This window comes from Blastomyces dermatitidis, assembly GCF_000003525.1.
Source record: "Blastomyces dermatitidis ER-3 genomic scaffold supercont1.3, whole genome shotgun sequence".
NCBI lineage: Eukaryota > Fungi > Ascomycota > Eurotiomycetes > Onygenales > Ajellomycetaceae > Blastomyces > Blastomyces dermatitidis.
In genome coordinates, this window is record NW_025544776.1 from 3,222,767 (window position 1) to 3,288,421 (window position 65,655).

General features: G+C 33.6%; 4 protein-coding genes across 4 annotated transcripts; 1 reads left to right on the forward strand and 3 right to left on the reverse strand.

The window, feature by feature from the left end:
* Positions 1-30,224: 30,224 nt before the first annotated feature.
* Positions 30,225-32,615, reverse strand: BDCG_03041 (uncharacterized protein; the record flags this gene model as incomplete). The annotated part of the gene is made up of 1 exon (XM_045418630.1): positions 30,225-32,615. One exon carries the CDS (start codon positions 32,613-32,615, stop codon positions 30,225-30,227), a length of 2,391 nt encoding a protein of 796 aa, XP_045275159.1.
* A 13,866-nt stretch (positions 32,616-46,481) lies between these two features.
* On the forward strand, positions 46,482-47,956 carry BDCG_16665 (uncharacterized protein; the record flags this gene model as incomplete). Its single annotated transcript, XM_045425866.1, has 4 exons — positions 46,482-46,541; positions 46,893-47,111; positions 47,205-47,450; positions 47,873-47,956. 4 exons carry the CDS (start codon positions 46,482-46,484, stop codon positions 47,954-47,956), a joined length of 609 nt encoding a protein of 202 aa, XP_045280272.1.
* Positions 47,957-53,095: 5,139 nt separating this feature from the next.
* Positions 53,096-53,392, reverse strand: BDCG_16666 (uncharacterized protein; the record flags this gene model as incomplete). Its single annotated transcript, XM_045425867.1, has 1 exon — positions 53,096-53,392. One exon carries the CDS (start codon positions 53,390-53,392, stop codon positions 53,096-53,098), a length of 297 nt encoding a protein of 98 aa, XP_045280273.1.
* Positions 53,393-58,398: 5,006 nt separating this feature from the next.
* Positions 58,399-58,929, reverse strand: BDCG_16667 (uncharacterized protein; the record flags this gene model as incomplete). The annotated part of the gene is made up of 1 exon (XM_045425868.1): positions 58,399-58,929. The coding sequence occupies one exon, from the start codon at positions 58,927-58,929 to the stop codon at positions 58,399-58,401; it is 531 nt and encodes a 176-aa protein (XP_045280274.1).
* Positions 58,930-65,655: the final 6,726 nt, after the last annotated feature.

Here is a 65,655-nt window from a genome sequence, read left to right on the forward strand (position 1 = left end):
ATACACTGCAGACTGTTCATCTCAGTAGAAACTCATTATTTTATAGACTAGAATTTTCAAATGATAGTATTAATATCTTTATCACAATCAGATTCTTAGCAAAGACTGTATTATTCTAGCTTGTCAGAATTTACAGTATAGAAGTCATATCTCAGCTTCTGCAGATATTTTATCTACTCAGATAATTCTCAAGTGAACTTATTTATCTTATCAGAATACTCTTGTCACTGAATCTTGAATCAGAGCTTACAATCTCACTTCTCTGAGTCAATAATTTCTTTAATCTAGTATTCTCTTTTACTCTCTAGTATCTTATAAACAGGGTGATGAGTCACAGAATTCTCTTCTAAGAATTTCTTATATTCACAGAGTAAAGAGACATGAAAAACATTATATATCTATAACTCAGATAACAGTTTTAATCTGTAGAACTGTGAGCTAACTTTCTTCATAATCTTATAAGACTCTGTTCACAAGAGATTCAGCTTCTTACTAAATCTTTATATAATAATATTTTCTAGACTCAGTCAGACTTTATCATCTTTCTTAAAACTCTTTATAATATACTTAGAGTTATAGTATCTCTTCTAATACTCTTGAGTCTTTCTCAAGAATTCACAGACTTTCTTCTGAATATTCTGAATTCTCTCAGCTTATTCACAGATATCATTATACTTTATAGTGTACTCTTACAGATTCATCAAGATTATTCATAAGTAAGTCTCAGTGAGTATCTTAAAAGAGATTTTATCTGTACTAACATGTTTTAAATTATTGTATATAAACTCTGTAAGTGATAATCAATACACTCAGTTATTCTGATTATAATTGACAAAGTACTACAGATACTGTTTTAATATACTTATCAGATATTCTATCTGATCATCTATCTGTTAATAAAAAGTCATACTTAGATCTTATAAGATTTTCAGTATAGTTATCAGATTAGATTAGAACTCTTCTACAAAGATTAATTCTCTGTCTAAGATAATATTCACAGACAACTCATATAACTGAATCACATCACAGACAAAGATATGAGTCAAATTCTTTAACTTCAAGTTCTTATAAGTAAGTATAAAGTGTGTTATCTTGATAAAGTAATTCACTATTATTAGCACACTGTCAAAACAGATATTATATATGTTCTTACTTTCAGAGAGACTTACAAGAGTATTTATTTCTAGCTGTTCTCAAGGTTTCTGTGAAATGAGTAGAGAAGTAAGTTCTTTATATAGTCTGAATCACACTATCTGTGGTTCGGAAGAACGTACGACCGTCGGATAATACCGCGGCCGCTTCCGAACTACTAGCGTACGCGTATGAGTGTAAAGGGGCCATAGCAGCTGCTAATTAAATTAGCGTACGATATTACAATATATAAGAAGCCGGTGTACGCCTGTAATTGTATGCTGGCTTAAGCAATCTTTGAATCACATCTGATAGCATGTCTAAAAACTGGTGAGAAGTGCAGGCTTCTCCAGAGTGTGATAATTTCATCTACAAAGTGATTTATAGTTATCATGCCAGTGTGGTCCTAGAACATCTCAAAAGATAGCATACAAAGAGCAGTGAGCAGAAGAGCATTCAATTGATACTGCTTTGCTTGTTGAGGGAAAACTTCACACCCAGGGGAATGCCATGTATGCGAACAGATGAGATGTGAGAAAAGAGATGAGAGTAATGAACCAGATTTAAAGAAGACTGCTCTTCACTCAAAGAGATAAAAGAGAGAATGGCCATCACCGGAGTCATATGATGATAACAGAAATCATATAACAATATAGCGATAGAATGATATAGTAATATAATAATACAGTGATATAGTGATATAACAATAGACATCATACAATCAATCAGAAATCAATCACTGAAATGAATATCTCTTCTAGCTGATACAAACAACACCCTTCTCTGCTACCTGAACTGAAAGATATGCAGAATCTCTCAGAGAGTTTACTCAAAGCAGTAAGAAAAGTGGCTGAAATCACTGAACTGAAATTGAAGCTTCATACATATATGAGAATTCTAAATGAGATTGAGGTCTTGCATACACAGTGACAGACTGAGATGAAAGTCAAACAATAATTGACATTCACTGCAGATCAAGCATTCACTATGAAGAGCTTCACTGATGCAATCACTATCATTAATAAGAATAGAGAAAACCAGATCTTAGGCTTGCAGCAGAAGATTGAATGTTTATACAGACAGATAACTACACTGAATCTGAAGATCTTATCATGATTGTTCACAATCTCTTCAGAAGTGTACACATCATCAGAGACTGCTATACAGAATGAGAATTCAAGCATGAAATATATCAAGCTAGAAGATCTGCTGAAGTTATCAAGCTTTAATAATGACTGAAAAAATGATGCTGCAATCAGCTGGCTAAGTCAGATGTGATTATATTATCAGATTGAATATAAACTCACAGACAGATAGTTAATAGAATTCTAACAAGTCTTAAGATCTACTGTGTTTCTATATGAAAAAACAAAGTCATTATAAATGACTGATGAAAAGATGAATCTTACAGACTTAGAGTGATATTCATTCTCATGAACATGAAATGAGTTTTTCAAGTGAATCTTGCATAACTTTGAGAAAGTGAATATATGAGATAAGTATTATAAACACTTCACTGAGTGTAGATAAGTAAGTGATCTTATATTATACTTTACACACTTCAGCTTACACTATTTTATGTTGAATGAAGAGCTTTTAACATCTTTCTATTTACAGATCTTCATTCATAATCTTATATCTGAGTTGAGAGTGAAATGAAAATGCTTAACCTCACAGTCAGGCACAGTGAAGAAAGCATATAATATTCTCATTATATGAAAACAAGTGAGTCAATTGTAACAGAAAATACTGCAATTGAGTATATCTCAGTGAAGAATAAGTAATCAGACTTCTATAACATAAGTCATACATCTGAATACAATGAATCTAGATTTGAATACTATTGCTAAAGTACTGAATCTTCTGAAAAAGAAATTCTCTGAGTGAAAATCTTGATATTATGAGTATTAAGCTTGCTTCAACTGCAGATGTTAAAATCATGATGTAAAAGATTACACTCAGTATGCATAGTCAAGAGAAGCAAGAGAGTCAAAAAACTAGCAGAATCAGTGAGCTCAGAGACACTCACTGATATTCTATAAAAAGTCTTCAAAGTGAAAGAGATGCCTGTGTTAAATAATTCTCTGAATTCTGTGAATACAAAGAAGAAGCAGACTTCTGAATAAGATATGAGTGAGAATGAAGTGAACACTCATCTCAATACCTTGAGACCTGAAATGTTAATGTATAAAGAGCAATTGAATAAGAATTGAGAGATGACTGTAAAAGTGTTAGCAGACACAGAAGCTTCTACATAATATATTGATGATTATATAATCTGAAGATTGAAAGAGATCTGCTGAGTGAAGAATCTCTGATGCATAAGATTATCTGATAATTAATATTTGATATTATCTGTAAGAGTAAGAGTTCTCTTACACTTCAGAGAATGATCTTGCTATATTTGAGTGTGAGAGCTGCAGAATGTGAAATACAATCTTATTCTTAAACTTGATTGATTTCAAAGGTTCAATCCGCAGATTCAATGATGTACATATCATATGTGATTAACTGATAGGAAGAAAATGATTCATACAATTCTATCAACTGATATAAGAAGAACATTTCACATCTCTGATATAGAAGAGTTAAATCTGCTTATACATTAATAAGTAAAGAGAATGATTTGCAAGACCTCATCTGAAAGCATTCTGTATGTCATACAGAACCTGAAAGCAGAGAAAACTAAGATAAAGAATATGTGAGAGAATAAGTGTATAAAGAAGCTTCTGAAGAAGCATGAGAAGATCTTCTGAACAGATCTTTCACTGAAATTGCTGCTGAAACAAGGATTCATACATGAGATTGACACAGAGAATGCAAAATCAGTCAATCAGAATGTATACTCTCTGTCACAAACACATCTTAAAGAACAGAAGTATCAGATCACAGACCTTCTAGAATATAGTCTCATATAACTCTTATCAAGTGTGTGAGGCTTTTCAGTTCTATTCATGAAAAAGACAGATGAGAAGTGATGAATGTGTATCAATTATTAAGCACTTAATAAGCTTATGATCAAGAATAAATATTCACTGCTATGAATTCAACAACAGTTGAATATGATCAGAAACACCTGATATCTATTGAAGATTGATCTTCTCTCAGAATACTGACAGATCTGTGTAGATGAACTGTTAGTCTCATGAACTGTGTTTAATATGCAATGAGAGAAGTTTGAATTTCTGACAATGTTATTCAGTCTGATAAATACACCTGTCATCTTTCAAATGATGATGAATACAATTCTTTATAAACAGAATGAAACCTCATGTCTCATATATCTCAATAACATTCTAGTCTTTTCAAACTCATACAATGAACATCTGAAGCATCTCAATGAAGTGCTTACAACTCTGACAGAGTATAAGCTCTATATCAAATCAATCAAGTGTGTGTTTGAAATGAAAGAGTTGAAGTTTGTAGAATATATAGTGAGTAGTGACTGTATACATCTCATCTCAGAGAAATTGAATGTTATAGTGAATTGACTGTAGCTGAGAAACATATATCATGTACAACAGTTTCTTGAGTTGATCTCATACTATCACAGATTTATCAAGAATTTCACATGAATATCTGTATTACTCTCAGATCTCTTAAGAGAAATAGATGCAAATCTGTGAAAGAAGAAGTTTCATTCAATCATCTGAAATGCTGTGTGTGAAGAGACTTTTCTCACACTGAGAGAATACATAATAATATTCTCAGTGCTTATTCAACCAGATCATGATAAACCTTTCTACATTGAGACAGATGCATCTGAATAAGCTATCAGAGATGCTCTTCTACAGATGAACAAGAACAGCAAGCTGTATCTGATGATGTACAATGATAGAAAACTATTGAGCACTGAGCTCAATTATTCAGTGCATGAAAAGAAATTACTAGTAATCAAGCACACACTGATGTTGTGAGATAGATATATTAACAACAGATATATAACAATGATGATCACAGATCATGAAAGTCTCATCTATCTACAATCAATAATAAAACCTTTCAAACACTTAGTATGTTGAATCTCAGAGTTTCAAGTGTACAATCTTCATATCAAATACTGAAAGAGATTGAATGCAGTGATGTCAGATACAATCAGTCACAGACTCAATTTCATAGATGAGAGTTCTGTGAACCAGGCACAAGAAATGTTCATGTTAAATGTGCTAAGAGAATGCAAGGAATCAGAATGAGTGAACATCATGATCTCTCACTTGAAGAATGACAAGATATCAGATAACAAGTGTCTTGTGAAAGTAGTAGAAGAGATGCTTCCAAACTTCAAGCTGAGGAAATTGAGAAACAAAAACAATGTTGTGCTTTACTGTGATCTAGAATACACAGAAGCTCTCTATCTAGAATCTTCATTTAGATATGACTTGGTGACTTGCATGCACAAGGAATTCAGTCACTTAGAAAGCCCTGAACTTATGAGTGTACTCAAATCAAGAGTATACTGGCCAAGCATGACTGAGGACATTCAGATGTACACTCACAAGTGCCTGAATTACCAGGTTATGAAAGAATCTAAGAAAGAGTTAGAACATGAAGAAGTACAACATCAGATGAAGTGTATAATACAACTGTTTAAATAATGAGAAGTGAATCTCATAGACATATTGCTGTGAATGTCAAATGAAAATTGATGAATAATCACTGCTATTGATTACACTACTGGCTGGCTAGTTACAAAAGCAGTTTCAGAGGTGACAGATAAGATGATAATGAAGTTTCTACATAATGAGATCTATATCAACTATGAAATACTGCATGAGATTCTAACTGATAACAGTGTGAACCTCATAGAAGAAGCAGTGAGACATTTCATGAGCCAGTTACAGACAAGACATCATAGAACAACATCATATCACTCGCGGATGAATGGGAAGATGAAACACTTGAATGAAATCTTGAGCAACATGCTGATGAAATATCTAGTGAGCAAGCCTATGAGACTATGAGATGAATATCTCAGGCAGGTGCTGTTGATCACACAGATTCAACAGCATGCAGTCTTCAAGTATTCATCATTCTACCTGTTGTATGAATTGCATCCGCGCATTCTGAAGAATGCTTTGAAAAAGGTGAGAGAGGAAGCAGTTGCGAATGCAGCAGAAACAGTAGTTGTGGATGCAGCAGTTGTGAACACAGAACCAAGATTGAAAGAGATCAGCCATGCACATGTAAAAGCTAATGAGTTACTTCTGAACTGAGCAATTCAATCAAAAAGAATACAAGACTCACTTGTTAAGAAATTGAGTCTCAAGATGAAAATATGAGTTCTCATACACAATGAGAGTTCTGAGAAGTTTCAATCTAGGTGGTTTGAGCCATATAAGATACTCAAATCACATTTTCTGAGAACATATACATTGAAAGAATCAGAGAGATGAGTCTTACACAACTTAATAAATAATTCACAACTTGTGAAAGTAAAGATACAAGATCTGAGCAGATTATGATTATTCACAGCACTATCAGCAGTATTGAAAAAGAAGAGACTTACAATTGAAAAGTCTCACAAAGTAAGAGAAATCATAGACACTTATGAATTAGATAATCTCACTTATTCTGATCTTTCCATGATTATAAAAAAGAATGAGAAGAAATGAAGAAATCAGATGAATATTACACTTCAATAAGTGATGAGACTGTAGTCAGTCATATAATAACATATCATAGACAGCAGGTGCAATGCAGTAAAGAGCAGTCTCAAAGCAGCAGACTTACACATGAGTCAGATCACAGAAGAAAAAGAAATTCAGAGTTGAATTCAACTGTTTATATCAGTTCAATCACAGAGACTACAGAGAACAAACTATCTGAAATATTCACAGACACATGAGATTAAGTCATCTCAACCTCTGAGAATGCTCAGAGATCAGGTGAGGTTAGTTTCAATGAGTCATTCACTATAGTGATCTGAGTGAGTGAAGAGAGACAGTATAATGCATGAGACAGAATCACAAAGATGAAAGCTGCTGAACCTAGTCACTGAACACTGTACTATATAGAGGTCGCGTAAGAGTAGTGGCTAGCAGATAAAGAAAAAGTGTAAGAAAAGAAATAATGAATTGATCATCAACTGTAAGAGTCAGTTATAAAAAGACAAATGTTATCATACATATCTCATTCATTTTCATACATCACACATCTAATGTATTTCCAACACCACATCATCTGAAAAATGCCAAAAACAAAGAAAATCTCAAAACTCAAGATCTGTGAGAGATTTGAGAGCTGCAAGCTGCTCTTGCAACAACACTGTGCATGTCTCTGATTTCTCTACCACTCTGTATACAATATTAATGTCATTTATCACAAGATTGACTGAAATGCCAATATAGAAATGTGCACATGTATATATAGAGAAATTGAAGAAGAGTGTGGAACCTGCAGAACTAGAAGCCAGAGCAGAGAGAATGAAGATGAAAGAAACAGAAGAAGAAGAAGATACAGAATCAGACAAATGATGACAGAAGTCACTTAGAACTGAACACTTATAACTCAGTATGCACACAATCTTCTCTGCAGAGAAGGAAGAGAAAGTGATGAGAGAAGCTTAAGAGCAGAAGAGAGTAGTCTCTGCAGCATTGTCATCTTCAATGAGAATGGTCTCTGATGTCAGAGTAACTAAGAATCATTGTTAGTATACAAAAATTGCAAAAGCAGAGATAATAATTATCAAACAAATACTCACTGATCTTAGAATTGTACATACAATTACAACACACATGAGGCTTCTCAGAAAGAGAGAGAGAGACATGAGAGAATGCAGGAAGCAGAATGCAGTGTGTGAACAGCTCATTTTCATAATAACATCTCAGACAAGGTGTACAAGCCTCATGTCTGTGAGTGTAAAAGAGTACAACATTCATGTTCCTGTTTCTGAAAACATGAATATCTTTTACCTGCATCACAAAGTCAGATGACAGATATCAGAGAATAGACTGATACAGATCTATCATTCTGAAGAAATTCATCAGAGCAGATATCTCTGCAATATTGAACTTTACAGTTGTAAAAAGCTTCTTGATATCTGTGAATATCACAACTTCATGCACAGTAAAACTCATAACAATTTTCTCTAAAAACAGAAAAATCAGTATCAGATTGAAAAGATGAAAAGAAAAAGACTTACAATCTTAATACTGTTGAGAAGAGAAGTGATTCTCTGATATGAATGAATAATTATCTTATCATGAATATTTAAAATGAATGTAATAATCAGCATCTGCAACTGAGCTTCAGATAGTTGTATTATATACAATCTTCATATAATAAATCATTCTGAGAGTCAGTAAGAAGGATGAGAGTATACATGCTGAGAGACATGGTTCATTAAGCCTACACAACATCTCCTTGAAACAGAGAGAGCTGGTAACAAAAGCAGAGGCAGCAAAACCAGGGGTCGCGGGAACAGGGGTAGTGGGAGCAGGAGAACCAGATACAGAGGCAAGTGTAGAAGATTGAGAAGTAGCAGAGAAAGAGACAGAGAGAGAAGCAGCAGAGAAAGAAGTGACAGAAGAGGCAAAGAGAGACATGAGAGACTCAGTCATACATGACATGAGTAATTTCTTCATTATTGCATTCTTCAAGTTCTTGATCAATGATTTCACATCAGGTTCACTATCATTGACAGATGCAGATCTGTCAATGCATGAAGATTCTATGTGAATAAAAACAATATATCAGTATCTGCATTCATGTAAAATTGTGCTAGAAAATGCAATCAGAAACTCACTGAGAAGAGAAACAGTCAAGAATGTATGAGAAGGTGAAGAGAGTGTATGAGAAGATGAAGAAGATGTGTCATCATTCATGATAATATGTCATTCTGATGATCATTAGAAGATAAACAAGTTCTGATCATGTTTCACAATGTGTTACACTTACTGCTAATGAACTGCCTGATATGAGTACTATAATGATGCTTATTATGAGAATAAGAGATCATTGTCAGAAATGTGTACAATGTAATAGATGAACAGATAGAAAGAGTTGAACAGAAGAAGAAATAGAAATCTTAAATGATGATAATATTTAATGATGATGAAATGAAGAAGATGATTGAAGAATAGAAAAAGTTAGTGAATGAGTGATGTAATATAGTGGAAGTTTCTTTGTGAGAGTGTATACAGGACACTAGCTGAATCAGAGATAGGTCACATAATCGCGAAACACTAGTGGCGAGCTAATTCACATGAAGCTAGGGTGTATGACATGGTCACATGAGCGTGACTGAATCTGGTGAAGGAGGATGTGGTTCGGAAGAACGTACAACTGTTGGATAATACCACAGCCGCTTCCGAACTACTAGCGTACGCGTACAAGTGTAAAGGGGCCATAGCAGCCGCTAATTAAATTAGCGTACAATATTACAATATATAAGAAGCCGGTGTACGCCTGTAATCGTACGCTGGCTTAAGCAATCTTTGAATCACATATCTATGAATTCTGATAAATAGTATAAGAATTCACTATCTTCTTCACAAGTTCTTGTATCTTCAGTCAGAAGTATTTTCTTATAAGTAACTTATAAGTTCTAGTATCTACAAAATGATCTGCTAGAGAAGAGTCATGATATCTTTTAATAAGTTCTATATATAGAAACTTATTCATAGATATATAAATTCAACTCTCTCTTTACAAGAGATTATTTAAGTCTCTTCAATTTTTTATTTTTACAGAATTGATCTCTGCTGTGAGCAGTTTCTGAATATACTGAGTATATTCATTCTTCAGTTGTAGTTCAGACAATCTAAATAGAAGATCTTATGAAGACTTATACTCTGTTTTCTCTTATATCAGATCTTTCACAGTACTTCTCAAAGTCTGCAAACTCTTCAGATTATAAGTACTCTCTTCAAGAATTCTCACAAAGATTCTCAGAGTGTTGACTTTCAGTGTTATAGAAAGTAGTTATACAGACTTCTTCTCTCTCTTTTTTCTTTTCTCTTACAGAGAATTGAGAGACTCTTCAGTTAATCTCTTTATAACACTCAGTTTAAGCATTTTATAAAGCTTTTCTATCTTCTCTAGTCTCTCTATATCTGTTACTCTGATCTTCTTAATATAGTCTGATCTGTGAGAGAGTTTATCTACTGAGTTCTTAGTTTTCTTAATATATTCTATCTTGAATCAGAACTCACTCAGTCTCTGAGTTTAATAAATCTACTACTATGAGAGTTTCTTAATTGAAGTAAACTGTTATAAGCTATTATAATCAGTTCTAACAGTAATCACTGTTACAAGACTCTTAAAGTAGTGATATCAGTGATGAAAGAATTTCACTATTATAAGAAGCTTCTGATTATAAATGTTATAGTTAGTCTTCACAGATTGTATCTTCTGTGAGAAAAAGATCACTGAAACTCAGTTCTTATTTAACTGTAGTTACAAAACTATTTCTGAAATTGCAAAGAAGAAGATATCTGTTTTTAATCTGATTAAGAGTAAGAGATCAAAGTGAAATAGTATTACTGTGTCTGTGAATATCTGTTTTAACCTTGTAAAGACTCTGTAAGCTTGGCTCAGTGACATAGTGATTAACTACGCTATTATGAAGCCTCAATTAGCGGCCTTCCCCCCTGGGAAATGAATGCTAAAAGAGAGCAGGTTCAAACCCTGTGAGAGTTATCTTAATCACAGCTTTCACTGTTAAGTTATAAAACAGTATCAGGGGTCTTCAGGTGCACTATAGTGAATCATTATCAAGCTTAAGATATTCATTTCAGAGATTCTCAGACACTAATTCTCACTGATCTTAGAGTTAACAGTCTCTCAGACTCTTCAAGTTAGATCAGTACTAGAGTAATTAAGATCTAGAGTGTCTGCAGAATAGTGAATTATTATCAAGCTTAACTAATTAAGATCTCATCTCTCTCACTCTAGACACTCACTTCTGAGAAATGAGATTTAAAAACTATTCAATTAGAACACTCTGAGTGTAGTAAGAATCTAGATAAGACAAGACCTAGACACTCTTCATAGATAATTAGTATAAGTAAAATCATAATAATCAATCAGTAGACTGAAATACTGAGATTGACAGCTGAAAGATTAGAGACTTAACTAGAATTAAGTAGCTCTGATATTATTCTTAGTGAGAATCTCACTTATGAGTAAGCTAGTTACAGAAGCTAGCTGAGCAGTGACTCTTTAGAGAGAATAATAACCTCTGAAGCAGGCCTGAGAGAACAGAGACAGTGATCAGTTATATAGAATGTTAAAATATATATATAGCTTAAGATGTAAACTGCAGAGATCTTATTCTATAACTCTCTTTACTGTACTTATTTTCTTCTGTTCTTTTCTATCTATCTATTTAATATGTCTATCTTTAAGACTATATTCTCTTTTTCTTTGTCATGATATTTTCAAACAGTTTCAAAGTATCAGAAGGTGTTGAAATACTGTAATTTATAAATAGTTTTTGTATTCTAAGCTGGAATTTTCTGATTTTGCATATCTGAAATTGATAAATGTATAATAGTTGACTCTATAGATATAGAAAAAGCTCTGAGAACTAAAGATTCTCAGGTAGATATTATAGTCTCTGACTGTATACATCTATAATTGAAGAATAATAATAATAATAATAATAAACTTTGTAAGCTTTTAAGATAAGAAAGTTCTCATAGCTCTCTCTTCTTAATAATCTTTTCATTCTCTGTTTATAAAATAACTTCTTCTTATTTTCACTCTTCAGCATGTCTGTAAGAGTTAAAAAGATTTTTATAAATGCAAAGATAAATTATCTATAGAAATTCATAAAGCTCAGAAAGATTTAAATCTTATAAATACTAGATAACTTCAGTTATAATAGAATAGTCTCAATCTATGAAGATTTTATCTGAATATTATCTATAATAATTACATATTCTAGAAAATTAATCTGATGAGTACTGAAGTTACACTTTATAATCTTAATATATAATTCTGTCTTATCTAAGATCTTTAACACACTTTATATATACTCAGTGTGTTCTTTCTTCTTTATAGAGTATATTATCACATTATTCAGATATATTATTATAAAGATATTTAGATATATATGAAGTATTTTATTAATAAAAGACTGAAATACTGTAGAGATATTAGTCAGATTAAAAGATATTACTAGATATTTAAATAATCTCAGTGTAGTTTTAAAGACAGTTTTTTATTTATTCTCTGTAAGAATAAGTGCTTGCAGGCGATTATTTAAGTGTTTGCAGCTTGGCGTGATATGTACTGTTAACTACTAGAAGTATTCGCGGTAGAAAGATAAAATGTAGAGATTAAATGTATAATAGCATTCAAGCTGAGTTGTGAATAGTATTCATGAACTTCAGTTCATATAGTTGTGTGTAGTCAAGAGCTGCTAGCTCTATTAATTATATAAGAGATAGAAATAGAGATAAAGAATCTGTAAGAAGCAGAATTTCTTACATATCTCTCTCTCTCTAAGACTTCATTCATGAAGCCTTTCACTGAGTGACTTCATAGAATCAGCTCAGTACTGCAGTGATACTTACTAAAAACTCTTCACATCTATAAAAAATCTCAGTGAGGAAAAATCCCTTGTTACTATAAAAAGAAAAGAGTCTATCACTCAGTTTCTTATTCTGTGAGATTCTTTGTAATCTACAGATTCTTCTCTGACTATTATATAGATTCATCTCATATCTTTCATATAGAAGAGTTTCAGTTAACTCTCAATTATTTTTATAAGATTCTTATGTGATTATCACACAGATTCATCTCATAGATGAATCACTCTCTGTGAGATTATTCTCATTAAAGAGAAGTATTCATGAGTTGATCTTTCACTCATTCTCATAAATCATTGTTCTTTAATACTGTAGAATTGTGAGGAATTTTCTATTCTTTCATTAACTCTGTAGAATTATAGAATCAAGATATTTACAGTCTGCAATCACTCTTTATAGTTATATAGAAAGATTCAGATCTGCAATTCATAATTACTCTTATTTACTAGAGTGATCTGACTGTTTCACAGAATCACTCACAGTGTAAGTAAATCTCTCTAGAGTAGTATAAATATCTCAGATCTGTCTGCAGAATCTTATCTTCTTTTTTCTTTTTCTATAACAGCTCTTATTCTTATAAACTGTGAGTATTCTTATTCATCTGTGAAGTGTTTTCACTCAGATGACAGAGAGAGAGTGTTTCTGACAATATTCATATATTAATTCAAGAACTTCTCAAGAATAAAAAATTTTTTCAATTTCAATATCTTTATAAATAATGTCTGATCACTGCTGAGCTTCTCATAAGTATCTCTATAACTTCTCTGATCACTTTTTATCAGCTGATGAAGCAGAGATACTGTCACTTATAATCACATCTTCATCTCTCTCAGCTCTGCCACTGCACCTGATCTTCAGGTCAGCAGCTAACTCTCTGCCTCTCTCAGACTAGTCTCTGACTTCAAGCAGCACAGTTTCTCTCTTTACTGTAAGTCTTCTCATAAGTAATTTCTTACAAATTCTAGCTGACAATTCTTATAAAGCTCTCAGTATTGTCAGTGTCTTCTGCAGGTCTGCAGATCTATAATCATCTTCTCTCTGCCTGCACAATCTCTGATCAGATATATGTAAATATATTTAGATTCTCTATCAATGATTCTCACATCACAGCACATTTCTGCAATCTCATTATCAATGAGAGATGAGTTCTTAGATACTTATAAAATCTGAGTAATTAAGACAATGCAAATGTTATGAATTCATGATAAGAGTTAATCTGAATAAATGAGTTCTCTCTTCACATCTCAATTGTTTCTAGACTGAATATTTCAGCATAACTGAGAGAGTGAACACAGCTTCATAAGAGATATCTGATCACACACACAGACAGTCAGTTCTCAAGACTCTGTCACAACTATATATACTCTGATATCTGACTTCTCTGAAGTCTGTGTATTTCTGACAGTCTTTATATCAAATACAACAATTATCTGTACTGCAGATATGATACTCTCTGCTTCTTTAAAAAGAGAAATTAGTAATTATGAGAAGATTAAGTGTTATAAGTGTTGAGAATGTGAGTGTGAGTTTTCTTTATTTTTTCTTTATTAATCTCTAAATTGTATTTATGATTCTGTTTATTTTCTTATTTTTTAGCTTTAATAAGAATATGATTTCTTCTTTTCTTGTATACACTGCAGACTGTTCATTTCAGTAGAAATTCATTATCTTATAGACTAGAATTCATAAATAACAGTGTTAATATTTTTATCATAATCAGATTCTTAGCAAAGATCATATCATTCTGACATATCAGAATTTACAGTATGAAAGTTATATCTCAGCTTCTGCAGATATCTTATCTGTCTGAATGATTTTCAAGTGAACTTATTTATCTTATCAGAATACTCTTATCACTGAATCTTAAATCAGAGCTTACAATCTCACTTCTCTGAGTTAATAATTTCTTTAGTCTGATATTCTCTTTCACTCTCTAGTACTTTATAAATAGAGTGATGAGTCACAGAGTTCTCTTCTAAGAATTTCTTATATTCATGAAGTAAAGAGACATGAAAAATATTATATATCTATAACTCAGATAACAGTTTCAATCTATAGAACTGTGAGCTAACTTTCTTCATAATCTTACAAGACTCTGTTCACAAGAGATTCAGCTTCTTACTAGATCTTCATATAATAATGTTTTCTAGACTTAATCAGACTCTATCATCTTTCTTAAAACTCTTTATAATATGCTTGAAGTTATAGTATCTCTTCTGATACTCTTGAGTCTTTCTTAAGAATTCACAGGCTTTCTCTCAGATCTTCTGAATTCTCTCAACTTATTCACAGATATTATCACACTCTATAGTAGACTCTCATAAATTCATCAAGATTATTCATGAATGAGTCTCAGTGAGTATCTCAAAGAGTGTTTTATCTATACTGACATACTTTGAGTTATTATATATAAACTCTGTAAGTAATAATCAATGCACTCAGTTATTCTGATTATAATTAACAAAGTATTACAGATACTGTTTTAATATACTTATCAGATATTCTATCTGATTATCTGTCTGTTAATGAAAAGTCATACTTAGATCTTGTAAGATCTTCAGTATAGTCATCAGATCAGATCAGAACTCTTCTATGAAGATTAATTCTCTATCTGAGATAATATTCACAGACAACTCATACAACTGAATTTCATCACAGATAAAAATATAAGTCAAATTCTTTGACTTCAAGTTCTTGTAAGTGAGTATAAAGTGTGTCATCTTGATGAAGTAATTCACTATCACTAGCACACTGTCAAAACAGATATTATATATGTTCTTACTTTCAGAGAGACTTATAAGAGTATTCATTTCTAGCTGTTTTCAAGGTTTCTGCAGAATGAGTAGAGAAGTAAGTTCTTCATATAGTCTGAACTACACTATTCATGAACTCTGATAAACAGTACAAGAATTTACTATCTTCTTCACAAGTTCTTGCATCTTCAGTTAGAAGTATTTTTAGACTGACCGTGTGATCATGTGTAAGAAATCCCGCTCCTCGCGGATTCTTTACCTCTATTTCTATCTCTCGCGTAACTAATAGAGCTAGCGGCCCTTGACTACACACAACTATATAGACTGGAGTTCGCGAATACTATTTACAACTTAGCTTGAATGCTATTATATATTTAATCTCTACATTTTATCTTTCTACTGTGAATACTTCTAGTAGTTAACAGTATATATCACATTAAGCTGTAAACACCTGAATAATCATCTGTGAGCACTTATTCTTACATTTCAAGCTCAGTCAGTCAGCAACTGTCTGTTATGACTGAAAGAACTAGAAACTCACATACTTCAATCTCTGTGAACTCTACTGCAGACACTCAGAAGCAGTCATCTGAATTATGAATAATTCTCATGAAAGAAGTCTCAGAGAACTTATCAATCACTCACAGAATATCATTCTCTATATCTGTGACAGAGAAACTCTCTGAACTTACAAATAAATCAATCTCAGTGAAGAATATTCTTGAGCATCTCTCATGAGATTAAGCTATTTTTCTATAAGAAATACTTACTGTCTGTAAACACTCTTGAACTGAGTCTCTAGATATAATCTTCAGAGATACTTATAAACTGAAAAGAAACTTTCTTAAGCTGTAATCACTTAAGATCACTTATCAAATCACAATCTATAAAAGCTTTTGTGAGTTTGTATTTGAAATTGACTCACAAGCCTGACTGTGTGATATAGAAGATGAAGAAGCTGTCATCTATGTAATAACAGACCTCTATTACACTGAAGTCAAGAACTGACTGAATTATCTAGAGAATGATTATGAAAGATCTCACTGATCTATTCTCAAGACCTATCTAGAGAATAAGTTGAGAGACTTCATGAGCTGAACAGAGAACACCTGAACTGTGATCATCAATATTAGAAAAAGAGATGAGAAATCTGATGAAGACTACTCACAGCACTTCATGAAATTGTGATATAAATTGAAATCTGTGAAAACAGAGCTCTGAAATAAGACCTGAATAATGATGTTTATAAAGAGACTGAATAAAGACATGCAGAACAAGCTTATTAAGTAAGACTCTAAGCTCTTGATTCTGAAGAAACTAATGACTCTCATTCATCACTTACAGATCACTGTGAGAGTCACAGATCTGTGAAGAGTGAATCATTAATCAGCTCTGCAAGAGTCAGAACAACAGAGAACAGATTTGTCAGAAAAAGATAATAAAACACAGAGAGATTTGTATCTAACTACTGAGCAGAGAGAGAGAGCTTCATAAGCTTCTATGAATAGAGTGTATAACAGAGAGATTAAGAAAAAGAGACTCTGCTTTATCTATTCTAAATCAGAATATCTTCACACAAACTGTCTGAACAAATTAAAATAGAAATTTGAAGAGTCATGAACAGAGTCAGTAACAGTCTTCTTAAAAGTCTTGAAGCTGACACCTGAATCTGTTACTTCTCTGATGAAAATACTTACTCACAGAGAGAGATCACACTGTGATGCTGCTGTCTCACAAGTATGAAAAGTATTGATAAACTCAGAATCTCAGGTCACTGTGATGTCTCTAAAGCTCACAGAGTGAATGAGCTGAAAGATGAAGACTGAGAACCTGCTCTTATAATAAGCAGAGCACAAGAACTCAGATCTGAGAACTGAGAAACTCATGAGAGTCATCTTTGAATTACAAGATCTCTCTGAAATCTGAAAGAGATTTGTAGAAACTGTGATTATCACAGATATTGCAGATAATATGTACTTGAAACTTGTATAACTTCAAAGACACAATTCACACATAGCTGTCTGTGAGTCAGGTTTATACTTTTAATTAGTGTTGACAGACTCACTCACAGAGATAGAATTAGTTGATACTGCAGAGTTGATTAGAGGAGATAAGCTCATCTATATAATGACTTTATAAGTGTCTGAGAACCTTGCAGTCATGAAAACTGAGCTTCAGATATTAGAGAAATACTGAGATCTCATAGAGATATTCAGCTCAGTAAAGACAGCTGAGCTTTCTTCTCACTGTGAAAAGAATCTGATAATAGATTTGATAGAAGAACAGAAATTCTTCTGAGAACTAATCTATAAGCTCTCTTATCATAAGACAGAGGTTTTGCAGATCTATGTAAAGAAGAATCTGAAGAATAACTTTATCTGATCTTCACAGGCCTCTGTGAGAGTCTCTGTGATATTCATAAAGAAGAAGAATAGAGATCTCAGATTGTGTGTAGACTATTACAATCTGAACTTCAAGATAATAAAGAGCTGCTACTCTCTGTCTCTGATTGAGAATGTAATCAACTGTCTCATGAGAGCTGTTATATTCACACAACTGAATATAATCAATATATATACACAGCTGTGAATACAGTCTGAGAATGAATGAAAGACTGTCTTTAGAACTGTACTGAGATTGTTTGAATATCTAGTGATGTCTTTTGATCTGACTAATATTCTCACAGTATTTCAGTCTTTCATTAATAAAACACTTCATGTATATCTGAATGTCTTTGTGATAATATATCTGAATGATGTGATGATGTACTCTGTGAAGAAGAAAGAACACACTGAGCATGTATGAAGTGTGTTGAAGATCTTAGATGAGACAGAACTGTATATTAAGCTTGTGAAGTGCAACTTCAGTGCTTACTGAATTAATTTCCTAGAATATATAATCACTGCAGATGATATTCAGATGAAATCTTCACAGATTAAGACTATTCTATTATAATTGAAGTTAACTAGTATTCATGAGATTCAGATCTTTCTGAGCTTCATGAATTTCTATAGACAGTTTATCTTTGTATTTATGAGAATCTTCTTAACTCTTACAGACATACTGAAGAGTGAAAATAAGAAGAAGTCATTCTATAAATAGAGAATAAAAAGATTGTTGAGAAGAAAGAACTGTGAGAACTTTCTTATCTCAGAAGCTTATAAGATCTTTATAAGATTGAAACAGATATTCACAGACACAGTGATGCTGTTTCACTTTAATCTCTTACTTTTAATCAGATTGAAGACAGATGTCTTCTTCTTTGCAATTTCAGAAATAGTCTTATAACTACAGCTAAATGAGAACTGAATTTCAGTGATCTTTTTCTTATAAAAGATGCAATCTGCAGAGATCAACTATGACATTCATGATCAGAAGCTTCTTACAATAGTGAAATTCTTTCATCACTGATATCACTATTTTGAGAGTCTTGTAACAGTGATTACTGTTAGAACTGATTATAACAGCTTATGATAGTTTACTTTAATCAAGAAACTCTTGCAGTAGCAGATTCACTGAGCTCAGAGACTGAGTGAGTTCTGATTCAAGATAGAATATATCAAGAGAACTAAGAACTCAGTGAATGAATCCTCTCACAGGCCAGACTATGTTAAGAAGATCAGAATGACAGATATAGAGAGACTAGAGAAGACAGAAAAGCTTTATAAAATGCTTAAACTAAGTGTTATGAAAAGATTGACTGAAAGTCTCTCAATTTCTTATGAGAGAAGAGAAAGAAGAAAGAAAAGAAGTCTATATAACTACTCTCTATAACACTGAGAGTCAACACTCTGAGAATCTCTGTAAGAATTCTTGAAGAGAGTATTTATAATCTGAAGAGTTTGCAGGCTTTGAGAAGCACTGTGAAAGACCTGATGTAAGAGAAAACAGAGTATAAGTCTTTACAAGATCTTCTATTCAGATTGTCTGAACTGCAACTGAAGAATAAATATACTCAGTATATTCAGAAACTGCTCACAGCAGGGATCAATTCTGCAGCAATAAAGAATTAAAGAGACTTAAATAGTCTCTTACAAAGAGAGAGTTGAATTTATATACTTATAAATGAGTTTCTATATATAGAACTCATTAAAAGATATTATGACTCTTCTCTAGCAGATCATTTTACAGACACTAGAACTCATGAGTTACTCATAAGAAAATACTTCTGACTGAAGATATGAGAACTTGTAAAGAAGATAGTGAATTCTTATACTATTTGTCAGAGTTTGTGAGTAGTGTGATTCAGGTTATATGAAGAACTTACTCCTCTATTCATCTCACAGAAACCTTGAGAATAGCTAGAAATGAATGCTCTTGTGAGTCTCTCTGAAAGCAAGAATATATATGATGCCTGCTTTGACAGTGTGCTGGTGATAGTGAATCACTTCATCAAGATAACACACTTTATACTCATCTATAAGAACTTGAAGTTAAAGAATTTAACTCATATCTTTATTCACAATATGATTCAGTTGCATGAATTGTCTGTGAACATTATCTCAGACAGAGAATCAATCTTCACAGAAGAGTTCTGATCTGATCTGATAACTATACTGAAGATCTCATGAGATCTAAGTACAGCTTTTCATCAACAGACAGATGATTAGATAGAATACTTGATAAGTATATTGAAACAGTATCTGCAGTGCTTTGTTAATTATAATCAGAATGACTGAGTGTATTGATTATTACTTATGAAGTTTATATACAATAACTCAAAGCATGTCAGTACAGATAAAACCCTCTTTGAAATGCTCACTGAGACTTATTCATGAATGATCTTGATGAATCTGTGAGAGTACACTATAAAGTGTGATGATGTCTGTGAACAGGCTGAGAGAATTCAGAAGATCTGAGAGAAAGTCTGTAAATTCTTGAGAAAGACTCAAGAGTATCAGAAGAGATACTATAACTTCAAGTATATTATAAAGAGTTTTAAGAAAGATAATAAAGTCTGACTAAGTCTAGAAAACATCATTATATAGAGATTTAGTAAGAAGCTGAATCTCTTGCAGACAGAGTCTTACAAGATTATGAAGAAAGTTAGTTTACAGTTCTATAGATTAAAACTGTTATCTGAGTTATAGATGTACAATGTTTTTCATGTCTCTTTACTCTGTAAATATAAGAAATTCTTAGAAGAGAATTCTATAACTCATCACTCTGTTCATGAAGTACTAGAGAGTGAAAGAGAATATCAGGTCAAAGAGATTATTAACTCAGAGAAGCAAGATTGCAAGCTCTGATTCAAGGTTCAGTGATAAGAGTATTCTGACAAGATGAATGAGTTCACTTAAGAATTATTCAGACAGATAAGACATCTGCAGAAGCTGAGACATGACTTTTATATTATAAATTCTGATAAGCTAGAATGACACAGTCTTTGCTAAGAACCTGGTTGTGATAAAGATATTAACACTATCATTTGTGAATTCTAGTCTATAAGATGATGAGTTTCTACTGAGATGAACAGTCTGCAGTGTACATAAGAAAAGAAGAAATCATATTCTTATTAAAGCTAAAAAACAAGAAAATAAACAGGGCTGTGAACACAATTTGAAGATCAATAAAGAAAAAATAAAGAAAACTCAAACTCACATTCTCAACATCTGTGATACTCAATTCTCTCACAACTATCAATTTTTCTCTTTAAAGAAGCAGAGAGTATTATGCCTGCAGTACAGATAATTATTGCATTTAATATGAAGACTGTCAGAAATGCACAGACTTCAGAGAAGCCAGATATCAGAGTATGCACAGTTGTGACAGAGTCTTGAGAGCTGGTCATCTATGCATGTAATCAGATATCTCTTATAAAGCTGTGTTCACTCTCTCAGTTGTGCTGAAGTATTCAGCTTGAAAACAATTGAGACACAGAGAGAGAGCTCATCTGTTCAGATCAACTCTTATCACAAATTCATGATATTCACATTGTCTTAATTACTCAGATTTTGCAGGTATCTGAGAACTCATCTCTCATTGACAATGAGATTGCAGAAATACACCATGATGTGAGAATCATTGATAAGAAACCTAGGCATATTCACATATATCTGGTCAGAGATTATGCAGGCAGGGAGAAGGTGATCATAGACCTGCAGAGTCACAGAAGACACTGATAATACTGAGAGCTTTGTAAGAACTATCAGCTAGAGTCTGTAAGAAATTACTTATGAGAAGACTTACAGTAAAGAAAGAGACTATACTGCTTAAAGTCAGAGACTGATCTGAGAAAGAAATGAGAGAGACTGCTGGCCTGAAGATCAGATGCAGTGACAGAGCTGAAAGAGATGAAGATGTGATTGTGAACAGCAGCATCCCTGCTTTATCAGCCAGTAAAAAGTAATTAGAGAAGTTATAAGAATACTTACAAGAAGCTCAGCAGCAGTCAGACATTATTATAAAGATATTGAAATTGAAAAATTTTTATTCTTGAGAAGTTCTTGAATTAATATATAAACATTGTTAGAAACACTCTCTCTCTATTATCTGAGTGAAAACACTTCACAGATGAATGAGAATACTCACAGTTTATAGAAATGAAAACTATTATAGAAAAAGAGAAAAGAAGATGAGATTTCATAAACAGATCTGAGATATTTATACTACTCTAGAGAGATTTACTTACACTGTGAGTGATTCTGTGAAACAGTCAGATCACTCTAGTAAATAAAAGTGATTATGAATTACAGATCTGAATCTTTCTATATAACTATAAAGAGTGATTGTAGACTGTAGATATCTTGATTCTACAATTCTATAGAGTTAGTGAAAGAATGAAAAATTCCTCACAATTCTACAGTGTCAAAGAACAATGATTTATAAGAATGAGTGAAAGATTAACTTGTGAATGTTTCTCTTTGATAAGAGTGATCTTATAGAGAGTGATTCATCTGTGAGATGAATCTGTGTGATGATTATACAAAGAATCTTGTGAAAATGATTGAGAGTCAACTGAAATTCTTCTGTATGAAAGATGTGAGATGAATCTATGTAATAGTCAGAGAAGAATCTGTAGATTATAAAGAATCTTATAAAACAAGAAACTGAGTGATAGACTCTTTTCTCTTTACAGTAATAAGAGATTTTTCCTCACTGAGATTTTTTATAGATATGAAGAGTTTTTAGTGAGTATTACTACAGTGCTGAGCTGACTATAAAGTCACTCAGTGAAAGACTTTGCAGATGAAGTCTTAGAGAGAGAGAGATATATAAGAAATTCTGCTTCTCACAGATTCTTTATCTCTATTTCTATCTCTTATATAATCAATAGAGCTAGCAGCCCTTGGCTACACACAACTATATAGACTGGAGTTCATGAATACTATTCACAACTCAGCTTGAATGCTATTATACATTTAATCTCTACATTTTATCTTTCTACCGCGAATACTTCTAGTAGTTAACAGTACATATCACGCCAAGCTGCAAACACCCGAATAATCGCCTGCGAGCACTTATTCTTACACCGTGTCTGAGACCAGGATCAGATTTTTTGATAGTCTCATTACCAATTCAACTGATCCTATTACACGCTTTTAACATTAGATAGTAGTCTCATACTGTTTCAGTGGAACTTACTGTCTACTCTTGTTACATTTTCCAAATGAGACCATGATTTCCACTTCTCATTTTAAATTATTTTTATTGCTTTAAATGACTTTAAATCTCATTTGAGTATTATCAAAAAGCGTTACTTTTTAAAAAATTAAAAATAGTCTAAAAAAAACCTTAAAATGTCTAAAAATAGTAAATTTATGCCAAGAATGGGACTAAATGAGACCAAATGAGACCACTTTCTCATTTTTTTCAAGTCATGGTTCCATTTTAAGATCTGATATATAGTCACTTTACCTGTTTTTTTGATAGCCAGTCCCAGCGGGATTCACGTCAAGAAATGTATGGGACCAGATCAAATGAGATCAAACGTGAAATTCATAGTTCTGGCGGCCAGTCTAAGTATTTTCTTATAAGCAACTCATGAGTTCTAGTGTCTGTAAAATGATCTGCTAGAGAAGAGTTATAATATCTTTTGATAAGTTCTATGTATAGAAACTTATTCACAGATATATAAATTCAGCTCTCTCTTTATAAGAGACTATTTAAGTCTCTTCAATTCTTTGTTTCTGCAGGATTGATCTCTGTCATGAGCAGTTTTTAAATATACTGAGTATATTCATTCTTCAGTTGTAGTTCAGACAATCTGAATAGAAGATCTTATAAAGACTTATACTCTGTTTCTTCTTACATCAGGTCTTTCACAGTACTTCTCAAAGTCTGCAAACTCTTCAGATTATAGATACTCTCTTCAAGAATTCTCACAGAGATTCTCAGAGTGTTGACTCTCAGTATTATAGAGAGTAGTTGTACAGACTTCTTTTCTCTCTTCTCTTTCTTCTCTTATAGAAGATTAAGAGACTCTTCAGTTAATCTCTTTATAATACTCAGTCTGAGTATCTTATAAAGCTTTTCTATCTTCTCTAGTCTCTCTGTGTCTATCACTCTGATCTTCTTAATATAGTCTGATCTGTAAGAGAGTTTATTCACTGAGTTCTTAGTTCTCTTAATATATTCTATCTTGAATCAGAACTCACTCAGTCTCTGAGCTCAGTGAATCTATCACTGTGAGAGTTTCTTGATTAAAGTAAACTATTATAAGCTATTATAATCAGTTCTAACAGTAATCACTGTTATAAGATTCTTAAAGTAGTGACATCAGTGATAAAAGAATTTCACTATTATAAGAAGCTTCTGATTATAAATGTTATAGTTGATCTCTGTGAGTTGCATCTTTCATAAGAAAAAGATCACTGAAACTCAGTTCTTATTTAACTATAGTTATAAGACTATTTCTGAAATTATAAAGAAGAAGATATCTGTCTTCAATCTGATTAAGAGTAAGAGATCAAAGTGAAATAGTATCACTATATCTGTGAATATCTGTTTCAATCTTGTAAAGACTTTATAAGCTTCTGAGATAAGAAAGTTCTCACAGTTCTTTCTTCTTAATAATCTTTTTATTCTCTATTCATGAGATGACTTCTTCTTATTTTTATTCTTCAGCATGTCTGTAAGAATTAAGAAGATTCTCATGAATGCAAAGATAAACTATCTATAGAAATTCACAAAGCTTAGAAAGATCTAAATCTCATGAATACTAGTTAACTTCAGTTATAATAGAATAGTCTCAACTTATAAAGATTTCATCTGAATATCATCTGCAGTGATTATATATTCTAGAAAATTAATTCAGTGAGTACTGAAGTTGTACTTTATAAGCTTAATATACAGTTCTGTCTTATCTAAGATCTTTAACACACTTTGCACATGCTCAGTGTGTTCTTTCTTCTTCACAGAGTACACTATCACATCATTCAGATATATTATTATGAAGATATTCAGATATATATGAAGTGTTTTATTGATGAAAGACTGAAATGCTGTAGAAATATTAGTCAGATTAAAAGACATTACTAAATATTCAAATAATCTCAGTGTAGTTCTAAAGACAGTCTTTTATTTATCTTCAGACTGTATTCACATCTATGTATATATATTAATCACATTCAGTTGTATAAATATAACAGCTTCTGTGAAACAGTTGATTATATTCTTAATCAGAGATAGAGAATAGTAACTCTTTATTATCTTGAAGTTCAGATTGCAGTAGTCTATATACAATCTGAGATCTTTATTCTTCTTCTTTATAAATATCACAGAGACTTCTGTGAAGATCTGTAAAGATCAGATAAAGTCATTCTTCAGATTCTTCTTTACATAGATCTGCAAGATCTCTGTCTTATAATGAAAGAGCTTATAGATTAATTCTCAGAAGAGTTTCTGCTCTTCTATCAAATCTATTATTAGATTCTTCTCATAGTGAGAAGAAAGCTCAGCTGTCTTTACTGAGCTGAATCTCTCTGTAATATCTCAGTATTTCTCTGATATCTGAAGCTCAGTTTTTATAACTGTAAGATTCTCAGACACTTATAAAGTCATTATATAGATGAGCTTGTCTTCTCTAATTAACTCTGCAGTATCAACTGATTCTATCTTTATAAGTGAGTCTGTTAACACTGATCAGAAGTATAAACCTAACTCATGAACAGCTATGTGTGAATTATGTCTTTGAAGTTATATAAGTTTCAAATACATATTATCTGTGATATCTGTAATAATCATAGTTTTCATAAATCTTCTTCAGATTTTAGAGGGATCTTGTAATTCAAAGATGACTCTTATAAGTCTCTCAGCTCTCAGATCTGAGTTCTCATACTCTGCTTATTATAAGAGCAGATTCTCAGTTTTCATCTTTCAACTCATTCACTTCACAAGCTTTAGAAATATCACAGTGACCTGAGATTCTGAGTTTATCAATGCTTTTCATACTTACAGAGCAGCAGTATTACAGCACAGTCTCTCTCTATAAGCAAGTATTTTCATTGAGAGAGTAACAGATTCAGATGTCATCTTTAAGACTCTTAAGAAGACTGTTACTGACTCTGTTTATAACTTCTTAAATTTCTATTTTAATTTATTCAGACAGTTTGTATGAAGATGTTCTAATTTAGAATAGATGAAGTAAAGTTTCTTTTTCTTAATCTCTCTGTTATACACTCTGTTTATAGAAGCTTATGAAACTCTCTCTTTCTACTCAGTAGTCAGATATGAATCTCTCTGTATCTTATTATCTTTTTCTAATAAATCTGTTCTCTGTTATTCTAACTCTTACAGAGCTAGTCAGTGATCTGCTCTTTATAAGTCTATGACTCTCATAGTGATCTGTAAGTAGTGTATGAGAGTTATTAGTTTCTTCAGAGTTAAGAACTTAGAGTCTTACTCAATGAGCTTGTTCTGTATATCTTTATTAAGTCTCTTTATAAATATTATTATTCAGGTCTTATTTCAGAGCTCTGTTTTCACAGATCTCAATTCATATTATAATTTCATGAAGTACTGTGAGTAGTCTTTATCAGATTTCTCATCTCTTTTTCTAATATTGATAATTATAGCTCAGATATTCTCTATTCAGCTTACAGAGTCTCTTAACTTATTCTTCAGATAGATCTTAAGAACAGATCAGCAGAATCTCTTATAATCATTCTTTAGATAATTCAGCTAGTTCTTGACTTCAGTGTAATAGAGATCTGTTATTACATAGATGACAGCTTCTTCATCTTTCATGTTATATAGTCAGGCTTGTGAGTTAATTTCAAATACAAACTTATAAAAGCTTTTATAAATTGTAGTTCAATAAGTGATCTTAAGTGATTGTAACTTAAGAAAGTTTCTTTTCAGTTCATGAGTATCTCTGAAGATTATATCTAGAGACTTAGTTCAAGAATGTTTGCAGACAGTAAGTATTTCTTATAGAAAAATAGCTTAATTCTGCAGAAGATGCTCAAGAATATTCTTCACTAAAATTGATTTATTCATAGATTCAGAGAGTTTCTCTGTCACAGATGTAGAGAATAATGTTTCATGAGTGATTGATAAGTTCTCTGAAACTTCTTTTATAAGAGTTATTCATGATTCAGATGACTGCTTCTGAGTGTCTGTAGTAGAGTTTACAGAGATTGAAGTATACAAGTTTCTAGTTCTTTCAGTTATAATGAGCAGTTGCTGACTGACTGAGCTTGAAATGTAAGAATAAGTACTCACAGATGATTATTCAGATGTTTACAGCTTAACATGATATGTACTGTTAACTACTAGAAGTATTCACAGTAGAAAGATAAAATGTAGAGATTAAATGTATAATAGCATTCAAGCTGAGTTATGAATAGTATTCACAAACTTCAGTTTATATAGTTGTGTGTAGTCAAGGGCTGCTAGCTCTATTGATTACGCGAGAGATAGAAATAGAGGTAAAGAATCCGCGAGGAGCAGGATTTCTTACATTCTCAGACTGTATTCACAGTTATATATATATATTAATCATATTCAGTTGTATGAATATAACAGCTCTCATGAAACAGTTAATTACATTCTCAATCAGAGATAGAGAATAGTAACTCTTTATTATCTTAAAGTTCAGATCATAGTAGTCTATATATAATCTGAGATCTTTATTCTTCTTCTTTATAAATATCACAGAGACTTCTATAAAGGTCTGTAAAGATTAAATAAAGTTATTCTTTAAATTCTTCTTTATATAGACTTACAAGATCTCTGTCTTATAATAAGAGAGCTTATAAATTAATTCTCAGAAGAGTTTCTACTCTTCTATTAAATCTATTATCAGATTCTTCTTATAGTGAGAAAAAAGCTCAGCTATCTTTACTAAGCTAAATATCTCTGTAAGATCTCAGTATTTTTATAATATTTAAAACTCAGTTTTCATGACTGTGAAGTTCTCAGATATTTATAAAGTTATTATATAAATAAGTTTATCTTCTCTAATTAACTCTACAGTATTAACTGATTCTATCTTTATAAGTAAGTCTGTTAACACTGATTAGAAGTATAAACCTGACTTATGAACAGCTATGTATAAATTATATCTTTAAAGTTATACAAGTTTCAAGTATATATTATCTATAATATCTGTAATAATTATAGTTTCTATAAATCTTTTTCAGATTCTGAAGAGATCTTGTAATTTAAAGATAACTTTTATAAGTCTCTCAGTTCTCAGATCTGAGTTCTCACACTCTGCTTATTATAAGAGTAAATTCTTAGTTTTCATTATTTAGCTTATTCACTCTGTCAGCTTTAAAAACACTACAGTAATCTGATATTCTGAGTTCATTAATACTTCTTATACTTATAAGATAGTAGTACTGTGATACAGTCTCTCTCTATAAGTAAGTATTTTCATCAGAGAAGTAATAGATTCAGATATTAACTTCAAGACTTTTAAGAAGACTGTTACTAACTCTATTCATAATCTCTTAAATTTCTATTTTAATTTATTTAGATAGTTTATATAAAGATATTCTAATTTAGAATAGATAAAGTAGAGTCTCTTTTTCTTAATCTTTCTATTATATACTTTATTTATAGAAGCTTATAAAGCTCTCTCTCTCTGCTTAACAGTCAGATATAAATCTCTCTATATTTTATTATCTTTCTCTAATAAATCTATTCTCTATTATTCTAGTTCTCACAGAGTTAATTAGTAATTTACTCTCTATAAGTCTATAACTCTCACAGTGATCTATAAGTAATAAATAAAAGTTATCAGTTTCTTCAGAATTGAGAACTTAAAGTCTTACTTAATAAGCTTATTCTATATATCTTTATTCAGTTTCTTTATAAGTATTGTTCAGATCTTATTTCAGAGCTTTATTTTCACAGATCTTAATTTATATTATAATTTTATAAAGTACTGTAAGTAGTTTTTATCAGATTTCTTATCTATTTTTCTAATATTAATAATCACAGCTTAGATATTCTTTATTCAGCTTATAAAGTCTTTTAACTTATTCTCTAAATAGATTTTAAGAACTGATTAGTAAGATCTTTTATAATTATTCTCTAGATAATTTAATCAGTTCTTAACTTTAATATAGTAAAGATCTATTATTATATAGATAACAGCTTCTTTATCTTTCATATTATATAATCAGACTTATAAGTTAATTTTAAATACAAACTTATAAAAGCTTTTATAGATTATAATTTAATAAGTGACTTTAAGTAATTATAACTTAAGAAAGTTTCTTTTCAGTTTATAAGTATCTCTGAAGATTATATTTAAAGACTCAGTTCAAGAGTGTTTATAAACAGTAAGTATTTCTTATAGAAAAATAGCTTGATTCTATGAAAAATATACAAGAATATTCTTCACTAAGATTAATTCATTTATAAGTTTAGAGAGTTTCTCTATTATAAATACAGAGAATAATATTCTATAAGTAATTAATAAGTTCTCTGAGACTTCTTTTATAAGAGTTATTTATAATTTAGATAACTACTTCTGAGTGTCTACAGTAGAGTTTATAGAAATTAAAGTATATAAGTTTCTAGTTCTTTTAGTTATAATAAGTGATTGCTGACTGACTGAGCTTGAAATATAAGAATAAGTACTCATAGATGATTATTCAGGTATTTACAGCTTGACATGATATATACTGTGAACTATTATAAGTATTCACAGTAGAAAGATAAAATGTAGAAGTTAAATATATAATAGTATTCAAGCTGAGTTATAAATAGTATTTGCAAACTTCAGTCTATATAGTTGTGTGTAGCCAAGGGCTGCTAACTCTATTGATTATATGAGAGATAGAAATAGAGATAAAGAATCCGCGAGGAGCGGGATTTCTTACAATATTACAGATTACTGAAGAGCTATCTCTCTGCTGCAATCACTGTTATCAATAGAATAATGAGAGTTTCTGTTGCATCTGTGACAGAACTTGAACCACTGTCACTTCTGCTGTTTACTGAGCCAGTCTCTGATTTCTTGATATTATGAGCTTGAGTTGTCCCAGTGCTCATGGTGAAGATGTGACATTGAATGGTTTACAAAGCTGAGATGGCCTCTGTGAGAAGAAAAGGAAAGATAAAGTGATAGAAGCAAAGCAGGAGAAGAGCGGGCTTTATTAGCCTTGAGCCCCCTGGTCTACGCTAAACACCTGAATAATAGAATCATACAACCTTTTTGAGCCTTGTGACACTTCAACAAAAATTCTGCCTTTTCATAATAAAACAGTACACCTCGTATGGTTTTCCTCTAGACTCAATTCATATATTAGTGAAAGAATGCTATATCAAAAGACAAAACAAGGCAATCCAAGCTACTGAAGAAAATCATCTAGAAACGATGGAACGTAACCCGTAAAAGAATAAATTTGTATTAATTTACTGCATCTGAGTTATATTGTGCATCTTGAAGCGTTTCAATCATGTTCCGGGGTAGGTTGGGATTTGGTTTCTTCCACCGTCCGCCGTCTGGAAAGACAAGGCGCCGCAACCGGTTGACGCAAGGGATCAATGATCGATAATACGGAGTAAAATAGCCTTGTGCAATCCGAACAAAATCTTCTTCCTCACTTATCACTCCTTGCTTCGCACCCGCCAGCTCTTCAGTGCCCATATAATTCCATTTCTCAAACCGTTTGACAGTGCTCCCCTTCCCTGGGCCTTCATAGTGAATGCATATCCAGAACAGAACCCAGAAGAATGACTCCAGATCATGCATGAAACAATGCTTTTCACCGTACAAGACACCGATGGCCATGAATGCCCTGGTGCCTGTCTTGCCCCGGGCGCCGGAAGACCCGTCCTGTTGTGTCTTGATGGCCAGGTCAAGGTCGATCAGAAAGGCAGGCCATGAAGGGTTATCCTTGTCCTCGTTCACCATCAGGTTCCGGGGGGAAATGTCACATTGGATGAGGCCAGCCACATCATGGAGCGACATGTATCCATCAATACAGCAGGCCAGCCCAGTGAGAAGTGTAGACTTTGAGCTACTCTCATAGATTGGTTTCCCACAATCCCGGATAACAATGCGGCGGTGAACTCGATTGCGTCGGGTAGAGCCATCGGCAGATTTGGACAGAGAACTTGACTGGGTACGTTTACTTGAGGGAGGAGGAAATGCCATGTCCACACAGTCAGAGGATCGTTTCTGGCCCGTGCTGCTGCCCTGGCGCTTTTGTTCCCTTTGAGACCTACTACGCTGCACTGTTGCCTTAAAACCACCCTTCTCATCTTTTGAAATCGGAATACTGAGGCCTTTTCGGATAGCCAAGACATCATCATCCTTGTCATCAATGCGAACTGTCTCATGGTGATAATACCTTGCAACATTCTTGACCCCCTTCGCCATCGCCTCTCGCAGCAACTCTCCTTCCTCAGTGCGTTCCGGATACTGCCAGGAGTCCTTGACAACCAGCGGCGTCCGTGATTTGTCTGTCTCACAGTATACCTTCCAGCATGTTGTGGCTCGCCCGGCAACACAGCGTGCTCGTCCAACAATCTCGTCGATGATCAGCCGTTCCTTCATACCATTCTTCTCAATTTCGATATACCGTTCGGTCCCGGTCGTGATGATGGTAGGATCAAACCCAAGTTGTTTCCGGTTCATCAAGAGGAATCCAAGGATAACAGACACAAATTGAAGGCCGTCCTGGTTGATATTGAATTCCTCTGATGCGATCCCGCCCAGACGGTCAAAGTTCCACAGTCGTAGGAATGGCCCGCAGAGGGTGAACCCAAGCACAAAACAACGGGTGTCCTGCGCAGCAAGGACCTCTCGGGCGTACCTGCCAAGATCAAACCATGCACCGGATTTCCTGTCGTATTTCGGGTCATTTTTCAGCTCCCCTGGCACCAGGATCTGCGACCAGTGACATCTGGAGTCCTCTGTGGCCGTCAGATTATCAACAAACCCAACATCGAGCTTTCTCTCCGCGACAGACCCTTGTAGTGGCTGGCTTGGCTGTGCGAGAGGTCTGCGGTTGATCTTCCAGGACTGCTCTTGTGCTTCAGCTAATTGTACAAGCTCAGCGATGATGTTAGCCAGCCATTTCAGAACATCTCTTTCTGCTGCAAGTTCAGGCCAGCCTTTCCAGCCCTCGTCTTCATGGTAAAGGGGGCTGTCTCCCTTCTCACACTCCTCCAACACCGCTTGTGAAACTGCAGTGAGTTGTGGAATGTCTCCAAAGTATGCGTCAAAGAATCTAGGGATGTCGACGTGTATCTCCCCAAGTTCCTCCTTCAGCACAATGTCAACGTGCTTTCGATATTCTGTAGAATTGACGAAACTGCTAGTGTTACGCAGCCAGGGCGTCTGTTGGATCGATGTAGGATGACGAGGAGGGGGGGGAGTGCCTCGCGAGACGGTGTCAATAAGACCAAAGACGGCGTTCCAGACGTCGAAGTTCCAGGTTTCGACGTTCTGGGACTCAGTGGGGGGAAGCCTTTGGATGACCAGATGTACCAGCCGCCTGTAGTGCTTGTAGTTGAAGTTGGCCCGTTGAAGGCTCGTAAACAGATTTGCTATATCAGAAGCCACATTTCCATTGCTTATTCGTGAGCGAATATTGAGCGCCGCTTCCTCTCCCTGTAAAGCAGAGAGGAGTTTTGAAATCGCATTTCGATAGAGCTGGTCCTGGCTCTCATCAGCGCCATCATTCTCATATTGTCTTTCGGCTTGTTGAAGCGCGCCTCGTAAATGATCGACTAAGTTGGCTAGAGGATGGTTCTTGATAATGTTGCGATCTTCTTGTGAAAGTCCCGCCATTTTGACGGCATAAAAGACCGTTGTTGTGTAGGCGCGAGGTTAATTAGAAGTTGGGGAGAAAAGTTCGGTTGGTAAGTTATGTGATGAAAGCAAACACGGGAACAAAAGTGCAGAATGGTTAGGAGTTTATGATGTGTGAGAACAGATGATATATAGGATTATGGTCAAAGGTTGATCCGGCTTGGCTTTGATGCAAGAACGCGAATGTGGGAACGGATAGTTAGAGCTGCCAGGAACCAAGATTAATCCTATTTGATCGCGACGGAATGGCAATAAGCGCGAACAAAATAGGGGAATTGAAATAATATTTTGAGGAATGTCGGTTATTCCAATTTAGGTTTAATGTACACCATCAATCTCTACAATCTCTGTCCTCTTATTTTGCTTCTATTTTCCTCACTAAAAAGAAATTTCAAGAACTTACTGTAACTATAGTCTAAGGAGACTAATCTAAATTTTGTTTAAGTAATTCTAAATAGAAATAGGCCGCGACGCTTCTGATGCAACTATAAAATTTTACAAACGGGAAAAGAGTACAGTCTAGCTATTTGTTCATTAACTACGTCGGGAGTAATCAACGTAATCCGAAATGGCGGGGAAACATTAAATCTTGGAGGATTAACGTTGTTGTGTTGTGTTGTAATCTAACTACGCGAGTTACACTAAATGGATCCATAGGGGAAGAACGTAGGGTTAATTTACAGTGATTACACCGTGGATCCACCATTCCACCCGTGTCACGTGTCGCCGATTGTAACACATGTTCCACCATTATATTCAGTGACATGTCGCTGAATATTAAACATCAAGATGGCATTGAGACAGTGCAGAACTTTCTAACATCATCATGACACTACTCAGTAACCATGTAATTGACAGATGCCATCATCAGAATACTACTAAGATATTATGAGACACTGTATACTGTTCTGTCAGTGAAATCAATATACTATTAAGCTAGTTATCTGATCAACTATCTATCTAAAGAAATGAGATATCTTAATTGTAATGCAAATATCTTGTTGCTTGAGACTCATACATCAAATAATCATCATTTTCATCACTATTCTGTATTAAAATGTCATGCAATGCTGTCTTTCAAATCACTGACAGTCTGACAATAGTGTAATTGTCAGAATTCTCTTGTAAAATCAGCAGATTCAGTAAATAATCATGCATGATATGATGTAGAGAAATAAGTGTAAAGAAAATTTACTTAACTTCTCTTATTTTATAAATAAATATAATTGTAATTCAGTCAAGCTCTGCTCTCTGATATTGAATGATATTCTCTTTCATAAGAGAGATTCAGTGAATGCAATCTCTGATTTATATGTTAGTAAGTTAATAACTGATTAATTGATTAATTGATTGAATAGACATACTGAACTGAGAATGTTAACTTATTATAGAAAAGTATTAAATGATGACCTGGTTTCAAAACTGAGAGCTTATTTCAATCAGTGTCATAGAATTCTCATAGCTTATTAAGAAATGAATGAAGCAATTCAAGCTTGAAGAGATTTATAAATTATATACTGACTTTCTCTGATATCTTGCTTAATGATAGATGATTAAAAATCTTCAGAGTAATATAATCTTTTATTGACTTCAATCTGACAGAGTAGTTCAGTAAATCATTATTCTCATCTTCAACTTCTTTATTCATTCTCAGCAGATTATTAAACAGTGCTGAATAAACTGTATACAAATCTTGAATCTTCTATACCAGGCATATGTCAGAGCTGTTAAAGAAACCTCTTAATACTAGTTGCAAAGTTCAGTGAAAGCTCTTCTACAAGAGCAGTGTTTTTTTCATATCTTGATAATTTATTCACTGCACTAGATTCTTGTAAGAATAAGTGCTCACAGGCGATTATTCAGGTGTTTGCAGCTTGATGTGATATGTACTTTTAACTACTAGAAGTGTTCACAGTAGAAAGATAAAATATAGAGATTAAATGTATAATAGTATTCAAGCTGAGTTATGAATAGTATTTATGAACTTCAGTCTATATAGTTGTGTGTAGTCAAGAGCTGCTAGCTCTATTAATTACATAAGAGATAGAAATAGAGATAAAGAATCTATAAGAAGTAAGATTTCTTACATATCTCTCTCTCTCTAAGACTTTGTCTATGAAGTCTTTCACTGAGTGACTTCATAGTCAGCTCAGCACTGCAGTGATACTTACTAAAAACTCTTCACATCTATAAAAAATCTCAGTGAGGAAAAATCTCTTATTACTATAAAGAGAAAAGAGTCTATTACTTAGTTTCTTATTCTATAAGATTCTTTATAATTTACAGATTCTTCTCTGACTATTACACAGATTCATCTCACATCTTTCATATAGAAGAGTTTCAGTTAACTCTCAATCATTTTTATAAGATTCTTTATATAATTATCACATAGATTCATCTTACAGATGAATCACTCTCTGTAAGATTATCTTTATTAAAAAGAAATATTCATGAGTTAATCTTTCACTCATTCTCATGAATCATTGTTCTTTAACACTGTAGAATTATGAGAAATTTTTCATTCTTTTATCAACTCTATAGAATTGTAGAATCAAGATATTCACAGTCTGTAATCACTCTTTATAGTTATATAGAAAGATTCAGGCCTGTGATTTATAATTACTCTTATTTACTAGAGTGATCTGACTGTTCTATGAAATCACTCACAGTGTAAGCAAATCTCTCTAGAGTAGTATAAATATCTCAGATCTGTTCACAGAATCTTATCTTCTTTTCTCTTTTTCTATAATAGCTCTTATTCTTATAAACTATAAGTATTCTCATTTATCTGTGAAGTGTTTTTACTCAGATGATAGAAAGAGAGTGTTTCTGACAATGTCTGTATATTAATTCAAGAACTTCTCAAGAATAAAAATTTTCTAATTTCAATATCTTTATAACAATGTCTGACTGCTGCTGAGCTTCTTGTAAGTGTCTCTATAACTTCTCTGATCACTTTTTACTAGCTGATGAAGCAGAGATACTGCTGCTTATAATCACATCTTTACTCTTTTCAGCTCTGTCACTGTACTCAATCTTCAGATCAGCAGCTCTTCTCATCTCTCTCTCAGACTAGTCTCTGACTTCAAGCAGCACAGTTCTCTTCTTTGCTATAAGTCTTCTCATAAGTAATTTCTTACAGACTCTAGCTGATAGTTCTTGTAAAGCTCTTAGTGTTGTTAGTGTCTTCTACAGCTCTGTGAGTCTATGATCATTCTTTCTCTGCCTGCACAATCTCTGATCAGATATATATAAATATGTCTAGATTTCACATCAATGATTCTCACACTGCAGTGCATTTTCACAATTTCATTATCAATGAGAGATAAGTCTCTGAGTACCTGCAAAATCTGAGTAATCAAGACAATGTGAATGTCATGAATTCATGACAGAAGTTAGTCTGAGTAGATAAGCTCTCTCTTCATATTTCAATTGTTTCTGAGCTGAATACTTCAGTATAACTAAGAGAGTGAACACAGCTTTACAAGAGATATCTAATCATATATACAGATAATCAGCTCTTAAGACTCTGCTATAACTGTACACACTCTGATATTCAGCTTCTCTGAAGTCTGTGCATTTCTAACAGTCTTTATATCAAATACAACAATTATCTGTATTACAGATATAATACTCTCTGCTTCTTTGAAGAAGAAAATTGATAGTTATAGAGAAATTAAGTGTCACAGATATTAAGAGTATAAGTTTGAGTTTTCTTTATTTTTTCTTTATTAATCTTCAAATTGTATTCATAGCCCTGTTTATTTTCTTATTTTTTAGCTTTAATAAGAATATGATTTCTTCTTTTCTTACATACACTGCAGACTGTTCATCTCAGTAGAAACTTATTATCTTATAGACTAGAATTCATAAATGACAGTGTTAATATCTTTATTATAATCAGATTCTTAGTAAAGACTGTATTATTCTGACTTATCAGAATTCATAGTATAAAAGTCATGTCTCAGCTTCTGCAGATATCTTATCTGTCTGAATAATTTTCAAGTGAACTTATTCATCTTATCAGAATACTTTTATCACTGAATCTTGAATCAGAGCTTGTGATCTCACTTCTCTGAGTCAATAATCTCTTTAATCTGATATTCTCTTTCACTCTCTAGTGCTTCACAGACAGAGTGATGAGTCACAGAATTCTCTTCTAAGAATTTCTTATATTTGCAGAGTAAAGAGACATGAAAAATATTATATATCTACAACTCAGATGACAGTTTCAATCTATAGAACTATGAGTTAACTTTCTTCATAATCTTACAAAACTCTGTCTGCAAGAGATTCAGCTTCTTATTAGATCTTTATATAATGATATTTTCTAGACTCAGTCAGACTCTATTATCTTTCTTAAAACTCTTTATAATATACTTGAAGTCATAGTATCTCTTCTGATACTCTTGAGTCTTTCTCAAGAATTCACAGACTTTCTCTCAGATCTTCTGAATTCTCTCAGCTTATTCACAGACATCACTACACTCTATAGTGTACTCTCACAAGTTTATCAAGATTATTCACAGATGAGTCTCAGTGAGTATTTCAAAGAGAGTTTTATCTGTGCTGACATACTTTGAGTTATTGTATACAAACTCTGTGAGTGATAATCAATGCACTCAGTCATTCTGATTGTAATTAACAAAACACTACAGATACTGTTTTAATATATTTATCAGATGTTCTGTCTGATCATCTGTCTGTTGATGAAAAGTCATACTTAGATCTTGTGAAATCTTCAGTATAGTTATCAGATCAGACTAGAACTCTTCTACAAAGATTGATCTTCTGTCTGAGACAATATTCACAGATAACTCATACAATCAGATCACATTATAAATGAAGATATGAGTCAAATCCTTTGACTTCAAGTCCTTGCAGATGAGTATAAAGTGTGTCATCTTAATGAAGTGATTTACTATCATCAGCACACTGTTAAAGCAGGCATTATATATATCCTTGCTTTCAGAGAGACTCACAAGAGCATTCATTTCTAGCTATTCTCAAAGTTCTCACAGAATGAGTAGAGAAGTAAGTTCTTTATATAATCTGAATCACACTACTCACAAATTCTGATAAATAGTATAAGAATTCACTATCTTCTTTATAAGTTCTTGCATCTTTGATCAGAAGTATTTTCTTATAAGCAACTTATAAGTTCTAGTATCTATAAAATAACTCACTAGAGAAGAGTTATGATATCTTTTAATGAGTTCTATACATAGAAACTCATTTACAGATATATAAATTCAGCTCTCTCTTTATAAGAGATTATTTAAGTTTCTTTAACTTTTTATTTCTGCAGAATTAATCTCTGTCATGAGCAGTTTCTGAATATACTGAGTATATTCATTCTTCAGTTACAGTTCAGACAATCTGAATAGAAGATCTTATGAAGACTTATACTCTATTTTCTCTTACATCAGATCTTTCACAGTGCTTCTCAAAGTCTGCAAATTCTTCAGATTATAGATACTCTCTTCAAGAATTCTTATGAAGATTTTCAGAGTATTGACTCTCAGTGTTGTAGAGAGTAGTTATGCAGGCTTCTTTTCTTTCTCTTCTTTCTTCTCTTATGAGAAATTAAGAGACTCTTCAGTCAATCTCTTCACAACACTCAGTCTGAGCATTCTGTGAAGCTTTTCTATCTTCTCTAGTCTCTCTATATCTGTTATTCTGATCTTCTTAACATAGTCTGATCTGTGAGAGAATCTGTTCACTGAGTTCTTAGTTCTCTTGATATATTCTATCTTGAACCAGAACTCACTCAGTCTCTGAGCTCAGTAAATCTGTCATTACAAGAGTTTCTTAATTGAAGTAAACTGTTATAAGCTGTTATAATCAGTTCTAACAGTAATCACTGTTGTGAGACTCTCAAAATAGTGATATTAGTGATGAAAGAATTTCACAATTATAAGAAGCTTCTGATTATGAATGTTATAGTTGATCTTCATGAGTTATATCTTTCACAAGAAAAAGGCCACTGAAACTCAGTTCTCATTTAACTGTAGTTGTAAGACTATTTCTAAAATTACAAAGAAGAAGACATCTGTCTTCAATCTGATTAAGAGTAAGAAATTAAAGTGAAACAGCATCACTGTATCTGTGAATATCTGTTTCAATCTTGTAAAGACTCTGTAAGCTTCTGAGATAAGAAAGTTCTTACAGTTCTTTCTTCTCAACAATCTTTTCATTCTCTGTTTATAAGATAACTTTTTCTTATTTTCACTCTTCAGCATGTCTGTAAGAGTTAAGAAGATTCTTACAAATATAAAGATAAATCATCTATAGAAATTCACAAAGCTCAGAAAGATCTGAATCTCATGAATACTAGTTAGCTTCAGCTATGATAAAATAGTCTCAATCTGTGAAGATTTCATCTGAATATCATCTGCAGTGATTACATATTCTAGAAAATTAATTCAGTAAGCACTGAAGTTACACTTCATGAGCTTAATATACAGTTCTGTCTTATCTAAGACCTTCAACACACTTCATACATGCTCAGTGTGTTCTTCCTTCTTTATGAAGTACATCATCATATCATTCAGATATATTATTATGAAGACATTCAGATATGTATGAAGTATTTTGTTAATAAAAGACTGAAATGCTGTGAGAGTATTAATCAGATCAAAAGACATCACTAGATATTCAAACAATCTCAGTGCAGTTCTAAAGACAGTCTTTTATTCATTCTCAGACTGTATTTGTAGCTGTGTATATATATTAATCATATTCAGTTATGTGAATATGACAGCTCTCATGAGACAGTTGATTACATTCTTAATCAGAGACAGAGAATAGCAGCTCTTTATTATCTTAAAGTTTAGATTATGATAGTCTACACACAATCTGAGATCTTCATTCTTCTTCTTCATAAACATCACAGAGGCTCTCACAGAGGTCTGTGAAGATCAGATGAAGTCATTCTTCAGATTCTTCTTTATATAGATCTGCAAGACCTCTGTCTCATGATAAAAAAGCTTATAAATTGATTCTCAGAAGAGTTTCTATTCTTCTATTAAATCTATTATCAGATTCTTCTCACAGTGAGAGAGAAGCTCAGCTGCCTTTACTGAACTGAATATCTCTGTGAGATCTCAGTATTTCTCTGATATCTGAAGCTCAGTTTTCATGACTGTGAGATTCTCAGACACTTGTAAAGTTATTACATAGATGAGCTTGTCTTCTCTAACTAATTCTACAGTATTAACTGATTCTATCTCTGTAAGTGAGTCTGTCAACACTGATCAGAAGTATAAACCTGACTTGTGAACAGCTATGTGTGAATTATGTCTTTAAAGTCATGCAAGTCTCAAGTACATGTCATCTGCAATGTTCATGATAATCACAGTTTCTGTAAATCTCTTTCAGATTTCAGAGAGATCTTACAATTCAAAGATGACTCTTATAAGTCTCTTAGCTCTCAGATCTGAGTTCTCATACTCTGCTTATTATAAGAGTAGATTTTCAGTCTTTATCTTTCAGCTTATTCACTCTGTGAGCTTTAGAAACATCACAGTGACCTGAGATTCTGAGTTCATCAATGCTTTTCATACTTGTGAGACAGTAGTACTGTGATATGATCTCTCTCTGTGAGTAAGCATTTTCATTGAAGAAGTAACAGATTCAGATATCAGCTTCAAGACTCTTAAGAAGGCTGTTACTAACTCTGTTCATGACTTCTCAAATTTCTATTTTAATTTATCTAAACAGTTTATGCAGAGATGTTCTGATTTAGAACAGATAAAGCAGAGTCTCTTTTTCTTAATCTCTCTGTTATACACTCTATTTATAAAAGCTTATAAAGCTCTCTCTCTCTACTCAGTAGTCAGATACAAATCTCTCTGTGTCTTATTATCTTTTTCTGATAAATCTGTTCTCTGTTGTTCTGGCCCTTGCAGAGTCAGTCAGTGATCTACTCTCTGCAGATCTGTGACTCTCATAGTGATTCACAAGCAGTGAATGAGAGTCATCAGTTTCTTCAGAGTTAAGAACTTAGAGTCTTACTCAATGAGCTTGTTCTGCATATCTTTATTCAGCTTCTTTATAAATATCATCATTCAGATCTTGTTTCAGAGCTCTGTTTTCACAGATCTTAATTCATATTATAATTTTATGAAGCACTGTAAGTAGTCTTCATCAGATTTCTCATCTCTTTTTCTAATATTGATAATTACAGCTCAGATGTTCTCTATTCAGCTCACAAAGTCTCTTAACTTGTTCTCTAGATAGATCTTGAGAACAGATCAGCAGAATCTCTTATAATTATTCTTTAAATAATTCAGTTAGTTCTTGACTTCAGTGTAATAGAGATCTGTCATTGTATAGATAACAGCTTCTTCATCTTTTATATCACACAGTCAGACTTGTAAGTCAATTTCAAATACAAACTTGTAAAAGCTTTTATAGATTGTGATTTGATAAGTGGTCTTAAGTAGTCATAGCTTAAGAAAGTTTCTTTTCAGTTTACAGATGTCTCTGAAGATTATGTTTAGAGACTCAGTTCAAGAATGTTTACAGATAGTAAGTATTTCTTATAGAAAAATAGCTTGATTCTGTGAAAGATGCTCAAGAATGTTCTTCACTGAGATTGATTTATTTATAAGTTTAAAGAGTTTCTCTGTCACAGATGCAGAGAATAATATTCTGTGAGTAATTGATAAGTTCTCTAAGACTTCTTTTACAGAGATTATTCATGATTCAGATGACTGCTTCTGAGTGTCTGCAGTAGAGTTCACAGAGATTAAAGTATATAAGTTTCTAGTTCTTTCAGTTATAACAGGTGGTTGCTGACTGACTGAGCTTGAAATATAAGAATAAGTGCTCACAGATGATTATTCAGGTATTTGCAGCTTGACATGATATATACTGTTAACTACTAGAAGTGTTCATGATAGAAAGATAAAATATAGAGATCAAATGTATAATAGCATTTAAGCTGAGTTATGAATAGTATTCATGAACTTCAGTCTATATAGTTGTGTGTAGCCAAGAGCTGCTAGCTCTATTGATTACGCGAGAGATAGGAATAGGAGTAAAGAATCCGCGAGGAGCGGGATTTCTTACAATTCTTATAGTCTCAATGCTTGTTCTCTTCTGTCAGAACATTGCAGTTATTGAATACTGTATATTCTTTAATCTGCTTAACATAGTATAAATTAATATGCATATTCAGCTATCTCTTCATATATCATATAAGCTTTGCTTTTTTTGTATAATCACTGATATGCATGATGACAGTGCTCATAGTTGAAGCAGGGAATGACTGATGACTAACAACTGAACCAGCTTGAAATGGCTTAAATGTCGCTGCTGCTCTGACTGCTACTTCAATAAGAAATTATAGTTATCAGTGAGCTCTCAGTATGATTTGATGAGCCACTTCAGAATCATTTTCTCTCAGTGATTGAGACATCAATAGACTATTGCTTCTTGCAATGACTGCATATATCTGAATAATAAGATTAATAGATGATTGATTTGATGCTGAAAATGCTGCAGGAATAATCTACTTAATCACTGAACTGAGTCATTTCTCTCTGAGCTCACACTGCAAGACAAGAGATATAATGATTGAAGCTCAAGTATGTTCTTGAAGCTGATACTTCTTGAGATGAGTGATCAATGACTGCAGACAATTTCAACTGTGAGGAAAAGAGAATGTCTGCAACATTCAGAAGTATTCTAGCTAATCATGCAGTGATAAGACAGTACTGATCAGCAATGAGTGTGAAATCTCTGATATATCAGTGAACTCACTATGACATGAATCAGATGGAAAAAAAGAGATCAAATTCAAACTTGAACATATCTGAAAAAGGAATACAGTCTGTGATGTCATTCCTTGCTCTTGACACATTTGGTCTCTGTGTGTGAGATTCAGCAGATCATTCAGTTTAGCTCAAAGATGTTTTATATGATAGTGAAATCAGCTGTTATTGTGTAGATCATAGTCCAGGTTCAGTCAATTCTTATCATTAATAAAGCAGCTTCAGCATGATCTTCTTGCTGTTAATTCTTTGATCCCTGCATTGCTATTTTGCTGCAGCATATCTTCAAGAAATGCAATGCAAGATGCAATCACTCTCACCTTTTTTTCATCAATATTCACTATAACCCTCTTACAATTCAATGTAGATAAGCCATGTGACAATGCAGCAACTGTGTCAGAAAAATTGATGCCATGAAGATCAAAGATTAGAATAAAAATATTGTTTTGCTTTGAGTGCTTGACAGCACTCAGTGCAGGAATCAAATAAAAACTCATCAAGCTTCAGTACATGTTCTGATATAAATCAAATCCATCAATAAATAATTGATATGGCAGGGAAATAACTTGTATATCAGAACAAAATATGCTTTTCAAAAGATCTTATTCATGTGCCGCAATTTCCAACTCAGCCTGAATCAGTGAAGATTTGTAATATGACTATATCTCAACAACTCCAGTTTTGATTCTCATGACCTGATGAAGAAAATACTGACCTTGGCTCTCATATATCAGCAGATCAGAACCCGATTCAAATGCTGTATTCACATGAACATCAAGTTGATTGAGAACTTGAGTAATTGAGATATATTTCATCTCATCCTTCATTGTGATTATTTTGAAGGGGCTAAATGATGAATTCAAGAACAGTAATCTTTGTGCAGTCTGCAGAGTATAGTGAACAGCTTCTTGAACTTTCAGAACTATTATATGAGATCTCATGTCTGAATGTTGATGATCATGTCTGACAAAATACACTCTCTCAATGTGAGATATATCATTCAACTCTGATTTGCAAAAGCATTTGAGATTCCCACACTGATACTGAATAAAATCAGAAGGAAAAATAGGTTTATTTGATGAATATTGTGTGAAGTCATTAGAATAATATTTGACTGAGCTTTCTTAACTGTGAGATTGTCATAACTCTGTGAGATTGTTGACAATTTCTGCCATTTCTATATACATTTGTTGCTGGAAAGTTGGGGATTTAAGGAGAGCAGATATCAAGAGAATCGGATTTTAAAAGTAGAGTGATCTCATGAAGGATTCAGTGAGATTTTTCTGAGCAGAACTCAGAGTTGGCATTTGCATTGATGACACTATTGAAATTGAGGTTTCCTTGACAGATAAAATCAGAAATTGTGCTCTGCATTGCTTTTTCAGAGTTGAGAGACCTTCTGAGAGCAGACTTATCAGTGATGTATTCTTCAATAAATGCAGAATTTGCATTAATGATTTGTAGTTTTTTCAGGAAATACCTGACTCTTCGGCTCAGAGTCCCATTGTCAGAACAAATGAATTCATTTCAAAGTTACTGTGTTTGTGAGGTATATCAATTGCTGGATCAGAATCAACAAATTGATCAGTAATAGCAACAGCAATTGTATCAGCAGCTGGCATTTCAATATCATTAGTGACTGGCTCATCAGAATTCTCTTGATCATCATTTTTGAAAATATTCTCCTCAGCAGCTGCTTTCAAAAGCCACTCAATATGCTCAACATTATCAGCAGCATTCTCATTATATGGCTCTGCCTTTAGAGAATGTTAGTTTTTATAATAATAGAGACATTAAAAGTGATAAACTTACTGAAAATAGCAATGCTTCTTCACCAGAAGCATCATTATTGAAATCACTTTCAGTGAAATCTTCATTTGCAGTTTCTGGGAAAAGAGGGCTCTGAGGTTGGAATTCTGATTAATCATCCCCGGATTCTTATCTAGAGGCAGATAGCAGATAGTGTTTTGAATTTTGATTAAACAGACACGACATTTTGCTTTCTGATATGATTTATAGAAAAAAGTTGCATAGTTGAAAAGATATAAATGAAGTGAATGAGTGGTCTTGATAAAATAAAGAGATGAGATTGAATTATTAAAAAGGAATATATTAATAAGAGCTGCAATCAGTGACAACCTATATCAATTTAATATTAACAATCAAACTACTTTCTTTGTTTCAAAATTATATTTCTGCAATTTGTTGAAATTCATATCACAAATTTATCAGAGTTTTATCAAGATTCTGAAAATGAACATTGCTATGAATTCTGCTCTACTAGATCTCTCTGAACTCTCCCATCTGATAGGTTTAATGAGACAAATCACTGATTTCAAAAGAAATCTGATATTGACATATCTGAACATAGAATGAACATAATGATAGCAATGATGAATACCAGCCAGGTGAGGAGGAGTCAAACTCATCACTGATATCAAGCAGTCCGTCAAAAAGGTGTCACTGAACCCGGCATCCAGATGCAGAAATATATGAGAAGGAAATTTGGCTGACAGAGCAGTGTCTGCATCTGGAGATAAAATGAATGTATTTTCTTTCTTTCAACAAAGATAATTTGGATTGAATGGTTGCAAGTGTGATAAAAACAAAGGATAAAACATCATACATCTTTTCATTCAGCAGAATGATGATGCTGGATGCGATTAAAACATAGAAGTCCCGAACTCTCAAAGAAATGAAGACAAGTAGTATTAGATTTTAGCAAATATATCAACTTTTCAGTGAGATATTAAAATTTTTTTGACCAACTTAGCTAATCATTTATTAATATAGAATCATGTTCAATGAAAGAAGGCAAAGAGCAGAGAAAGTTTGATGATAATTGAATTACATAACTGCTATGAAGAATTAATCATCTTTGAATACTTCTGTGATTTATTTATCACTGAAAAGTTCTTTCTAGTTTTTTACTGAGCATGAGGAATCATCAACTTTGATCAATTCTCTGAGTGAGGACAATGATATATGAAACATAAGTTGAATATTCATTAGTTAAAGATATTGAATTGAAAACTTCGGATTGAAAAACTAGAAACTGATTCTGAAAAATAGAGATATATGCCAATCTTACAACTCAGGTCAAAATATTTAATGATGCTGATACAAATAAAAATTCCATCACAGCTATACTGCAATGGCAAAATATTCTGACATTCTGAGATCTGATAAGTGATATTTCTGAATATCAGCAAATTATCAGAGATGACTTTGCTGAGATGATTCAGAATACTCTGACAGCAAAAAAGAGACATCTGATGGAAGATGTGCAGGAGGAGATGTGAAAAAAGATCAAATTTTCAGAGACACTTTCAGTAAAAGACAGATCAGTGATATAGAGATTTTCAACACAATCTATTTATATTTCAATATATTTAGTTTTCTATGAGTTTTATATATAAATTAGTTAATATATACTTTAATACACATAATTAGAATATACCTGCCTTGATATTCACTGAAGAAAGTTATTATATTCTCTATCTTGTAATTTGTATAGAATTCACTGATTTCACTGCATCAGAAAATCTTGAATTCTGTAGATATATTCCTGACAGTGTATTGAACACTTGTTCCTAGTTAATAGAAATGATTTTGTATTCAAAATAGCTGTAATTCAATCAGTGATAGCCTGTGCAAAAAGTATTAAGATATGAATGAAATTCACCAGATGTGCTGATTGCACTCAGAAATGAAATATGAAAGCATTTGCATTCATTGCATGATAATCTGCAAAGATGAATCAACAACACATATAAAGACTCACATTTTTCTTTTCCTTCTTTTCTTCTTTCTTCTTCTTGCAACAATAATACACTACAAAGATCATTTTCAGCTCACTCAGCTCATTCTGTCCTTCTTCATCCCTCAGCCTGGTTAGTATTCTGTCAGTTGCAATAGAAAGCTTTTAATCAGAAAAGTTCTAATCAAGATATCTTGTCTGTGTAGTATATCAAGAATATCAGCAATTCATCACATCAGCATCAATCACAGCAACAACAACAGCAGTAGTATCAATCACAGTAACAATAACAGCAGCAGCATCAAAATGACAAGTAACACTCTCAAGTGTACTCATGCTGCTGCTGCAAAGATTCAAGAGAAGGAAGTAAGCAGCTGTCTGAATACTCTGACAAAGCAGTCTGACAAACAAACAATGTGCAAGCACTGCATTGAGTATATTTTTCTCTGTCATTTGAATGTCACTTGTGATAAGATGAAGAGAAGCTCAAAGCCTTGCACAAATTGCAATCATGAGAAAAAGAGATGCATGATTGTCTCTGAAGAATTAAAAGAATAAGTTAATAATCTGATCTGAATTCATGACTTTTATCTTTCTGCATCAAATGATTTCAAGAAAATAATAAAGAGAGCTATATTGAAATCAGTAAAGAATCTTTCAAAATAGATTAAAAAAGTCAAAACTTGCTGATAGAAAGTGAAAGCTTAATATATAAAGAGTGTTACTATTGCTCTGAAAGCTCTGAATATCATCATCAGTGCTGCTGAAAAAGCTAAAATCAAGATTAAGAAGACCAAGTTGAATATTGAAAGAGTGAAATTAGAAATTGAAAAGAAAAAAGTTGTCACAGAAAAGAAGAAAATTATAATCAAAAAGATAAAACTTGACATTGAAACTATCAAGCTTGAAGTGCATTGCAAGCTTTTGAGAATGATAGTTAGTCATATTAAAGAACAAAAATCAGTGATGAAGAATCTCATAAATTTAATAAATAATGTTAATACTGAAGCTAGCTGTATTGTCATTGAGATGTATAAAACAATAAAGTATGTTCAGAGACTCACAGATTATCTTGATAAGAATTCAGTTACAGTCAGCAACAGCAGCAGCAGCAATGAGAAATTTAATAACAGTGATAATTCTCTTTTTATCTCTCTCACTGACATCTCTACTACTGCTGTTAATTCTTTCTTCTCTTTCTTCTTCAATCTTTCAACTCCAGTTGATTCTCTGGCTATGAGCAGCATCAAAACTCTTGACATTCTCAGTGAAAAAGTAAGTTAGAATCAGCAAAATGATTCCCAGATTTATGCAGAAGTTGATAATGATATAGATGAGTAAATGCATAACTTCTGATCTCTCTGAAATTCTCTCTCTCAAACAGTGAATAGTCATTGACACTGGCTCTTCACAAACTTCAATATCAATTCACAAGTTCTCTGAAATAAATGTTGATGTGAATATGACAGGAAATAATGACAATGATATAGAGATGATTCAGAGAATCTGGGAGAAATTACAGAAGAATGTGACAGATTTTCAATAGAGAATGATTTCAGTGAATGAGACATTTTTTAGAATTAGTGATTATGTAGATAGAAATCAGTAACATTATTAATATAATAATGATTTTGTTCTGTTCATAACTCATTTACAGTGATTTCACAGCTAATCTACCATTATATTATATTTTACAGTTCGGCGACGGTGTCGGCGACTGGCATGGCGGAATAACCATAACCCGGTCGTATAATAAGCCTACATTTTTCCGGAATGAATAGGTTGGAGTGGCACGTGACTAGGGTAGGCGTAGTAATTGTGAGATGGTTAATCTGTTGTATTCGTGTAGAAAGAGCTAGCTATATATATTACATATGAGATCACGTGTAGGCGGAGCGGTCGCTACGGCAACGCTACTAGGGCGGATGCTACACCCCCCCTCACATCGCCATGCAAGATCACAAACATCATAATAAAGAATCAATCATCTCTTACAAATCTAGCTATGTCATTCTCAAATTCATTCAAATCATGCTACCTGTATTGAGTTTGTGTATTCTGTCCCTCTTCACCTGTAAAACCTAGTAAATTAAGAAATTGATGAAATACAACTATGCTCAAGAGTTTAGTCAATTCATCTGCTGTCATTTCTTCAGTTGAGATGTAATCAATTGAGATTATATCATTGTTCAACTGGCTGTGAATATAATGAAATTGAGTGTTAATATGCTTGCTTCTCACAGTGATTGCAGTCACTGTGATAAGATCAATTGCTCTCTTATTATCTGCCTTGATTGACAGAGAGTCTTCTGTTTCAATGAAGCTCAGATTCATCATCATACTTCTCAACCATGTTGCTTTGTATACAGCTTTGCTCAATGCCATGTATTCAGCCTGATTAGAGCTTAAGAATACACAGAGTTGCTTGCTTGATCATCATGAAATCAGTGTGTTTCTCAATTTAAAGATATAACTGAATGTAGATTTATAATCATCATTCAATGAGCCAGCTCAATCAGAATCTGTATATTCAACTGACATGTATGTCATATTCAGAAATTCATTCTCAGATTTCTCATCATCATTCTTTATGTAGAATATGCCAATCTCACATGTTTCTTTCAAATATTGAATGATGTGGAATAGAGCCTTTCATGTCTTAGAGATGAGAGCAGTGTTCTTCTATGTCAGTAGAGATGTCACACAGGTGATATTCAGTTACAGCTTGACAGCTAAGTATTGCAGACATTCAATATCATGCTGAAATCATCACTTTATAAAATCACTTTCTTTTTCAGAGATGAGAGAGTTATCTAGACATAGGTTCTTATTCATGAGTGTATGAACAGTGATCACATCATCTAGATGAAAATCTTCTATCAATTCATTGATGTAACATCAGAGTATCAATTTGATTTCACTCTTCATATATTTCACTTTTATTTCTAGATATTTTGTGAGTTTCTTTAAGTCTTTGATCTCTAGTTTTTGCTGCAAAATATTGATAAGTCAATCAGCATTCTTCAGAGCATCTGCAAAGATATGAAAATCATCAACATATATAATTATATACAGGTGTTTTCAGGCTGAATGCTTTCAAAGAGCAGGGTCATAAGAACTCAGACTGAAGTTATTTTCTCACAGTATAGCTGTCAAGTAGTCATATCATATTTTAGCAGCTGAATTCAATTCATATAGAGATTCTTCAACTGCACAGATGAGTGTACACTGAGTTTCTTATTCAAAGTCTGTGAATTGTCTTATATAGACTGTTTTCTCTAATCTATTATGCAGATATGCTATTACTATATTCACTTGCTGTAGAGTTCAATCATGCTTTGCAGCAATTGTGAACATCATTCAATTTGTTGTATCTGTAATCACAGGGGTATAAGTCTTCTGATAAGTGTCTTTCTTGAATCAGTTATTATATATGACTCATCAAGATTTTTATAATATATCATCTTCATCAGCATTGAAATCATCAGAGTGATTCTTTTTAACAAATACTTAGCAATCAGATGTCACTGGTTCATTATATGAGATGTCAGAATGTGAAATAAGTGTTCAGATCTTGCACCTCTCAAGATCAGATATTTCATGTTGCATTGATTTCTTTCAATAATCTTTCATCATCTCTGATCTATTCATAGCATTCTTGTGTGATTTCAGAAGAAAATCAGTAATGAGAGTGAGAGTGTAAGCTGTAAATGCCTTCATCAGCTGCATTCAATCTGTACTCATCAATTCAGAAATGTTGAAATTCTTCACTAAATAGGTGATAGAAACAGTGTCAGTTGCTGCAGTTGTAGTAGTTGTAGTAATCTTCAGCATTTCTTGCACTTTTGCAGGAAAAATCACATCACTTGTATCAATAATTTTATCTGTTGTAGAACTTCACAAGTGATAGATTGAATATTCATGAAATTCAATAAGCTTATATGAATTGACCTGTGTGAATAACTTATTCAATGACTTCTGCAATTCATGAAGATGAGCAAAAACATCAGTTTCAAGCTCGCGGAAATGTGTGATCTGCAGCAGAGTATTCATCAATGCTGAAAAAGAAATTATATGAGAGCTATGAACAGCTTCTTTGCTATCATCATCTACAACTGCAGGCCAATACTTTTCATTATATAGAATCATAGATGTGAGTGTATTATTTATGATTGAAACAACTGTTTTCAGAATGTCTGTTCAGAATTTCTTCAGAATCTTCTTATCAATAAGAACTGCCCTGGCACAGGTAGACTGGCCGCCGGGATCATGAATTTCACGTTTGGTCCCATTTGGTCTGGTCCCATACATTTCTTGGCGTGAATCCCGCTGAGACTGGCTATCAAAAAAACATGCAAAGTGACTATATATCAGATTTTAAAATGAAATCATAACTTGAAAAAAATGAGAAAGTGGTCTCATTTGGTCTCATTTAGTTCCATTCTTGGCATAAAGTTACTATTTTTAGACATTTTAAGGTTTTTTTTAGACTATTTTTAATTTTTTAAAAAGTAACACTTTTTGGTAACACTCAAATGAGATTTAAAGTCATTTAAAGCAATAAAAATAATTTAAATTGAGAAGTGGAAATCATGGTTTCATTTGGAAAATGTGACAAGAGTAGACAGTAAGTCTCACTGGGACAGTATGAAACTACTATCTAATGTTAAAACTGTGTAATGGGATCAGTCGAATTGGTAATGAGACTATCAAAAAATCTGGTCCTGGTCCCAGACACGGTCACACGGTCAGTCTAGGCACAGGTTATAATTGTATGTATTCCACGCTCAGACACGCCATCTTGATGTGATGATTGAGAAGTAGTTAATTCTCATACTGTGTCATAATTGATAAACAATGCTGTAATCTTCATAAATCTGAACACATCATCAACATCAGTTCTGACATATACTGGTGCAGTAAAACCTAGATTCTTCATGAATTGAATTCAGTGTGCATAGTAATTATAAGCTTGGTTCTTGATGTGTAAGAAATAGATTCATCTATATCTGATCATGTCATTCATGATTAACATGTAATATTTATTACTCTGCTGTGATTTAACAGAGTGGTCTGTAGACTCGCTCAATGTCTGTCTGTCACCTGCAAGATCAATATAAATCTGCTTCATTAAGTGTACAGCTCATAGCATGAGAGTGATTGAGTATTTATATGTCATGCTCACTTTAACACAGATGTTGCAAAAGAAATTGATCTTGATGTCTTTGACACAGATGTCAGATAGTGAATTCTTTGCCAATGCTATAATAGCTTCTGCATGTATATGTCTCAGGTCAATATGCTACTCCGCAAGTGTTTTCATGATTGTAGATGATTCTTGATATTGAGATTGATCAATGATGAGATCATTGTCATCAATAGTGATCATGGCTTTAGCATAGTCATTATCATATACATATGATTTCACTGTGAAGTAGACTGCTTTAGACTCATAATGTACATCAACTTCTGACATTCTTTCAACTATTTTATAAATTGAGTTTTAAGATGTACAGATTGCAGTGAAAATCACTTCACTTGATACTTTAATAATGAAATAGAACAGAGTGTTCAAGCTTGAAAGCTTATATTAAAAACTCTGATCCTTCAACCTGGTGAATGATAATAGATTGACTGTGAGATTGAGAACATAATGAATATCACAGACAGTGATATTCTCTTCTTCAGATTCTAGAAGAAGATCACTGATCTCTTTGACATGACTGTAATCTTCATTCACTGTGTGAATCTTCATATTATCATTGTACATCTTCTGCTGAATGAGGGACTGCTTTTCATGTAAGAATAAGTGCTCGCAGGCGATTATTCGGGTGTTTGCAGCTTGGTGTGATATGTACTGTTAACTACTAGAAGTGTTCGCGGTAGGAAGATAAATGTAGGGATCAAATGTATAATAGCATTCAAGCTGAGTTGTGAATAGTATTCACAAACTCCAGTCTATATAGTTGTGTGTAGCCAAGGGCCACTAGCCCTATTGATTACATGAGAGATAGGAATAGAGGTAAAGAATCTGTGAGAAGCAGGATTTCTTACATACCTCTTCCTCTCTAAGGCTTTGTCTGTGAAGCCTTTCACTGAGTGACTTCATAGTCAGCTCAGCACTGCAGTGATACTCACTAAAAATCCTTTGTATCTGTAAAAAACCTCAGTGAGGAAAAATCTCTTATTACTGTGAAGAAAAAAGAGTCTGTCACTCAGTTTCTTATTCTGTGAGGTTCTTTGTGGCCTACAGATCCTTCTCTGACTATCACACAGATTCATCTCATATCTTTCATACAGAAGGGTTTCAGTTGACTCTCAATCATTTTCATGAGATTCTTGTGTGATCATCACACAGATTCATCTTACAGGTGAATCACTCTCTGTGAGATCACTCTTATCAAAGAGAAACATTCATGAGTTGATCTTTCATTCATCCTCACAAATCATTGCTCTTTGACACTGTAGAATTGTGAGGAATTTTCCATTCTTTCATCAATTCTGTAGAATTGTAGAATCAAGATGTCTGCAGTCTGCAATCACTCTTTGTAGTCATATAGAAAGATTCAGGCCTGTGATTCACAATCACTCTTGTTTACTAGAGTGATCTGGCTGTTCTGCAGAATCACTCACAGTGCAAGCAAACCTCTCTAGAGTAGTATAAATACCTCAGATCTGTCTGCAGAACTTCATCTTCTTTTCTCTTTTTCTGTAACAGCTTTCATTCTCACAAACTGTGAGTATTCTCATTCATCTGTGAAGTGTTTTCACCTAGATGACAGAGAGAGAGTGTTCCTGATAATGTCTGCATGTTGATTCAAGAACTTCTCAAGAATAAAAATTTTTTCAATTTCAATATCTTCACAAATAATGTCTGGCTGCTGCTGAGCTTCTCATGAGTGTCTCCACAACTCCTCCAGTCACTTTTTACCAGCTGGTGAAGCAGGGGCGCCGCCGCCCACGACTGTGTCTCCATCCCCCCCAGCCCTGCCACCACACCCGATCTTCAGGCCAGCAGCCCACCCCATCTCTCCCCCAGGCCAGTCCCTGGCTTCAAGCAGCACAGTCCCCTTCTTTGCTGTAAGTCTTCTCATAAGTAATTCTTTACAGATTCTAGCTGACAGTTCTTGCAAAGCTCTCAGTGTTGTCAGTGTCTCCTGCAGCCCTGTGGGCCTACAATCACCCCCTCTCTGCCCGCACAATCTCTGACCAGGCATATGTGAATATGTCTAGGTTCTCTACCAATGGTCCTCGCACCACGGCGCATTTCCACAATCCCATTGTCAATGAGAGATGAGTTCCCAGGTACCTGCAAAATCTGGGTAGTCAAGGCAATGCAAATGCCATGAATTTATGATGAGAGTTGATCTGAGCAGATGAGCTCCCTCTCTGCATTCTCATTGTTTCCAGGCTGAATACTTCAGCACAACTGAGAGAGCAGACACAGCTTTGTAAGAAGTATCTGATCACATGTGCAGATGACCAGTCTTCAAGACTCTGCTACAACTGCACACACCCTGGTGTTCAGCTTCTCTGAAGTCTGTGCATTTCTGACAGTCTTCACATCAAATGCAATAATTGTCTGTATCACAGATATAATGCTCTCTGCTTCTTTGAAGAAGAAAATTGATAGTTGTGAAGAGATTGAGTGTTACAGATGTTGATAATATGAGTGTGAGTTTTCTTTGTTTTTTCTTTATTAATCTCTAAATTGTATTCGCGGCCCTGTTTATTTTCTTGTTTTTTAGCTTTAATGAGAATATGTTTTCTTCTTCTCTTGTGTACACTGCAGACTGTTCATTCCAGTAGAAACTCATCATCTTGTAGACTAGGATTCATAAATGACAGTGTTAATATCTTTATCACAATCAGGTTCTTAGCAAAGATCATGTCATTCTGACTTGTCAGGATTCATGATATGAAAGTCATGTCTCAGCTTCTGCAGATGTCTTATCTGCCTGGATGATTCTCAAGTGAACTCATTCATCTTGTCAGAATACTCTTGTCACTGAACCTTGAATCAGAGCTCATGATCTCACTTCTCTGAGTCAATAATCTCTTTAACCTGATATTCTCTTTCACTCTCTAGTGCTTTATGAACAGGGTGATGAGTCACAGAATTCTCTCCTGAGAATTTCTTGTATTCACAGAGCAAAGAGACATGAAAAACATTATACATCTACAACCCAGGTGACAGTTTCAATCTGTAGAACTGTGAGCTAATTTTCTTCATAATCTTGCAAGACTCTGTCTGCAAGAGATTCAGCTTCTTACTAGATCTCTACATGATGATGTTTTCTAGACTCAGTCAGACTCTATTATCTTTCTTGAAACTCTTTGCAATGTGCTTGAAGTCATAGTATCTCTTCTGATACTCTTGAGCCTTTCTCAAGGATTTGCAGGCTTTCTTCTGAATCTTCTGAATTCTCTCAGTCTGTTCACAGACATCATCACACTCTATAGTGTACTCTCACAGGTTCATCAAGATCATCTGCAGATGAGTCTCAGTGAGCATCTCAAAGAGGGTTTTACCTGTGCTGACATGTTTTGAGTTGTTGTACATGAACTCTGTGAGTAGCAATCAATGCACTCAGTCATTCTGATTGTAATTGACAAAGCACTGCAGATACTGTTTCAATATACTCATCAGGCATTCTGTCTGATCATCTGTCTGTTGATGAAAAGCCATGCTTAGATCTCATGAGATCTTCAGTATAGTCATCAGATCAGATCAGAACTCTCCTGCAAAGATTGATTCTCTGTCTGAGACAATGTTTACAGACAATTCATGCAACCGGATCACATTGTGGATGAAGATGTGAGTCAAATCCTTTGACTTCAAGTCCTTGCAAGTGAGTATAAAGTGTGCTATCTTGATGAAGTGATTCACTATCACCAGCACACTGTCAAAGCAGGCATTATATATGTCCTTACTTTCAGAGAGGCTCACAAGGGCATTCATTCCTAGCTGTTCTCAAGGTTCTCATGAGATGGATAGAGAAGTGAGTTCTTCATATGACCTGAACTGCACTACCTGCAAACCCTGATAAACAGCACAAGAATTCACTATCTTCTTCACAAGTTCTTGCATCTTCAGTTAGAAGTATTTCCTTGTGAGCAACTCATGAGTTCTAGTGTCTGTAAAATGACCTGCTAGAGAAGAGTTATGATGTCTTTTGATGAGTTCTATGTGTAGAAACTCATTCACAGGCACATAAATCCAGCCCTCTCTTTGCAAGAGGTCATTTAAGTCTCTTCAATTCTTTGTTTCTGCAGAGTTGGTCCCTGCTGTAAGCAGTTTTTAAATATGCTGAGCATATTCATTCTCCAGTTGCAGTTCAGATAATCTGGATAGAAGATCTTGCAAAGACTTGTGCTCTGTTTCCTCTTGCACCAGGTCTTCTGTGATGCTTCTCAAAGCCTGCAAACTCTTCAGGTTATAGATACTCTCTTCAAGAATTCTCATGAAGATTCTCAGAGTGTTGACTCTCAGTGTTGCAGAGAGTAGTTGCACAGGCTTCTCTCCTTTCTCTTCCCTCTTCTCTTGTGAGGGATTGAGAGACTCTTCAGTCAATCTCTTCACAACACTCAGTCTGAGCATTCTGTGAAGCTTTTCTGTCTCCTCTAGCCTCTCTGTGTCTGTCACCCTGGCCTTCTTAACATAGTCTGGCCTGTGAGAGAGTCTGTCTGCTGAGTTCTTAGTTCTCTTGATATACTCTATCTTGAATCAGAACTCACTCAGTCTCTGAGCTCAGTGAACCTGCTGCTGTGAGAGTTCCTTAGTTGAAGCAAACTGTTGCAAGCTGTCATGATCAGTTCTAACAGTAATCACTGTCATGAGGCTCTTGAAGTAGTGACATCAGTGACAGAAGAATTTCACTATTATGAGAAGCTTCTGATCATGAATGTCATAGTTGATCTCTGCGGGTTGCATCTTCCATGAGAAAAAGGCCACTGAAACTCAGTTCTCATTTGACTGTAGTTGCAAGACTATTCCTGAAATCACAAAGAAGAAGACATCTGTCTTCAATCTGATTAAGAGCAAGAGATCAAAGTGGAACAGCATCACTGCATTCACAAATACCTGTTTCAATCTTACAAAGACCCTGTGAGCTTCTGAGATAAGAAAGTTCTCACAGTTCTCTCTTCTTAACAATCTTTTCATTCTTTATTCACAGAATGACTTCTTCTTGTTTCCATTCTTCAACATGTCTGTAAGAGCTAAGAAGATTCTTGTGAACACAAAGATAAATCACCTATAGAAATTCACAAAGCCCAGAAAGATCTGAATCTCATGAATACTAGTTGGCTTCAGTCATGATAGAATAGTCTCAACCTGTGAAGGTTCCATCTGAATATCATTCACAGTGATTACATATTCTAGAAAATTAATTCAGTGAGCACTGAAGTTGCACTTCACAAGCTTAACATACAGTCCTGCCTCATCTAAGGCCTTTAACATGCTTTGCACATGCTCAGTGTGTTCTTCCTTCTTCATGAAGTACATCACCACATCATTCAGATATATTATCACAAAGACATTCAGATATACATGAAGTGTTTTGTTGATGAAAGACTGAAATACTGTGGGGGCATTAGCCAGATCAAAAGACATCACTAGATATTCAAACAATCTCAGTGCAGTTCTAAAGACAGTCTTTCATTCATCCCCAGACTGTATTCACAGCCATGCATATACATTGATCACATTCAGTTGTGTGAATATGACAGCTTCCGTGAGACAGTTGATCACATTCTCAATCAGAGGCAGGGAGTAGTGACTCTTTGTTGTCTTGAAGTTCAGGTCATGATAGTCTACACACAATCTGAGATCTTCATTCTTCTTCTTTGCAAACATCACAGAGGCTCCCGCGGAGGCCTGTGAAGGTCAGATGAAGTCATTCTTCAGATTCTTCTTCACATAGGTCTGCAAGACCTCTGTCTTGTGATGAGAGAGCTTATAGATTGGTTCTCAGAAGGGTTTCTGCCCTTCTATCAAATCTATTACCAGATTCTTCTTGCAGTGAGAAGGAAGCTCAGCTGCCTTAGCTGGGCTGAACACCTCTGTGAGATCTCAGTATTTCTCTGGTATCTGAAGCTCAGTTTCCATGATCATGAGATCCTCAGACACTTGCAAAGTCATCATATAGATGAGCTTGTCTTCTCTAATCAACTCTGCAGCATCAACTGCTTCTACCTCTATAAGTGAGTCTGTCAACACTGATTGAAAGTATAAACCTGACTCATGGACAGCTATGTGCGGATTGTGTCTTTGAAGTCATGCAAGTCTCAAATACATATCATCTGTGATGTCTGTGATAATCACAGTTTTCACAAATCTTCTCCAGATTTCAGAGAGATCTTGCAATTCAAAGATGACTCTCATGAGTTTCTCAGTTCTCAGATCTGAGTTCTCACACTCTGCTTGTTGCAAGAGCAGGTTCCCAGTCTTCATCTTCCAGCTCATTTGCTTCACAAGCTTTAGAAACATCACAGTGATCTGGGATCCTGAGTTCATCAATGCTTTTCATGCTTGTGGGACAGCAGCATCACAGTGCAGTCTCTCTCTGTGAGTAAGCATTTTCATTGAAGAAGCAACAGATTCAGGTGTCAGCTTCAAGGCCCTTAAGAAGGCTGTTGCTGACTCTGTCCATGACTCCTCAAATTCCTATTTTGATTTGTTCAGACAGTTTGCGTGGAGATGTCCTAGTTTAGAACAGATGAAGCAGAGTCTCTTTTTCTTGATCTCTCTGTTGTACACTCTGTTTGCAGGAGCTTGTGAAGCTCTCTCTCTCTGCTCAGCAGTCAGATGCGAATCTCTCTGTGTCTTGTCATCTTTTCCTGACAAACCTGTCCTCTGTTGTCCTGGCTCTTGCAGGGCTGGTTGATGGTTCACTCTCCGCGGGTCTGTGGCTCTCACAGTGATCTGCAAGTGATGAATGAGAGTCATCAGTTTCTCCAGGGCCAAGGGCTTAGAGCCTTGCTCAATGAGCTTGTTCTGCATGTCTTTATCCAGCTTCTTCGCGAACATCATCATTCAGGTCTTGTTTCAGGGCCCTGTTTTCACAGGTCTCAATTCACATCATAATTTCATGAAGTGCTGTGAGTAGTCTTCATCAGATTCCTTGCCTCTTTTCCTAATATTAGTGATTACAGCTCAGATGTTCTCTGTCCGGCTCATGAAGTCTCTCAACTTGTTCTCTAGATAGGTCTTGAGAACAGATCATTGAAATCTCTCATGATCATTCCCTAGATGATCCAGCCAGTCCTTGACTTCAGTGTAATAGAGGCCTGTCATTGTGTAGGTGATAGCTTCTTCATCTTCCATGTCACACAGCTGAGCTTGTGAGTCAATTTCAAATGCAAACTTGCAAAAGCTTTTATAGATTGTGGTTTGATAGATGGCCTTAAGTGATTGCGGCTTGAGGAAGTTTCTTTTCAGTTCACAGGTGTCTCTGGAGATCATGTCTAGAGACTCAGTTTGAGGATGTTTACAGGCAGTAAGCATTCCTTGTAGAAAAATAGCTTGATTCTGCGGGAGATGCTCAAGGATGTTCTTCACTGAGATTGATTTGTTTGTGGGTTCAGAGGGTTCCCCTGTCACAGATGCAGAGAATGGTGTCTCATGAGTGGTTGGTAAGTCCTCTGGGACTTCTTTCATGGGGGTTATCCATGGTTTGAGTGGCTGCTCCTGGGTGTCTGCAGTAGGGTTCGCAGGGGTTGAAGCATGCAAGTTTCTAGTTCTTCCAGTCATAACAGGCGGTTGCTGACTGACTGAGCTTGAAATGTAAGAATAAGTGCTCACAGGTGATTATTCAGGTGTTTGCAGCTTGATGTGATATGTACTGTTAACTACTAGAAGTGTTCGCGGTAGGAAGATAAATGTAGAGGTCAAATGTATAATAGCATTCAAGCTGAGTTGTGAATAGTATTCGCGAACTCCAGTCTATATAGTTGTGTGTAGCCAAGGGCCGCTAGCCCTATTGATTACACGAGAGATAGGAATAGGGGTAAAGGATCCGTGAGGAGCGGGATTTCTTACATTTCACCTGTCATATGAAAACTCATACATGTATCAAGAAATCAAGGTTTACTTGTTGTATCAATAGTTGCTGAAAAAGCAATTGTCATGTTGACAGCTGCAGATTGTGAGGTTATAAGATTAGAGAATTCCTTCTTCTTATCATCTTTGTTCTTCTTTTTATCCTTTCACTTATCATGTCTGCTGATACTGGTATTGTTGCTATTATTCTCCTCAGATGTAATGATATATTCCTTGTTTAACTCACATCACTGTTCAGTAGCAAGTTCTGAATATAGATGTCAACAGGTGTTTTTCTGATATTATCTTGAACTGCATATCTCACATTTGAAACTGCATGTGAACAATGTAGAGAGAGTCATGATAGTTGCATTGACTCACTGAGACTTAGAATTTTCATTCTTGAACTTGCTTGTACAGTTTGTCAACTGTTTCATGAGATTATCAATATTGATGTTGTGTATAGAGTTCTGACCAGATACATAGAAATTGTCTAAATATGTCTTGATAAAAGACTTTTAATACTTCTTCAGGCCAATAAGAAAGAGATCATGATAGAAGTCTTTCAAGTTATTTATCAATTCCTTATGACATGTAACTAGATAACAAAATCTCCTCTGAAATGCTAGATAATCATTATCTCTGACATGTAAGATGATGAATTCTTTCACAATATTCATACATTTCTTCACAAGTGAGACAGCATATTCAACTCCAATTCTTTCTCATAGCATGACTGTATTATCTGACTCAAGAGTTTCAATGATTATATGTACAGATTCTAATAAGAACTGCAACATATATTAATACAGTGCTTTGATGTGAATGCTTCATTTTTCAGTACTTAACATGTCTTGACTGATGTCTTCTGAACAGACACATTGATTCTTCATAAGAATGTCAAATTCATTAATGACTTTAGTGTTCACAAGGATTTCTGTACATCAGATCTTGTAGTTATTGTCATCAAATGTGATTACAGCTTTAATATTCATGGCTTTTTGAACATTCTTTTGATATTCACAGATCTCAGATTTGAAATCATCTGCTGCAGAGATGACTACTCAACATGCACTCATTCTGTCACAGAACATTATCAGATCATTGAATGTCATTGATATTATATTATCTGAACTCATTCTAGACATGGTACTTGTGTGTCATGCTTCTGTATATATTGCTTATGAGCTTGAGATGTCATCATTCAATTCATGATCTGCTTCACTATTTACAGATGACTTCATGATCTCTTCTGTGACTTTCATGTATTATGTAGTATCTATTTCCTCTGATTCTTCATTGATAGATGTCTGAGTCTGAGAATGTGAATATAAAGTTCTTCTTCTATTACTCTGTGATGTAGGCATACCTAGACTGACCGTGTGACCGTGTCTGGAACCAGGACCAAACTTTACAGTTGTCACATTGCCTAAAAGCATTACTTCTGGTCATGGTTTGTGTTCATCACATTGATTTCAAATCACATTATTTCAAATATTAAAGATTTCAGATTCACTTTTCAAATAAAAATCTAGTTCTGAATAAAGAATATGTTTGAATTCTTAGTCACATTTTCATTCTGATTTCATTATTGAGAATGGCATTAAATGAGACCATGAAATCACTTCTCACTTACATAATATCATAACATAGTGCTCATTTGTTGAAAATTCAACAGAGAGTATTATCAAATATCATTACTTTTCTGAACACAGATCATAATTCATATAATTTTAATTATGAAAAAAACATAAAATACAAAAAAAAACAAAAAACAAAAAACAAAATAAACACAAGAAAAAATCACATTAAAAAAAAAAAAAAGAATAGAAAAAGAAAAAAACAAAAAATAAAAATAAAAAAAATCAAGATTGCAGAGCTGCAGCACTCTCAAAATACTTACTTCTCAGAGTCTTCACAATGTTCATCACTAACTGTATATCTCTCACAGTAAGAGTAACACAGCTGTGATGAGTCATTATCTTAATATTATCTAACAAATAATCAGTATATATCTGTATAAATATGAATAATTAGAAAACATACATTTAAAAAGTGTGATCAGAGTGAACTCTGCTGTCACTTGAATGATATTAAGAGCAGAACACTGAAATTGATGATTCTTCTCATTGATTTCATGAACAAGGCATGTGAAGATGATCTTGAGAAATATAAGATTCTCTGACTTCTGATAAAAACAGATCTCATGAAGAGACTCTATTTTCATGATATCAGAGACTGAGTGTTATCAAAAAGCATTACTTTCATGCAATGCACATGCACTTACTGTGATGATTCACTCTCTGCACATGTGATCAAGGATTGCAGCTTTCTCACACTGCACAGCTCTCTCTGAAATGCTGCTGTCAGTTTGCAATTCACACAGTCTTTCAGTTCAGCACACACTGCGCGTATGCAGCCCTGTGTGCTGGGGCTGTGTTGATCATTATGGCCTGGCGTGGTACTCACTTTTCATGAGCCATGTTTTGTTTGAAAGAGGAGGGAAAGACGCAACTGTTGTTTTATTGAGAGAAGAATGAATAATTAGTATTATTGAATTATTTTAGTTCATCTGCATTTAAAATTTGATTAGTTTATACTCTTCAATTTGAGAGTTTCTATGAGTGTTTTAATAGTTTTCATACCAGCTTGAACTTAGTGATAAGTTGAAGAAGAAGAGAAAAGAGAGAAGAAAGAAATGAGAATAACTTATCTTTATAATATGAAAACAGAGAATCACTGCAATCATTCTCTCTAGTAACAAAGATCTGTTTTCTGTATGTATCTCTGATATAGATTATATAATAAATGCATACAAAGAATATCAATAGTGCATGCATTGAATGAAGATAATATTGCTATGTAACACTGTAGTTATTTCTGTACATCTCTGAAAGCTGTTAATAGTTTCTTTGTCTCTTTATGTTTAATAAGTCAATAATATATTCCGATGCACTCTTTCTTTCATCATTATCATCATCATCATCATTATTATCATTATCATCATCATTATCATCATCATCATTATTATCATCATTATTATCATTATTATCATTATTATCATTATCATCATCATTATCATTATCATCATCATTATTACTATCATATCATTGCCTGCCTTCACTCTTTCTCAACGCTTATTAAAATTAATCATATCATCTCTCTTCAAATATTCTGCAGTTCTGCGAACCATCAAGGCGCGTGAGCGCTGTCACAGATTGAAGAAAGAGAAGAAGAAGGTGTTTAAGCATGAGAAGACAGATCACAAGGCATGTTATAATATCTTGAAGAGGCTCTGCAAGAAAGCAGAATGATAATAATTTTAAGTAACACTTCTGATAGATTTAGACTGAACTAAGTATAGAAATAATATAAATGATACTGCCTGTGAGAGATTGAAAAAGAAGACAGTGAAGAGTCTCATACAGTAGCAGTGAGATCAGAAGAAGTTCTGAGAATGATTTAAGATCAAGATAAAGAGAGAGAGAGAGAAGAAGAGTGTTACTGTAAATAAGTAACAGTAGAAGAAGATTGAGAAGATATTGAAGTAAGAGATAAAGAAGTCAAAACTGATAAGTTTTTTATTGAGAGATAACAATTTTTGATAATGCTTCTATTCTCTAATTGATTAGCAGGAGCTGACAGAGAAGAAGAGAATTGAGGCCTTGTTCAGGTCTCAAATGCACTTCATGATTCAGAATATTGAGGAGATAGTCCTGCTCTCTGAGTATGTCAATTTGCTTACTGCTGAGGTGGAACCCGAGGCAGCAGACCAGAAAATGCAGGATTTTGAGATGCAGATTGACCTGGCTGAGAGGAAGCAGTGAAAACCCTTCTCTGAGAAGACAGTAGAGAGAGATTTTGAGGTGATTATCATCTCAGATGAGAAGGAGAAGAAGAAGAAGAAGAAGAAGAAGAAGAAGAATGAGAAGTGAATTGTGAAGAATAATAAGAAGAATGAGAAAGAGAAGAAGTAGATTTTTTTCTTTTTATATTAGTTAGTTATAAGTTTAAGTTTTTAATTATTAATAATTAAAATTGATTTTGAGTTTTCAAAAATTATTGTACAAGTTGTAATCAAGTCAGGAATGATATATATATATATATATATTTAACTATCATGATTCACAAATCACTATAATGTATAAGTATCAATATTTTTTCAACATTGATATTCACAATATTAATATATTTTTAATAATATTATCTGATAATGCAATTTGATAACACTCTCTTTCACAATATTAATATATTTCAAGAAATATGACAGAGATTAATCAAGATTGTTTATTTACTTTTATATATCAATAATATTCAATCTGAGTTAGTACTAAAATTATAACTAAGCTAAGAAATAAGATTATTTTCTCTTATATTAATTCTTCTTACACACATCAGTGATCAGTTATTGAAAATAAATTGTCATCTTTCTTAAATTATTATCATGTCTTCTGAATTCACTTCTTTCACTTCTTTTACTTCTATTGAAGATTCATAAACTCTTTAAGAAATCACTGTGAATTACAAAGTCTACATTATTTACAATTCAACACAGAATACTCTCTTTCAATTATAATGAATAATCACTTCATTCTTCATATCTGATTTCAGGTCATGAAATTTATGAAAAACTCAACACAAATATCAAGATGAACTATGAAATAATTATCAACAGGTTGCATTGCAGATTACTGAAGAGTCATCTCTTTGCTACAATCACTGCAACTTCATTCAGAAACATTCATCATAAACTGATCATGACTCTGAAGAAATTTCCTGACATCTGAAGTCATCAGAATGCAGACAATAAAAGAAAAATAATCAGAAAATTACTACTGAGCTGGTAAGTTGCTCTATCAGATAATGATTTTTGATAACACTAACTTTCTAATTTGAAGGAAATCATGTGAAAACAACTCTGTACCAGTACTCTGATTTCATAACTCTCATCTGATAACTTCTGTGAATAATTACTTTGTATGTGTATATCTCTGAATCTTTCTCTTTAATCAATTGAAAACTCTGAATTCTGAACACTTCTTCAAATACTTAATTCAAATCTTCATATTTCACATCAATTCTGTCTTCAGTTCAACCTTGAGACACACTACAAAGTCAATATGCAATATCTAGAATCAGAGTTGAAGAATCATCAAAGAGTGTCTCTTACAGTGAATGCATGAACTAGTACAAACAATCTTACATTTATAAGAGTTACATGTTATTACATTGATGAGAACTGAACTTATTGAGAGATATTAATTGAATTTGAATCATTGATCAGTAGTCATACTGAGAATTATATAACAGAGATATTAATAACTGTGATTAAAAATGACTATTGAGATATTAGTCTCAGTCTTCTTACAATTACAACTGATAATACTGCGAATAACTACACTATGATGAAGAGCTTGGAGCAAAAATTAGCTTTGCATTCCTGAAATGATAAACAAGGTCATATTTCCTGCATTGCTCATGTGGTTTAACTTGTGATGTAAACACTGATAAAGAATCTTAACATCAAGATAAAGAATAATGAGATGACTGGTTCTTGAGATGAGAATGAGATAAAAGTGATTACTCAAGTAACTTTTGCATTCATTTTGTAAAAGATAATGTTTTTTGACAATACTTTTTGATATTGCTTTTTGATAATGCTTTTTGATAACACTACTGTTAATTTTGAATAGATTGACTAATAATTTAAATATCATAGATTTGAAACATTGTTAATGCAATTTGTACCTCTTCTAAACAATAACAACAATTTCATGATATTTAACAAATAAACAAATCAGTCACATCACTGAATATGATACAGAATATTAGAACACAGTGAAGTTCAATATATAAGATGACTGTTCAGACTCTTTGATTGTATCAGATGATTAATCATTGAGTGCAACACTCTGATCAGAAAAAGATTCAGATATTGAAACTTTCTGATATGAAGTGAACTCAGTTGAAATATATAATTGATTTACTGTTTCAGTTTTATAAGACAATAAAGACAGTCTCAATCACTTGTATATCAATACTGCAGTCAGCCTGATGAGTGTATAACAGTTTATTTACTTATCTTGAGAAGCAGTTGAATCACTCAAAAAGAAATTCAGTCTGAGATAATACTATAGTGCAGGCTATTGTTGCTGCAAGGAATAAACTGGCATATTACTATAGCAAAATGAAACAATCTTTTACAGAGTACTATGCTGTAGCAGCTCTACTAGATCTCTCTCATTGAGTTAATATCTACACTTCTCAAGATTGAACAGAGAAGGAATAAGACTTATATGTTAAATTAGCTTAAGACTACTACAATGTCAACTATCAGAGATTTGAATGAGCAGATATTTGAGATGTGAAGACAGTGAAATACAATTCTCTAATAAGTAATAATCTTTGATAATGCTTCATATCACATAGAACTATAAT